At 39.0% G+C, this 53,109-nt stretch overlaps 2 protein-coding genes and 2 long non-coding RNA genes across 4 annotated transcripts; 2 read left to right on the forward strand and 2 right to left on the reverse strand.

Annotated features, from left to right (window-relative positions):
• The first annotated feature begins 11,525 nt into the window (after positions 1-11,525).
• LOC103436695 (cinnamoyl-CoA reductase 1-like) lies at positions 11,526-26,465 on the forward strand. Its single transcript, XM_029104334.2, has 6 exons — positions 11,526-11,762; positions 23,853-24,022; positions 24,224-24,409; positions 25,110-25,272; positions 25,673-25,862; positions 26,052-26,465. Exons 1-6 carry the CDS (start codon positions 11,645-11,647, stop codon positions 26,179-26,181), a joined length of 957 nt encoding a protein of 318 aa, XP_028960167.2. The 5' UTR covers positions 11,526-11,644; the 3' UTR covers positions 26,182-26,465.
• Positions 26,466-28,108: 1,643 nt separating this feature from the next.
• LOC139197153 (uncharacterized) lies at positions 28,109-47,889 on the reverse strand. Its single transcript, XR_011582295.1, has 2 exons — positions 47,252-47,889; positions 28,109-31,418 (listed from the first exon to the last, which is right to left on the reverse strand). It is a non-coding gene; the product is annotated as an uncharacterized lncRNA (long non-coding RNA).
• On the reverse strand, positions 33,921-34,775 carry LOC139196698 (uncharacterized). The gene is made up of 2 exons (XR_011581796.1): positions 34,713-34,775; positions 33,921-34,669 (listed from the first exon to the last, which is right to left on the reverse strand). It is a non-coding gene; the product is annotated as an uncharacterized lncRNA (long non-coding RNA).
• Positions 47,890-48,179: 290 nt separating the features above from the next.
• On the forward strand, positions 48,180-51,806 carry LOC103450783 (cinnamoyl-CoA reductase 1-like). Its single transcript, XM_008390167.4, has 5 exons — positions 48,180-48,444; positions 48,552-48,724; positions 50,527-50,872; positions 50,996-51,191; positions 51,335-51,806. The coding sequence occupies exons 1-5, from the start codon at positions 48,315-48,317 to the stop codon at positions 51,468-51,470; spliced, it is 981 nt and encodes a 326-aa protein (XP_008388389.3). The 5' UTR covers positions 48,180-48,314; the 3' UTR covers positions 51,471-51,806.
• Positions 51,807-53,109: the final 1,303 nt, after the last annotated feature.

The raw sequence follows: 53,109 nt of genomic DNA on the forward strand, positions 1-53,109 counted from the left end.
TTTTAATTAAATTGAAGCATTAATGGTTCCTCAACTAAAATTCTATTATCATTGGTCCCTCAACTCATCAAAATGTGTAGCTATGGTCATTTTCATCAATTTCGTCAGAATTTTGTCAAAATAAGTTATGTTGGAAGGACCATTGCTTCAATTGGGGTCCCTTAACGCATCAAAACGTGTAGCTATGGTCATTTTCGTCAACTTCGTTAGAATTTTGTCAAAATAAGCTATGTTGGAAGGACCATTGCTACAATTGGGTTAAAGTTTGAGGGACCATTGCTCCAATGGGTTAAAGTTGAGGAACTATTTCTCCAGTTGGATTAAAGTTGAGGGGATCAATGGTAATGAATTTTTAGTTGAAGAACCATAACCGCATGTTTTCATGAGTTGAGGGACCAATTGTATGAACTTTTAGTTGATGGATCATAGCTGCGCGTTTTGATGAGTTGAGGGACAAATGGTAATAGATTTTTAATTGAGGAACCATTGCTCCAATTGAGTTAAAGTTAAGGAACCATTTCTACAATTTACTTTAAGTTAAAAGTTGAACTCTCATGCATAAATATCAAATTTAATATATAATTATGTAAAGGTTTGCTCACTGTGTAGCTAGTCATTGTAACAAATATGGTCTTATCTTCTCTTGCAGTTGGAGAAAGAATTGTCGAGTACACTATCATATAGCGTCTCGTGCTAATAATCCAAATAGAAGTTAGTATTTATTTCACATATTCTCGAGTTATTAATACAAGACATTATTGTTGCCACGTACCAGGATCTTGAAGGTGTAACATTGAAAGTTTATAAGTTGTAACCCAAAACAAAGAGAAATTTTTCAATATGACTGGAATATAGGATAATACACCACATGTTATTATACAAATGATGGAATATGTGTGTTAATTACATAAAAACATTTGGTGTATCATCCGTATTCTTGCACAATAAAAAATTTCTTCTAAACAAAGGTCACGTGCGGTCAAAAGGTCAGCAGCAGGCCATGTGGAAGCTGTCGAGACATCGGAACTTGGTCAACCTTATCTGGATACACATGGATGAAGTGATCATGTTGAGGTTCAGCGGAGATGGCTCTAAATTCGGCTGCACTGCACTGCACTGGTAGTAACTTTGGCGGCAAGTTTCTTGTCTTGTCCCACCCAAGAGTGAGTTAGTCCCCAGCCATACATGCAGACACTAATTATTTACCAAACCACAACTTTCCAGGGCCCTCAACGTTGTCGTTTAGTCGATCAAATCCTCTGCATAAAAAAGAGAGAAAATCTTAGGTAACACCGTCTGGCTATGTGTCTCTCCGACCGCCGTCTGACTGCTAGCTCGACATATATGATCTGTTGTCCACGATACCATTGATAGTTCAATATTAGATCGTGTCAATAATTATATATATGTACTTGTGTCGGTGTTGTCACTCAAAATTCAAGTGAAAAACAATGGCATCATTTTATTTTCTTCTGAAATTAACTTAGCTTCTCAAAAGATGAGAAGAAGTTCATTTTTTAAAATACTCCATTATTAGTTTACGAAATTATACTATAATTGTAACTATTGATATTATAAATTACTCTATAAAATATCATTTTTGTAAAATAAAATAATATATAAAATTGTTTAATTATCAAACACTATAAAAATAGATGGACGAATTTGATAAAAAAAGAGAACAAATGAAAATTATACATAAAAATGAAAAATATAAGTATATACTAGCAATCTCACACATATTATCTATGTAAGAGAGAAATGTGGAAGAGAGAGGGAGCAGTGAGAAAAGAAGCGCATGCGTGAGAATTTTTTTGCCTATGGATATAAATTCAAATGACATGCTTGAGGTGAAGATATGAATCAACGGTGTGACTATCAAGTTACATATTTCTGATACATTGTTCATTTATTTTATATATTTTGATGACTGAACGATCTCGTATTCGAATAATTTCTTTGAAGAGATGATTTTCAAATGAAAATTAAGAAATTGAACGTTTTTTTATTATGGAGTTTGTACGTGAAGATACGTTATTTGCAAGAGGTGGGATGTGTGCATTTGAACGGTTTCTTAATGAATTTGTCTAATTAGATTGTTGTATGATTCATTTGTCACTCATGTGGTACATTAATACATATATATAATCTACATGAAAATATATGAAGAATAACTCAACTAATTATATACACTTTTTTTATCTATTGTGCACAATATGTATATTGGTCCTTGTATTCTCCTTTGTTTTATCAAACGATTAGAAATAAATAAGTGTATTTGGAGAAAAAAAAATGTGTAGAAATTAGTTTCATACTTCATAAACAAACTCTAGTACATATAATTCTGAAAAACTAAGGGTATTTTTTATAACGGCCCATTTCAGTTTTCGTTTTTTGTTTTCATTTTGTGGTGGAGAAAATTAGTTTTAGTATTATTGTTATTTTTATTGGTTTTCTTGTGGCAAAGGATAGGGATTGTTTTCTCGTTAGGTTTACGATTTCTTGCTTGTCAGGAATTAAGGTTGCTTTAATTTTGTCTATACATATGAGACGGATTTGTGACACATTTTCTAATACAATTTTTTACACATGTTTTTGTGATGGCTACTTCGTAATATATTTCAACGATCCAAACCCTCTATCTTTTAGGTCTTCCCTTAAATATCATATACCAAAAATCATTCAAATTTGAAATCATGTAACCACTGGATTAAGGGTATAGGGTTTCTTTGTAGAATCGTAATTATTTTTTTTATTCATTACAAATGAATGCCTTCATGGTTTTGGATTTATCTAAGTTTTTTGCAAGGATGATCTATAAATTATGTTCTAAAAGATGGACGTTTCAAATTGTTAAAATACTCGGTGTCAAATTTGTGTAAAAAAAGTGGTGTCACAAATCCGTCATTATATATATATATATATATATATTTACACATGTTTAAAGTGCAAATAATTTTTTTTAGGATAATGCTAAGGAGATCAAAATTTTAAATAAAATGTGCAAATAAATGATGTGGTTATTGATGATTGGATTATTATTTAAACGTTGATTAACGTGCTTATTTTTATTGCTAATACATCATTTGATTTGACATCCCTAACATTACTCTTTCTTTTAAGTGCTAATAACAACTTCTTCTAAGCCCAACAAATAGAGTAGCGGTCATCAGTTTTCCAATTGTCTGCCCCCCATCATCCAAATTCCAAAATCCCAAGTTGGTTTCTTAACTAGTTTAGTTGTATAATTGAATCAAAGGAAAAGGGCAAATGCATGCCACTACACTCGGGCAAAGACAGAAAACTAAACTAAGTTTCAGGGACGAAGCTAGAAAACTAAACCTACTCTAACCAATATAATACTTCATTTATAAATAAAAAAAATACGCCAAAACAAAACAAGTCAAAGCAGTAATATATACTAACAAATTTAATACGCGGCTAACACAAAAATAATACGCAAAACCACCAAGGAACTTTAACGTGGTTTAACGCTTTACTCCACCAAAATTATTATTTAGAGTTTAGGAAACAAGTTGATGGAACAGATGAAACCACCAAAAGCATTTGAACCGTTTGGCAGAGTGGATTTGATCATGGTTAAGGCAAATGCTAGAAAGATCACGATAATGACTTGTATAAAGCGAGTTTACTGTTACGTAACGTCTCTTGTCCAATAATGTATTGCCATATGAAATTTTTTTTTCTACATAGTAATGTATTATTGGATCGGAATGTCACGAAACGATTAATATGTTCAACGTAGTTTGCTCTTGGTGTCCTTCTATCATAATAATTAATAATTTATAAAATAAAGTATTGTTTAACGAGTATAAACCCACAAATCAAACTGCATCACAGCCATCTAGCAACATAAAAAATTATAAGGAAAGATGGTATTTTGTGAATTAGTATTGAAAATTTGGCACAAAGTGGTGGGCCTAGCCAACCGAGTAGGTAATAGAATAATTAAATACAGGAAGTAAAATAATTAATTAGGGCAGGCAGGGCAGCGGATTATTGCATTAAGGTTGATAAAGCACCCTGCAGAGGGACAACAACAAGCCGCGCTTCACATGGCTTAATTATCACTTGAAAAGCACAAGCAAGCAAAAGTTGCAGATGCCTTTGATTCAATTACATATTATATAATCAAGAGAATTGAAACAGTGAAAACTGTATCAGTCGTCATCATCATCTCAAATGATGAGATTAGATGGCAATGGCGCAGTCGATTGAGAATCAAATTAAAAATGTCAATTCAATTCAACAATAAAGTCTAAGTATAGTTAATTCACATTAGACTACGATGTATGAATTAGGCCCATGATGTTTTATGTTGAAAGAAATAACATGAGAAGATGCGTTGCCTTGATATATAGACATTTTTAGCCGAGTTCTAATGTTTACTTGCCAAATAATACTAGGGAGATTAAATTTGGAGACAAAGTTTTGAAAACTCAAAGACATGGAAGTTGATAATTAATTGATTACTTAAACGTTGATAAACGTACTTATTTCTATTGGTGACACATCATTTATTTTTCAAATTTAATCTTCAAATTTAATATTTCTAGCATTACTCTTACTTGCCCAAAACATGATTTTAAAATTTGAGGATGTATTTGTATTTTGGGTATTTTTTTTTTCCTGTTGGAATTCCTAGCAACTTAGTATATCTTGGTACACTTTCAGTAGAAAAGTTTGAAATTTTCTCATATTTTTTTAGCCGATTACAATTTTTTATGTTTAAAGTTATCGTTTAAGTTTCTTCTCTTTATCACGGTACGACGGCAAGTAAAAATTAGTGAAAATGGAAATGGAAATGATAGTCTGATACAGTGTTACCAGCTCCCACCATTTGTCGTGTCCTTTGGAATCATTTTCAATCTACAACTGACTCGACAACATCCTTCATTTTCGATGCCCTTTTATATTGGCTGTCCCTCCGCCACCACACTTGTTGAATTTCTAGAGAAATTTTTTCTTCTGACCGGAACACAGATTGTACATTAAGTAATTTTATATTAGTAGTGGAAAATTGTATTTTTAAAGTTATAAATTTTTTAACACGTATATCACACTATTTGTATAATAACACGTGATGTATCATCCTATGTTCCGGTCACATTGAAAAATCTCTTCAATTTCTGTTGCTCAAGACTCAAACTCAAACTCCCACTCCTAGATTATGTTATTATTTGCCTCGGCTGCATAGAGTCCTCATGCGGATCACATGACGGGGCTAATGAAGATGTTGCACAAAATGTCTCAAGTACTATGATCAGGGCTCCAAATGGCAATAAACTTGTTCCATAAGTCCCTTTCGTATAATAGAGTAGAATAACATTTGCTTTATTTAGTAGCTCAACCTAAAAGAGAGTGAGAGTGATAAGTTGTTAGATAGAAAGAGAAATTTCTAAATCTGCTATTGCCTGGTTTTTGCCGAATAAGAGCTACTTGTTAGCTTAAAAGAGTGGTTCATGAAAACAGTATCGGTGCATGCAACATGAGGGCAGACTGATGCAACCCAACAAGTAATGTCAAAGCTTGACCTAGCTAGCTAAGGGAGATGCTGTTAGACCATCTTCGATGGGCTCTTTAAATGAGCTTCTAAGTTTCTAACTAAATTTTAGAGAGGATTTCGAATAATTCATTTCTAATCGCACTCTTTGTCCACCTCCTAAGAAAGAGGTTCTCCTAGAAAATTTCGAATATAAGGAGTAAGAAAGGAGTTCTTAGCATTAATTATCAATATTTTCATAATATTTTAAGTAAAAACTCTATTTTTATTGATTCACAATCCTTATAACTCTCTAAACTAGATAGTATGAAGAAGAAAATTTTCAAGCTCTAATGTTATTTCTTTTCAATTGTAACTTATAAGTGAGATATCATAAGTTGGAGTAGCGTAAAATATGACGAATTAAATATAACAATGCAATGTGTGTATTGTATAAAACGAAACACCACGTGATGATAAAGTTTGTGTGTTATGAAAGTTGCTATCATGAAGAGCTTATTCCTTTCCCATCTTTCATGTTGGCGGGTCCCGCATGGGCGGTGATAAGGAGAGGTGACCAACAATTCAACAAACAACACGTGAAGAAAGGCTGACCCAACAATAAGCAACGTGGATAACTGAGTGGCTCGGACAGCCCAACCAATAATTTGGATCCAGGCCCACCATACACAGCTAGTCAACATTGTCCTCTCGCTACTTTGTGGATTTCTCTAGTCATGTCACTAGCGTAGGATGCCGACCGAAATCATCTCCTTGCTTGCAAATCAAAAAGGATTATTTACACTAACAGCTTGTCTTCAAAAATTAAAATGTCCCACTTCAAATTAACTTTGTCTCTCCCTTTATTTCGTTAACTCAATAAAAAATCATGATAAAATCGTCTTACATGGCAAGGTCAGGCCCAGTAATTTGCTAGTGTGTAACCATGTCATTGCCACATGTATAATGTTAAATATAAAATATTTAATATTTCAAAAATGTTAAACTTAAAGTCAAGTTTGAAAGAAAGGAAAGAGTGGATTGAAGTTGGATTGGTGTTAGCAGTCGCAGCATGGCTCACGCTGGAGCCACTTGACGTCGATGTAGGTGTCGAGCACCATGTAAAGAGCTTCGTCGGGGAGGGAGTTGCAGCCCTTGTGTTTGGGAGTTGCGGAAGATGGCTCGAGGTGTAGTTCGATGGAGAAGGTGATCGAATTGAACTTGTGCACATGATAAGGGCATGTTAAGACATCAGCCACTTAATGGCCACGTCAGAAGATTTGACGTAATTTTTTACTGAGTTAACCAAATGAAATAAAGAGAGGCACACAGTTGACATTCTGGAGATTAAGTGAGACATTTTGAGTTTCAGAAGGCAAAATGAGACTAAAATTAAGTTTCGAAAGGCGTCGGTGTAAATCACAAATGCATTCGGAAGAAAAACTGAAAAAAATAATACACAATACAAATCAAATTAATTGTGTAGGATCATAAAATTCTGAATCTTGGATGAATGATAAACTGCCATAATTATAAGGGTACTAAGTTAATGAGTCATACATGAAGCATTGGAAGAGAGTAATTGGCAAAGACTGAGCCAAGAGATATGGGTCGCAAATAATCAATTCGGGTTCATACTATAGGGATATGCAAGAGTATTTACACATGATCTTTATAGATTTGAAAAAAGTGTATGATAGGGTCTCAAGAGAAATTCTTTTGAGAATTCTAGAGGAGAAAGGAGTACGAGATGAATTTATCCAAGCAATAAAGGAGATATACGATGGAGCAACGACTGCAGTAAAAACTCATCTATTACTTTGTAGTGTAGTAGGGAGATACCCAAAGCAACCCTCAACCGCTGAGACGATAAAAAAGCAAAATAGAAAGGCCGTGCGTTTACCTCAGGAGAAAATTCTCCATCAAACTGGCCATATATGGCAGCATACTATACCGGCAGCCGAACAAATTTCTTTCTCCTACCTCAGAATCAAGATGAAATCTGCTATTCATATTCCAAAGAGCAAGCAAACTTAAAATAAGAAGACGACATCAAGTGTAGAGTTGGATATAACTGGCATCAGCCTTAAACTAGGTTAGCTGGTGTCTGACTGTCTTCATTGACTACAAAAATATTGATTTGGGACAAAGTGGCAAACAAAAATATTGATTTGAATGGAATCTTATGTGGGAGAGTGAATTTTTTCACCTTCACATTTTGTTCATAACAAGAAATAAGACCAGAAAAGGGCAGTTTGGGAAATGAATGCAAGAACTAGAGACGTTTGTTCTATGAGGTAAAAAAACATATTCAAGAACAGAAATGAACAACAAGGGCCTCACAAATAGCAAAGTCAAATAGATTTACGGACATGCATCACTCTGTACCACATACACGCAAATGTTAAGGGAAAATAACTTTAGTTATAATTCCATAGACTAGTTAGGATAAAAGGCAAGTAAGGAATGCTCTAAAGTTGAAAGTATCAACCAAGCAAGCTGTGATGTTCACTGATGAATACTGATATCCTGGGTTGTTTTTGGTGCACAAAATGCAGTTGAAATGAGACTCCAACATGAGAAATCAGACGAGTGCAATTTAAAATCAGAGGGAGAAAATTATTAAATAAAAAAGTGGGCAGATAGACGACGAATTTACTGGCCATGCATCAAGCGAACAAAATGTGCACCAAGTACAACAACAATCAAACCAATTCAAATCTTGTTCTTTATTCCTTATGAGAGCATCACATCTCCAGTAAATCGAGGTTTTACTAAATTTTCATATCCACACGCTGATGTCAAAATTGCGACGTATATTCATATTCAGGCACATGAAACGACCCTCAAGGTTGAACTTTTTTGGTCGGTTTAAATTTGTGTAACTGTAAACTAACAAGTATTCAAAATTGAACTTTATTGCAGCATATACAAAAGGTATTTCAGGGGTAACATTCCACAGCATTCCAACTGATAACACTTCGAACAACACTATTACAGTGTAACTCGGTAAACGATAACTTACAAACTACGCATCCGGTTTTCGAGCTTTATTCTTGTTGCCGTATATCAATCCAGTCTCCTGAGACGGAATTCAAGTTGTAATTTGAAGTATTTGGCAAGCAATTGAAAAACTCAATCATAATTTTTTTCACTTGAAACAGCAGAAACTCAGATATGAAACAGTACCTGAGGATCGGCGATCGGTTTCCGCTTCTCTACGTAGGCATGGGGATCCGCAGAGGCCAGAGCAGCCCTTTCCTGCTGTTCCCGCTTGAGGTCCTGTGAGGGCTTCACCCAGAGGAAGTAGGCTAGCGTACCAGCCACCACCCATGACGCCAGGTTGCTTCCTCCTCTCAGGCCTCCCGTCGAATTCGATACGAAGGACCTCACATTTCCCAATCTTCTCTTCCATGTGCTCGTCATTGATGTCAATTTCGTCGCCTCTCTCGCCGAAATGGGGATTCGGGATTTATAGGGTTTTTTATTTCTCTGATCCCCCTTTTGCATGATATATGCTATTTCCAAACTATAACACCGAAACGCTGGAGGCAGGAGGGCCTCCTCAAGTAAAGAAGAATTTTAGGCCTCTTGGGCCACTCTTTTAAGTTGGTTGGACTGGGGCCTCTTGGGCCACTCTTTTAAGTTACTTGGGGATTCCACGATCGTAAATAATTAAAGGATAATTACATGAGAAAAACGGTGACTATAATATTTCGATTTCTCCAAAACCTTTAGCATAATTCTTTTTATGTTAATATTTGTAAACCATGATCCATGGGTCCACTATTTAAGATTAATAGAATTATCTTTAAGTAGTGGCCTTGCCCAGGCTAATCTATTGTATCGTCTTAAACTTTTATTACCACAATAATTGATTTTAGGACATACATTCGAGTTCTAATAATCTCTCACCGGCACTAAAAATTAATCAGTGTCTCATTATACCAATGACAAATATACCAAAATTTTCATATTGCTAACATAAATGTATAAGGAGAAACCGTCAACGATGAATGTATATGTATATGGAGAAAACACATGTATGAAGGACAAAGAGAGAATATGTTAAAGAGAATATTGTCTTTATAATGTGTTACAGAACAAAAAAGTTATCTTCCATAAGGAATATTGTTATTCTTTTCAACTTTGATTGTAGTTGTAGTGGACAATAAGAATATTATTATATTGTGAAGTTATAAAGTACAGATCTATTTGGTAAGTACATCTTCAGCACTATTTTCGGAAGTCTATTAAATAGTATAGAGTATGGATCTCTATCTATATACTATATTTTTGTTTGTTTTTTTGTTTTTTTGTTTTTTGTAAAATGAAGACAACTGGTGGTAAGTCACGTTATCCACCTATTACGGGGGCTGGGAATACTCACATAGGCATTTCAGCCTTCCTCTGGCCACAAGTCTAACTTCCATACCAGTTTGAACTCGAGACCTCAAATTTTTAGTATTTAAAGATCAATGCATTACAGTTAAGGGAGTGGGTTGGATAGTCAACCTATCCTAACTCAACCTTTACAATTCGGATTTGGAGTGGGCCCAGTTCATGCGGTTTTAGTTGGGTTTTAATTAGATTCGGGTTTATTCGCGTTGGGTTCGTGTTCATCCAACTTTATCGAGTTCAATCATATAACACCAAATTTTGCATGATTTTTCAAATTTGAACCAAACAACGTCAATATTAGTTAAACTTTCATTTACACATCATCATCCACACAAAAGCTAAAACAAACAAGTTGGAGACTATTTCTAATGTTTCAACCATGCAAAGTTGAAAGTTAAATTATAAGACGTACCAAAACTTCAACCAAAAGAAATGTGACGTACCAAAACTTCAACCAGAAAAAATTTAAAAGTAAAACTTTCATTCATTATCATTATGAAAAACGACAATAAACCTTACATAACTTATATAATATGAAATGGGATGGGTAATATGTGCACGAGCGAATTCGGGCTCAAAATCAGGTTGAGTTTTGGTTGACATGGGCGGACAATACATCCACCCAACCCAACCCAATAAATGAAAGAGTTGAGGGCGGCTTGGATTTGGACGAGTGTTTCTTCATTCTAACTTGCTTGATCGGATTTAAAATCGAGTTGAGTATGTGCAGATTCGGGTTGACCAAACCCAAGTTGCACCCTAATTACAGTTATTTCAATTTGATTTTATATGCACACCATGTGTGGAAGTTGCTCGCATTTTATTATCTATCTATACTATTAGCTAATCCCTTTTAAGTTCGATTATCTCCAAAGATAAATTTGAACCACATTATTACTAACTCATTGTGAGGCTAAACCCACCCCTTAGTATAGATAATATTGTTCGTTAAAAAAAAAAACTAATAACAATTTAACTTTTAGGAATATTTATGTCAAATAATTAAATATGTTATAAATATGTAAAAGTTAGAGAGATAACCTTTACTAGTGACAGGAACGAAGCAGGTGTAAAATATCACACTGAAACTATAGCACAAGAGGATGACAAATAAAAGAGGGAGGAATAGATACTGAAGTTATTAATCTTTTCCTTCTTCTCAGTATATTCTCTATATCATTTAACTGCAGTCGGAGCGCTCTATTTATAGAGTGGCTCCATACAAACAGGTTCTTACAGTTTGAAATTTACATTGCATGTTTTGAAAACAATCCTTTTGTTTCCAAAGTCTATTTCAATTTGCAAGGGCATTGACAATGTGTGTGTGGGCATTCATAACAATGCCAATGTTTTCAACAAAATAAACTATTTAAACCCTATAGAATTGTTGTATTGTAGACAATTAGATGGATGATTTAGACGTGTTTATCTTTAGCAATTTTCTTCACAAAATGTAGTTTTCGTAGCATCATTAGTCATACAAATCTTTATTGTCCTGTAGAAAAAAGAGGAAAAAGAAAAAGGATGCGTGATGGTGCATCGCACATTCGCACTTCATACGTCCTGTCGGTTTGCACATGGGTGGGCTACCTATAATATAAGCCAAACCGAGCGAGGAAGCAAAAGGAGTGGGTGGGTGTTGACAGTTGAGAGAGAGAGAGAGAGAGAGAGAGAGAGAGAGAGAGAGAGAGAGAGAGAGAGAGAGAGAGAGAGAGAGGTCAGAGGTGTGTGTGATAAAAAATGGCGGTTGAGAAGGGAAGATACTGTGTAACAGGAGCTGGAGGGTTTCTTGCGTCGTGGGTTGTTAAGCTTCTTCTTTCCAAGGATTCTATTGTCCAAGGAACCCTCAGAGACCCCTGTATGTATCCTCTATCCAACCATTTTCCCTTCTTTCTTTCTACTGTTTGCACTTGCAGTGACTACTGTTCCATCGATCGTAGGACAAGATACATCTGTTTTCATTTTCATTATCTGCTACTTTGATACTCGTTTGATGCTTAATTATTTAGAGGCTGCTTGATTATAATTTCGTTTTTCAATTTTCCTTTTTTTAATTAAAAAAGGAAAGAAAAAAAAAAAAAAAAAACTGAAAACGCATTTGGTAACTATTTGAGTTTTTTTTTTAATTTGGCAAGCAGTTACCAAACATGTAAGAGCAAGTCCACCCCTAAGGACTTTGTGCCAGCACCCAGCGCATTTATCCACTCAATTAAACAGTAATAGACCCCAGTAAACAGTAATAGGCCAAAGCATCTCCACCCCTAAAAATACGCTGGCACCCAGTCTATCTAATATTATATTATTTTATTCATATCAATTAATATTTTATCATTTATTTTATTTTTTATTTTTTCTTCTTTCTTCCTTTCCCTCTCCGATCCTTTCTTTCTCTCTCCCTCTCTCTCTCCCTCCCTCTCTCTCTCTTTTCCAGCTCACTCCCGTGAGCTCACCTTCTCCTTCCTCTTCAAAACCTTCCATTTCTGCACGCCATCCACCCTTGCATCTCCGACGCCATCCCCCTGCATCTCCGACGCCGTCCACCCCTGCATCTCCGACGCCGTCCACCCCTGCATCTCCGACGCCGTCGACGCCGTCCTCCTGCATCTCCACACCTCCGACGCCGTCGCTTCGTCCTCCCGTCGTTCTCCCTCCGTGGTTCCTTCCCTCACGACATCCTCTCCCGCCTCGACCAGCTCCGCTCCTCAGCCTCCACAACAACTCCCTCTCTGACGTCATATGCCCTCCGACGTCACACTGACGTCAGATAGGCCGGTCCCAAGGTCTGTCGATTTTAGGCCGGCCTGTGGACTGGCTTGGGCTGGGTGCCAGTCGATTTCACATGCTGGAGTGAATTGACAGGGTGCCAGCTGAAGGAATTATTTTGTAAAACATGTTCATTTGAGCAACATCATATAGCATGCAATTAACAATTAAAGGCGGAATCATGCTTACATGCACTCAAAAACAAAACATTTACCCATGAAATTCAAAGCCTAGTAGATTGGTGAACCAATAATCAACTCAAAAATAAGTGAGTTGAAATTAATACCTTTGTAGATTCCTCTTTGCATAAGCAAAGGCTAATCACCCAAAGAGATAGGGCCTTCATTCCTTGCTTCTTAGATCCATGGATTTGAATGGAAGAATAGGTTCTCCAAGTTCCCAAAATTGAGAACCTCTAAGTCTCTACACCAAGGAGAGATTGGATGATGAATGAGTGACCTTGGAGGATTAGATGACTAGCTAATCACCTCCAAGGTGTTGGCCTCTTTAGAGAGAAAATGGAGAGACAATTCTCACCCATTTTCCCCAAAAATAAACCCTTATTTCACTTAATGAATATTTGGCTATAAAATCATTTATATAGTCACTTCTTTAAGTGACCTAAACAACCAAAACCCTAATTCATTTCATCATGGCTGGCCATTTAGGGATTTTTGGGCTTTTGGGCTTTAATGAATCTTTATTCATTAAATTGTCATACAACTTAAGTTAATGGGCTTGACGTTCGAAGCCCATTGGGCCTTAAGGTCCAAAACTATCCCGTAGTCTTTAACGAACTTATTCGTTTGATTAATTAACATATTAATTAATCCTTGCCATAAATAATTAAACCATTCAATTAATCTTACTCATTTCATTTATTTCGTCCATCTCTACCTTACACGGTGTACGATCCATTAGGCTCCTTTTAGCGAGGTAGTGGGCGATTAAAACCATTTTACATCGATTGTGAATTGAAACTATTTTCAATTCTCCCTTTAGTGATTACACACGTTTAGGGCTTCCACAAACCATGAGTGACACCTAGCCGTATGTCATGGTTACCCAAGCTAATCAGAAGAGGTGGAGAACCTATTCAGTCTGGGATTACAAATGCAATACGGTCCTTCTCTAATCTAATACTCTTGACCACATTGTTTGGTTTGATAGTTTATTTTCTCATGTCTACTATCCAATGTGTGTCTTGTGCTTATATGATTACCTTGAATGTGATTAGGAACGCATTCCCAAATCTCATTCATACTCTGGCCAGAGATTCAAATCATATCAGAGAGTATTCTCCTTCAAACGGTTTGAAGGTTAGAGATCCCTTGTTGCGCATTCACTTGTCTCCATAGCTAAGCGACTTGACCCCAACGATGCCGTGGACACCCTCCTGGTGGGATGACTTTGACATAATCAAAGATCAAGGTCTTAACCACAAGACAACTATGATGCCTCAGGTCAAAGGACTACTTTGCATTATCCCAACCATGAGTTCTCATGTGACATGGAATATGAGAACTCTTCGTTGATCGCGTTCAGTGAACTCATTCTCTATTGAGCACCTACCGTACTTGTCTTGATGTCACACACACCAATGACTAGAGACTAATCACTCTCCCTGAGAGAAGACATAGTACGTACCGATCTTGACGGACTGTCAATGCCCAATTGGCAATCCTATGATCAGGAACGTTTAGGATGTGTCTACGAAAGAATGGTCTCAAGAATCTAACTTCATTATATTACATTCTCCCAATCACAAATTCCTTGGACTTTATTGTTTAAGCATATAACATTTATATGAGACGGCTCAAACAATAATGTATGCCCTTTATATGTTAAACTGGATTAGTTTAACATGTGAAATGTCCGTAAAGTATCATCACATGATTGGCTTTAGGGCACATTTCCAACAATCTCCCACTTGCACTAGAGCCAATCAGCTTGATCATCAATGATGATATCTCTTCTGTAGTCATTTCATAAATGGCTGAATAGTAGGCCTAGACAGTGGATATCTATATGTGTTATCCACAGAAGCAACCTTGAGAATAACGACGTCACCATTATACATGATTCTCAATCATGTGGTTCAGTCTCTCATTTGTGTTCGGATCTTGATGAGACCTTGATTCCCAGGCTTGAGCTATCGCCCCATTAGTGTCATACACTTTCTGGTTGGAACCGAATAGAGAGTTCATAAATGAACTTTCCCATCCAAACAACATTGTTGTAAACTTCTATATGGCAAGATATCTTGCATTCATAATGGAACACACTAAAGTCATTACTTTAATGTTTCCATCCAAATATCTTTTTAGTCATAATAAAGAGATATTCGTTTATCTCTTCATTCATAATGAAGAAACATCCAATGATGGATTAGATTCATAATCTAATACATTTACGCTTCCATTACGTTACTTTGATTCTTCCTCATTCTTTGAGGAATTTATCCTTTAGTATTTCTCAAATACTTAAGGACTCACTTGACAGTTGCCATGGTTCTGATCCTGGGCTTGCACTGATATCGTCTTGTACCGTTCTAGGTACAACTCATATCAATGTTTTTCATACAATATGAAATACATAAATCACCTTTCTGCTTATGCATAAAGGATTCAATTTACGCATTATTTCTTTGGGAGTCAAAGGGGCACGTTCCCTTTGAGAAGGGCAACTTACTAGTCTCACTAGAATCGTCCTTCTAATTGAAGTTTATCATCATATGAGAAACTTCCTAGCATCCATTGTCTATTATTAGGGATTGATATAATCCAATTATATCATGAAATATATCATTATAGATTTCCATCCCATGTATATAGACTATATCTCCCATATACATTCTATCTTCATATAATGTATTAAAGTCATAACTTTAACGAAGAAGTATTCTTTTCATTTCCAAAATTAATATATCATATATATTTAAATTTTTAGGAACATGATTAACTCCCACTAATCTTTTGTAAAACTAGTAAACAAAAGATTCATTTACATCTTTATGAGAAATCAAACGATTTGATCATTTTCTCATAAAATGCAAATAGCTCCCACTAACTTGCTAAGATCCATGATGGATGGATCTCTACAACTTTCATGTTTTGTGATTCATAGTTTTAGACATATATTATCAAGACTATCTTAATAATGGTTTCGGAAACCCATATTATGTCAAAACATTGAATCACCATTTAGTTGTAGCTAACAATCTTCAAATTAATTGAAACTAAGACTACGTCAAAAATGGTTCCTTTAAAGTCAACCATTCTATTTGATTGTAGTCACCTTAAGCTACCAATTAGCTTTCAAGGTTTCATTATTTCGAGTCAAATGGTACTTTACCATTTCCTTGAGTATATATCGTATATGCACTCAATGTAGTCATAAGGATTTTTCATTCTTATTTCTTTCGAAGTAAGAGGTGCAACTCTATGACATAGTCATAAAGTTCAAAACCATTCAACTGAGACGGTTTATAAATCCTTATCGACTACCTTGGAGCTTGTGGTATAGGAACTAGGTTGTTATATTTGTTGATTACTTTCTTGTCTCTCAAAGAACCCATTCTTTGAGTTCTATCTCTCGTTCATTTGCTTTTAGGCAAATCACATTGTAGAATTACAATGAACTACCCAACATAACAACATTTGTTAGTTGGTTTATAGAAGCGATATCCAAAAGTTATTTTAAGGATATCCTACAAGATTGTTATCAAACAAATATTGCTTGTTAGCACACAACCCCAAATCTTTAACATGCTTAAGATTTGTCTTTCTTTCCAACTACATCTTATGGAGTCATGAAAATATTGGAAGATCTTCTCATTGACAATCAAATTGTTTTTAGAAGTATATATCCTATATATAGGTAATAGATAACATCTAACGAACTAAATCTTATTCGAGTTCGTTCTTCTCCTAATGGAGAAATACATTATCTTATGATGCTTATTTCCTTGATATCTTTCAAGGAAACTTATCTAAAGTGTTACCTTTCCTTGGATCAAACCTAAGGAGGTAAATACTTTAGATGTCTTACTCATCAACTTACATTACTTGAATTTCTTTGAAACATTTTGCAAAGTATTCGGACTTGTGTTTATTCAAAATAAACTATAGTCCAACCGAGAGTGATCTTCGGTGAATGTTATTCAACATGAGTAATATTATGTTTGTGGACAAGTGCCACTAACATTTAAGTGAATTAACCTCAACAACTTTGTGATTCTTTCTTCTTTCCAAAAGAATAAAGATTCGAACATTTCGCCTCCATACAATTTTAACAAGAAGGTATTGGATCCGGATCTAACGATCCAAAGCATCCATCTTTCACCAACTCGTAATTTATGTTTTAGAGGTATCACAACTTTAGTTGGGATTAGTCACTACCTTGCAACCTTTTGGGTTTTAAGCATCATTATTTTCTAAACAGTTAACACTACCATATTATCTCTACTATAGAGATAATTAATTAGATTACCATAATCCAATCATTGATTAATAAAGAACATTGTTTTGTCAAACAAAACATTTATCCATTTCACATAGTGACGGAATTTAGTTCCTTAAAATTGGAATATAAAGACAATCTATGTTTTTCCAATTTCTTTGGTAGTTCATATGAGGAAGTAAGTACCATCTGCTTTCGCAGAGATCTACATTTGATTCACGCTTCGAATGTGAAGTACTTTCTCTTCTCTCATTAATCTTCTACTTCTTATTAGCCACACTTTTACAACGATTGTAAAACATAGTCACTAATACGGAATCATGCATTCAAGTAGAAGAACCAACTGTTTTGAACTATTCAAGAACAATTTACAACACCTTCGAAAGGTGTGTCCTTGACACTTGCAAGACATTTCTTGCAAATACCCCTTCCAATATCCATCCTTTCATAAAGAAAGTTTGTTCCCTTTGAGTTATTTATCTTCTTTATTTGACTTTCACCTTTGACTACATTAGTCATGGTCCCTAAACTCCCACTATCTCTCTTGAAACCTTTTTCAATTGTGTTATACACATCAAACATTTTGGAGAGCATGTGGTTATTTTTCACTACATAGTTTATAATAAACTTAGTGAACGATTAGGATAGGGAAACAAAGGTGAAGTCCTTGCCTAGTTTCCGTCTCGTTAAGTGGTTTATCACTTCAACATTCAATGATTCAAAATCATCATAAGTCCATGTTAATGGACTATTTTTGTCAACCAACCATTATGTTCTAAACATAATTACAAACCTTCAAGAGTTGTACAAGGCAACTCTCATTTCTTCATACAACAATTTGTAAGTGAAGAAACATGGCACATAAAGTTTTCATGCCTTTGTGCTTTCTTCTCAAGTTCTTTGTTCATTTAACAAAGAAATAAGCACTAGTGTTTGCATTGACTAAGAGTTGTTCAAAGCAACTCCTATTTCTTCATACAACAAATTGTAATTGAAGAATTATGACATTAAAAGTGTTGTCCTCTTTATGATAGACCTTTTCTAACATATTCTTCTAATGATACATTATCAATAGTAAGATTGTGAGGATGAGACTACTTTGGTACTTTTACAAGCCATTAAAGACAATCTATGGTTTTGTAGTACCAAGTCCGTAAACTAAACGTTCGGTTTTGTCAAGTGTTGGATAGCGTTTGCAAATATATTGGTAATCAAATACTTAACGAATATAGATTGATTGATTTTAAGCCATTTGATTTGGGTCTTTAAATCAAATAGCACCACCCACTATTTTTGGCAAATTCCATATCCCTCATAGGAATTCGAGAGTTTTGGATGAAACTCCTAGTAGGTTATGGGAGGCTCACTATTACCAAGCCCACCTCACGATGATACGATATATGGCTAGCAACAATAATAATGAGAGAGTACGCTTACTCATTTGCAACTCATGCAAGTACCCATCTTATTTGGCCTCTAGAGAATGTAACCTCACAATGATATGATATTGGTTCCATTGCACTTAGTTAAGTTCTTCCCACCATGCTTAGTGTGTGAAGGGGTTCAAGAATAGCCTCACGATGATACGATATATAGCTATCCTCGTTGCCTACACTCACCTCATCATATGTATATGGATTCCTCCTGAGTATAAGCATGCACTGTGTACTTCCCCATGATAGGGTGAAGCCGGTGTACAAGTCATAAACGATTGGATCCCACCACGGTGGAAGGCCACGAAGAGATATTCTAAACATCTCTCGCTTATCAACTTAATATTGGTTTGGTTGAGGGTTTTAGGTCTCATCACATATAAACATACATTTTAATCTCTATTAAAACTATTTTAGTCCTATTACAGCTATTGGTCCATCCCTTTGTTTTAGTTGTACATAATACTCCCACTATGCTTTTAAAACGATTTTTAAAGCAAGAGTATATGATACTACTAACATAAACTTTGCATTCATTTGATGGACTACATAGTTGCCTTAGGGCCTAAGGATGATTATGAACCTTTGTTTAGATTCAACACGAGCCTTGTGTTGAATCTCGGTCTAGGAATGGTGATTGATTTTAGTTACGCGTTTAATCACATTAAGGCGTGTTGTCTTATGGGCGTTGGACCCAACTACTTCATTTTCATGCATATCGTATAAAGCAAGAAAGAAGTACTTCAAAGTAAAGGTGAGCTTATGCTCATTACAACATTTGCATATAACAAATTACTTTAAAGTAAAGAAGAGCTTAAGCCCTTTTACAACATTTGATCAAATCAAATTACAACCAAAATTTAATCTACACATTCCCATGGTTCAAACAAATTTGAAACGCCTTTCACATAGCTCAATTATATTAGGCTTAGGTTCATAATCACCCTTTAATTAATTAACACTTTAACTAATTAATTGAATGCAACATTTTCATTTGGTTTTTGTATCCATAAAATTGATTTAAATGGAGCTAAACAAAATGAAAATCCAATTCTCATTTAAAGAGACAAAACAATTTTGTTCTCATCCTATTTGGGCCATCTTGCAATTAACCTCAACTTTTGGGCCATATTGCAAATACAAAAACTTTTGGGGTCACTTTGTATAATACACAAAAGTCACAACTTCATGTAAATACAACTAGAACCCAAACTTTTAATAATGCAAAAACATCATTAAAGGAACAAAACAATTTGTCCTTTAGCGTTTTTGGACCTAAACGTAAAAACGTAAACTTTTGGGCCAAAGTGCAAATACACAAAAGTATCAAAACTTTATGTAATTGCATAAAAGCCCCAAAAGTACTCCCTTTGAGGGAGTGGCTGGTTTTAGGGAGGGATAAGGTTGGTGTGTGTGTTGATTTGTGAGTTTTGTCAAAAACATGCAAGTGTATGTAAGATAAGATATGTTTTTGAAATAATTCAAACACAATTATTTCAATCATCATTTATACAAATATTTAACACTTTAAATACATAATAAATCATTTAAAAACATATCACATAAACTTTATGAAATAATTCAAAACTTTGAATCAAAACACCAAACCTTTTTGTTCTTGGCAAGAACAACAAGAACAATGAAGAACATCCATGAAAAACCCAAATTTTTCCATGAACCTTTTTCACCCAAAAACATTCCAAAACCATTCTTACTTAAGGGAAATAACATCTAACCAAACTAGGGTACTTAGGGGTTCCAAAGAACACATTAAAACACTTTTAACAAGTCAAACAAGAACCCAAAAATCCACCCTTTGGATTTGGCCGAATTTTCCCAAAAGCATGGCACCAAATTTTAGCTCCAATATTCATGCTCATATGAACAACATCTACAACATTTGAGATAGCAAATTTTCCAACAAAATTTACTTTCAAAGAAGCAAGAATAAAGCTTGTAACAATTACAACTTTTAGATCACAAACTTATGAACTACAAAACACAAAAGGATTCACCAACTACTAGACCTAGGCTCTGATACCACTTGAAGGAATTATTTTGTAAAACATGTTCATTTGAGCAACATCATATAGCATGCAATTAACAATTAAAGGCGGAATCATGCTTACATGCACTCAAAAACAAAACATTTACCCATGAAATTCAAAGCCTAGTAGATTGGTGAACCAATAATCAACTCAAAAATAAGTGAGTTGAAATTAATACCTTTGTAGATTCCTCTTTGCATAAGCAAAGGCTAATCACCCAAAGAGATAGGGCCTTCATTCCTTGCTTCTTAGATCCATGGATTTGGATGGAAGAATAGGTTCTCCAAGTTCCCAAAATTGAGAACCTCTAAGTCTCTACACCAAGGAGAGATTGGATGATGAATGAGTGACCTTGGAGGATTAGATGACTAGCTAATCACCTCCAAGGTGTTGGCCTCTTTAGAGAGAAAATGGAGAGACAATTCTCACCCATTTTCCCCAAAAATAAACCCTTATTTCACTTAATGAATATTTGGCTATAAAATCATTTATATAGTCACTTCTTTAAGTGACCTAAACAACCAAAACCCTAATTCATTTCATCATGGCTGGCCATTTAGGGATTTTTGGGCTTTTGGGCTTTAATGAATCTTTATTCATTAAATTGTCATACAACTTAAGTTAATGGGCTTGACGTTCGAAGCCCATTGGGCCTTAAGGTCCAAAACTATCCCGTAGTCTTTAACGAACTTATTCGTTTGATTAATTAACATATTAATTAATCCTTGCCATAAATAATTAAACCATTCAATTAATCTTACTCATTTCATTTATTTCGTCCATCTCTACCTTACACGGTGTACGATCCATTAGGCTCCTTTTAGCGAGGTAGTGGGCGATTAAAACCATTTTACATCGATTGTGAATTGAAACTATTTTCAATTCTCCCTTTAGTGATTACACACGTTTAGGGCTTCCACAAACCATGAGTGACACCTAGCCGTATGTCATGGTTACCCAAGCTAATCAGAAGAGGTGGAGAACCTATTCAGTCTGGGATTACAAATGCAATACGGTCCTTCTCTAATCTAATACTCTTGACCACATTGTTTGGTTTGATAGTTTATTTTCTCATGTCTACTATCCAATGTGTGTCTTGTGCTTATATGATTACCTTGAATGTGATTAGGAACGCATTCCCAAATCTCATTCATACTCTGGCCAGAGATTCAAATCATATCAGAGAGTATTCTCCTTCAAACGGTTTGAAGGTTAGAGATCCCTTGTTGCGCATTCACTTGTCTCCATAGCTAAGCGACTTGACCCCAACGATGCCGTGGACACCCTCCTGGTGGGATGACTTTGACATAATCAAAGATCAAGGTCTTAACCACAAGACAACTATGATGCCTCAGGTCAAAGGACTACTTTGCATTATCCCAACCATGAGTTCTCATGTGACATGGAATATGAGAACTCTTCGTTGATCGCGTTCAGTGAACTCATTCTCTATTGAGCACCTACCGTACTTGTCTTGATGTCACACACACCAATGACTAGAGACTAATCACTCTCCCTGAGAGAAGACATAGTACGTACCGATCTTGACGGACTGTCAATGCCCAATTGGCAATCCTATGATCAGGAACGTTTAGGATGTGTCTACGAAAGAATGGTCTCAAGAATCTAACTTCATTATATTACATTCTCCCAATCACAAATTCCTTGGACTTTATTGTTTAAGCATATAACATTTATATGAGACGGCTCAAACAATAATGTATGCCCTTTATATGTTAAACTGGATTAGTTTAACATGTGAAATGTCCGTAAAGTATCATCACATGATTGGCTTTAGGGCACATTTCCAACACCAGCCTGGTTTTTTGACTGGGTGCTGGGCTCTCTTCTTCCCGGTGGAATTGCTCTAATGAAAACTAGGGGTGGGAAATTTTTTCATAAACTGATTTACCAACTGAACCATACATGTTGGTTCATAATGGTATGGTATAATTTTGGCATTTTTTCATAATCGGTTGGCATTATACCGAACCAACAATTAATGGTATGATTTTGGTATTGGATTTTGTATACCGACAGTATGCCATGCCTACCAATATATATATATTAGATATTTTTTACATGCTTGACATGTGAAGAACTGAAAAAATGTAAGTATTGCTATTTTTTTTCTAATTCTAATTATAGTACTTCAATCCAATATTTATTGATATTTTTAATTTATTATTCAATATTACTTCTTATTCTAATCATACATTTTTTTTATGTAACATTTGAATTGAAATAGTTGATGGTTCTACATCTCAAGCAGGAACATCAATTCCAAATGCTTTGAAGAATTGATTCATGAAACATTTCACATGCATTGGTTGATGCTACTTCAGTTATGTTGCATTATCAAAACAAGAAGTTATTTGTTTTGGGATTATAAGAAGGGGATTTTATAATCAGAATCATACTTTTGAGTTTTGAATTTTTTTCACATGCATTGGTTGATGCTACTTCAGTTATGTTGCATTATCAAAACAACAAGTTATTTGTTTTGGGATTATAAGAAGGGGATCTTATAACCAGAACCGTACTTTTGAGTTTTGAATTTTTTGTTTATGCATTAGTTGCTACAATTGAACTTAGACAATTATATTAGTTAGACTTTTGAGTTTGTGAACTTATAACTATTTGGATTATGTTTGTTGACATTGTTGTTGGCTTATTAAGTTTTGATTTGATTTTCATTTTAATTTGTTAAGTCATGATTATGTTGGCTTATCATCAATTGAAAAATTGCAGCAGCAACTTCTTTTTCTCTTTTCTGGTTTGTTGTTTACAGGTTGGTGCATGGTCTTGAGTTGTTTTTGTAGCTTATTTGCAAACCATTGGTTGTGCCATTTACCAACCAAACCAGCCAATAATTTTGGCTGAACCAATTTTTGGCAACCATAAGAAGACGATTGGCTAGCGGTAACTGATTTTCGGTAATTATGTATATGTAGTTGGTATGTGGCATAAGGAATTTGGCACGATTTACCAACCGAACCCAGCCCTAATGAAAACTAAAAACTGGCATAGTTATCGAACGGACCTTTAACAAGATAAAATGCTCAGTTCTTAAATTCTAATGATTTTGGCTATAATTTTGTTGGTGTGATATGCTTGATTACAAGCAATGCAAACACAAAATGAACAAATTTCTTGATTGAGTGGAAACTGGCTCAAAGAGTGTCAGGAAGCGGAAATCGTTGATGATTAATAGTACTGTATTTGTGTTGTGCACAAACGCAGCTAATGACAAGCACGCCCACTTGAAAAAACTTGACAAGGCATCTGAGAACCTTAAACTATTCAAAGCCGACTTGTTGGACTATGAATCCCTTCGCACAGCGATTCAAGGATGTGATGGAGTGTTTCATGTTGCCAGTCCAGTTCCCTACGACCCTGTGCCAAATCCTGAGGCAAGAATTTCTCTCATTCATTGATCACTGAGATACTCGATCTCAATTGCAATATATTAGTTAGTAGTTAGTACACTCACTTCTCTTCGGTAGTTGCTAATTAGTATAGTACTCTATTTGTGGTTGGTACTATGTATAGTTTTATTATGCCAATATATGCTAACCAAATAAATCCTACATTTTGATTTATCGTTTGTCCAGGTAGAATTGATTGAACCTGCCGTGAAGGGAACACTTAATGTACTTAAAGCATGCCTTGAAGCAAAAGTCAAGCGAGTTGTTTTCGTGTCAGCTGCAGCTTCTCTTGTCATGAATCCTAAGTGGTCTCAAGGCCAAGTGTTGGATGAAACTTGTTGGTCAGACAAGGAATACTGCAGAAGTACTAAGGTATTCCAGGAACATATATATGTGATTGTAGTTCTAGAATGAACTCATAATTTTGGTGATCAGTGCAACGCGTAGTAGAACTAAGAAATAGGAACACGCATACACAACTTTCCTTTTAGGATCCAGTTAGGAGTGTTGATTCTTCACCGAGGGTACCATGAGAAAAGGACTTCCAGGGATTATGTTTTAATTCCCCAAGAAATATCGAACAATTAGAAATAAAAGGAAAGTGTATTATTTATTCTATAATGACGAAAAACCATAGAGTTAGAAATGATTAAAACACTATCAATAATCTTCACTAAAACAGGAAAAGGGAAAGAATGGAATTTGCCAATGACGGTAAGTTTTGAGATTGACTTTCAAAATCATAAACTGCACGCATTTCAGTATCATAACAAACTATTTTCGAAACTGAAATTGAAATTCAATCTATAATGGTCAAATCGTGTTTTTCACTAGTCCTATGCAATGAAAAAAAAAATATTGAATATCATCTCGTGCGGTTCCTGAACTTTCACTCATAGTTTTATCTAACATTTTCACTTTTGGTAGAGAATTGAAATAGGGCAAATCCATTTAGTGTGATGATATCATCTAGCTATTTATTCTGCAACATTGCACTCGTAAAGTTATTTTAGTGTGATTGTATATTTCATATGTGTGTTTCGACTATCTAATTATTTCTTTAATCTTTCAGAATTGGTATTTTCTTTCAAAAACTGAAGCAGAATATGAAGCCCTGGAGTATGCAAGAATAAATGGGCTCGACTTGGTAACCGTTTGTCCTACACTTATTATGGGGCCAATTCTGCAGTCCACTGTAAATGCAAGTACCTTGGTCGTCATCAAGCTTCTGAAGGGTACTTACTTTTGACATAACCACTTGATGCTTAATTAAATCCCTTGCTTTGTTAAAAAAAATTAAATCCATTTCTTTAAAATCAAGGGTTTTCACAAATAAACCGATATAGAACTCCATTTCACAGTTAAAACTTGATAGGTCAGGGATTTGTTTTCTATAGTTTGATTCTTGAAATTTTTCTTACTACCATTAACAGTTACACGCTTTACATAATTATGTATAAAATCTACATATATTTAGATAGAGAGGTAGGTGGGGTTGTAAACTCATCCTTTGGTAATTGTCTATTGTGGGTGTTTATGCATTTGGCTCCATTTTGATCTCTATGACCCAGGATCCAGGTTTATCCCCCAGTCATGAATATTCATATTAACTGATTTAATATTGTCTCCTCGCAGAAGGGTATGAGTCACTGGAAAACAAGCCGCGGATGATAGTTGATGTGCGGGATGTAGCTGAAGCAGTCGTTATGGTGAATGAGAAGCCTGAGGCTGAAGGAAGATACATATGCACCGCTCACAATATCAAGACGAGAGATCTGGTTGAAGAGCTGAAGAGCATTTATCCTAATTACAGTTATCCTAAGAAGTAAGGTTTCTCTTCAATCTATACTTGGTAACTAGAATGGAGAGATTTTCAAATGAGTTATGTATATAGCGTTATTGATCATCGATGTCATCCAATGCAAAATTAAGCAGAATGGACAGGGATTCTTGTTGTAATGGTTTTCCGTTTCAACTAATTTTATGAATTTGGATTATACATGTATATTGGCAGCTTTGTTGAAGTAGAAGAACAACCAAGGTTGAGCTCGGAGAAACTTCAGAGGCTGGGTTTGAGTTTCCGACCATTGAAAGAGACGCTTACTGGCTCAGTTGAAAGCTACAAAGAGGCTGGACTGCTCTGATACTGAAAACATCTTAGAGCGTGCTCTACGAATCTAACTACATTGTTTGAAGTTACACATCCCACGATGGAAGAGGAAAATTTGGCTTAATTTGTTGCAGTGCCGTTTAGGTTGGTGGAGTCCAAACATATATGTCAGTTTTCTGTCTTATAGCTACCGCCCAGTGATAGTTGCCAAATAATATTTCATCTTTTTGTGTTTGTTGAGAAAACAATGTTTTGGTTTTGGCCTTTATGATCTTACTCATTCGACTTGTTCAAATGGAAATAAGCTATTGACGGATATTTCTCAGGTTCTAGAATATGAGTCCCTTGGGGTCCCAGATTAGGTGTTTATTGTTTGGAGTTGCTTGAAGGTGTGGAATAATAGTCACTCGCATTGGGCATCTTATAAAACAAACTAAAATTTACATGAAATGGTTTCATTTTTAATTGCGTTAGTGACAACCCCCTCACTTATTGGATTGGACAAATGAATAAGTTTGAGATAGTATTAGTGTTTATTGAATTGCACAAGTGATTAAGTTTGAGACAATATTAGCGTGATTAATAGTGGACTGGTTGCTCCACTCTCAAAAATCTTAACATAAGGGTCATTGTCTAGCACTTACTAGTCTTAGCTCATCACGTCGCATGTACACCTCGATCATGTCTAATTAATTAGATGAAAATACACCAATGAATAAGAGTCCCTTATTTAGTGAAATTATTTTTCTAATTATGTTTTAATAGTGATGGTGATCCGGCAAAATGCTTTGGATATTATTTCAATCAGAATCTTCCGTTGATGTTAATGTTAAACAGTAATACGTAAATGATGACAAAAGACATACCAACTAGCCATAACCGGAGACATGAGCTCGTTACCTATCATTTTTTAACACCCTCATAGACCTATCATTAGTTTTGCAGTTATTTGTGTTTTTTAGTTGGGGTTTATTGAAAAATTGCTTGATTGATTGGGGGTTTAACAAGTCAAATTTGGAGATTGGTAGGGTAACGCTTTCTTGTGAGATTGTGTCGCAACAGTAGTCTGGAAATGATTTCAACATTTATTTTTTCTTGTTGGATTCTTCTATTTATTTGTGTTTTTTAATTCTCATTTAATTAATTAGTCATAGATAACGATGAGTTTATGTGGACGTGAAAGTTTGAATGGGACCATGAAGTATCTATATGGTGCAGTATATATCTTGACATATCAATGCTTTAGGTGGTAGGCTTTATAAAATGTATTCAGAGTCATGCAAGTGACAAACATTGACTTTGTGTTTGCCGAAAAAGTGATGTACGTAGTAAATGGATACAACAAGCAAGTGAAAGGCAATCTTGACTCGTTTTGTGGACGGTGGAAATCTTAGCTTGCAAACCGAGTGTCAACACAATATGGCCAAAGTTTTAAGTGAAATCGGGTATATATTTTCTGTTTTATTCTAACTAGGTTATGTGCATGTGTACATGTGTAATTGATTGAACGTTTATCTACCAAAAAAATTTAGTCACTAGAGAGAAAAACAAAGAAAAAAAACTCATCGCCTTGTATCCTAAAGCCAAAGGCAAGGATCGTCGGTAATCCCTCTTGGTCCCTTCCATTTATTTCCCATGTTTCTTCTATCTTCTAATCATCTTTGTCTCTTATTTTATGTAGTGTACGGGAATAAATGGCTGGTTGGGTCTTCTCATTTATCAATGCCATTGTTTTTCTTCTCTTTTTTATTGAGTTGCCTAGTAACTGTTCTAATATTAACTATTTATCCAACTAATGCTTTATAATCTTCCTATTTAAGGGGTTCCATATGTATCTTTAAAGAAGTCATTTAGTGAATTTTAAAAATTATATCTAAGAAGCGAGTCATTTTCTCCTTTGAAAAGCGTTTGACTTGGTCTTACGAGGGGTATTTTATTGATAATGAAAAAAGAAGTTACACTTAGCCAGGAGGAAATAAACCTAACCCCTCATAATACAAGAAAAAAAAAAGATTAAAAAAATACATGAAAATGAAGGGGGACATAAATGTTGCCCTGGTAGAAATGAAAACAATAGAGATACAAGGAAAATAGGGGGGGGGGGGATGAAACCTAACCCTTATAAAGTCAAACCTAAAGGTCTAAACCTGCAAAATAGATCAAGCAACATCACAGGGTTAAGAAAAGAGAACAGTGAGATAAACATATATACTGAGATGCACATTAATTTGAGAAGCAAAAGCTAGGAAAGCCAGCATAGTCTGAAAGCAAAGCAACATGAGCCGCCACCGGATGGAATCATGCCATACCAAAGTTGGAGAAAACAAAGCAACACGAGTTCCGTTTTCTTTTTCTTTGGTTGAGTGATTCTCAGGTTATCTACACTCGTCTCTTTGAGAACCTTGGCTCGTCCTACGTCACTGTTATGGTTACTCTTTCACTTCATTATAGAGACTTAATAGCTGTGCCCAGTCTCTTGCTCTGTTGAGAAGAATCTTTTATAGAGATGAAGATTTACTACTCAATCACATATTTTACATCAACCGATGTTAGTCAACTTTGAGGTGAAGGTTTTTCGGGTTCTCTTGGTTTGTGGACTTGGCAATGACTATGAAGAAGCTTGATTTTGTTGGAAGTGACTTATAACAATGCTTCTTTGCAAACGATTGCAAGGTTATAATAAGTTGGTGTACTTTACTCATGGCAACCATTATAGTAGTTATTCAGCTTGCAAGGTTTAGTTCTAGTGAGAATTATCTTTCTTGTTTGTTGATTGTGGGTCTTTTTTGAATGCATAATTGTATTATACTCATGAGTCATGATAAATTTGTAACTATAGATTCGTGATATTTCTTTTGGTATATGCATACTGTTCTAGGGATTTTCCATGTGTTTTTCTTAACTAAAGTTTGTTCTAAGTACCATGTTGGTGTGCACGTCATATGTAAATTCTTGATAGTTCTTACTTGTATAATGATTTGGCCCCCGCATATGAAATCCTAGTTCTGCCCCTAGTTTCACTTTCAAGGATCTAAAATAATTACGTTCTATATTTTTTTTTAATCTGGAAACTCTCACTTTGGTGTATATACTACTTAGTGTAAAGCTCACTCATGTGAGGATTGGGATAAAACATTTACCCTCTATGTTATAGACTTGCATCTTTTATATATGGAGATATTACAAACCCATACTCGTACATAAGTTGTAGCATTTGTCACGCATCGATCCCAATACATTAGGATCAATACGTGATGTCACCATGTGCCTATTCATCTATCATACCTCGCCTCCGAGACACGACCAAAACAAACCAATAGTTCAATAGCATAGTAACTTTTTTTTCTTTTATTTCATGGCTACATCGAATCTCTATATTAGATTGCCTACATACCCTAAAACGGGATTAAGCCATTCGTAGTTTACCCTTTGTCAAGCTCTGACATTTCTCTTGATACTTCCTAACAAAAAAACATAAAGTTCTAAAATCACTCAATGGAACTCGAAAAGCATAAATCAATACATTTCATATTCAATAACGAAACCATATGACAACCAAGATTGTCATTTCGTCATCCGCATACATAACAATGTTTTACAACACAGTTCCACAATCACAACAAATAATAGATTCCATGACTCAAGGATACTCAATATTAACATTTAACTACTTAATCAACCAACAAGATCAAAGTATCCTTTCACGAAATTTGATAATAATCTTTGTATTTCCCTACCTGGATTTCAAGCAATATTGTAACCCTAATTTACAAACATAAATGTCTACTATCAGTAATTTCTATTCACAATAATCTAGGGTTTAGGACTAACTCCACGGAACCGACCAAGAGCTGGGATCCCAGACCACTTAACGGAATCCCACTAGGAAGTGGTCGCCCATCACGGGTTTACCAAGCACAACTTCTCCTTACAACCTTATGGAGGAAGTGGTCAGCCATCGCAGATATACCAAACACCATCGCCCCTAGAATACGTATGGTCACCCATCGGGGATATACTAAGCAGTACTATAGGCATAAACTAATTGTGTAGGTAGTGATCACCCTTGAAATACATATTGTCCCCATCGGATATACCAAGTAGAACCATAAGCGTGCATTAAATGGTGTAGTCCCTTAATGCGAATTAACAAAGCAAGACCACCCATGAGCACCAAGTAACAAGGTAGGCAATGACCCCTAATGCATATTAACCAACCAGAGTCACCCCTAGAATGTGTATGGTCTCCTAATTCAGAATTAACCAAGCTTATGACACCAATAGCATGGTCTCTTAATGTGGATTAACCAAGTAAGACCACCTATGGAAACAAGGTAACCAAATAAGTAGTGATCCCACAATGCAGTTTAACCAAGCAAAGTCATGCTTATAATGCATATGGTTCCCCAATGCGGATTAACCAAGCAGGTCCATAGACATGCATCAAATGATGTGGTTCCCCAATGCAGATTAACCAAGCACGACCACCTATGTACCACACTGCTACATGGTTTAGTTGTATCATCACACATTATACATCTTACATCATGAATCGTACATCATACATCAATTCAGCATGAATCACAATTGTAAGCGCGTACACACACACTCGATTCCACATGACTAACCAAAAGACTTGTCATACAACATATAAGTTCTACAAAAAACTTCTACTATGGTTCCATGCTCATTTTTTCATACTAGCAATGACATATCAATTATATCATCTAGAAGTTCAATAATCAAGTAAATTTTAGTAAGTTGCCACTCGCATGCAAAACAAAGCACATATCGCTCAATATGGCTCGCTTACCAAGATAGACCCATTAGACTTTATCGGACATCTAGTAATGTTAATTTCAGTACTTAAGAACGATTCGGAACATTTTGACCAAATGTCAACCCTTGGTTAATGTGGTCAACGATACGGTTAACAACCCTAATAATTTAATCTGGATGACCTGTACGTCGAACTTCCAACCTGTAAATTCCTAAGATCCTAAAGTATTACATATAACCACATACTATAATTTCATAAGGATCCAACAGTCAGATCTTTATCTACTAGAAAGGCCGTGTGGCGGACCTTTACGAAACTAGGATCAAACAGTCAAATCTTGTCAAAGGGGTGTCAAAAACCAAATTCAGGGCATATGAATTGGCCTAAGTAGACAAAGTGGGCATCGAGCCTACACACCACTGCCACCCGCCATCGCACACGATAATTAGTGGCTATGACTCGTCGGATTCTGGCCATAACAAAAAATGACCCTGTTTGGGCCCAAAATAATAGTTTGGGCCGAGTATAGAATCATTCTCGGCCCGGAAGGCCTTGCGACAAGAATGCCATGGATCGTTCAGTACGTGGGCCTCCAAACCTAGGTCGGCTAGGTCATAACGCAAGAAGTCGAGTCCTAGTGCAATGAGGAGTCTCGGCAGGATTAATAACCCGAAAGCGAATCCGGCTCGGTTAAGGACTAGGTTCACAATCCTAGTGAAAATAGGACTGGTCGAGTTGGTGTTGATCAGGAGGAGAAGACCTAGTCCGAGTAGGGTTTTAACTCGGATTCAAAGAGATCCAGTGCTATAAATAGGGGAGGCTGTGCATCATTCAGGCCCCTACAATTTAACACAAAACTGCCCTGCGCAAGCTTTCTCAACAACTTTGAGATTTTTTCTTTTCTTTTCTCGCTGACACATCTTCCGTTGGCATCAACAGCACTATGGAAGCAACCGGTGATATCTTAAGTCGGCATAGATAGCTCTGTCATCGTAGAATCAGTCGGTCTCGCAGTATCTTCCGTTGGCATTAACAGCACTGCGGCGAGGACGGTTGGTTACCTATCCAAGTCTCGGTCGAGAAGGATTTCCGGATCCTTATTGATTGAGGTCATCTCATTAGCCTCCTCGACGAAGTGAGGTGTTACAGTATATCGAGCTCGGCGCATTGCACGCCGAGTTATTTTATGATTGGATATTCCCAAGTGGGATTTAGAGTTCGGCATTCGGCTGGCCGAACCACGTTCACCATTAAAACTTATATTTGCTTTGAGTATTTGTGCCCTTACACTTTGGTGTCGATTCGACGTGAGTTTACTCTGACGAATAACATCACTGTGACTGAATCCGACGACGACGACTCGTGAACTTCGTAAGAATAGTAACCTTGTCTTCAGGTTCGAGAACCCAAGAGGCCGAGACGCGTTCCTTCCTCGGTCGCAATCCCAAGACGCATGAGTCAGCCGCGCACCCAACATCAACAAATTTACTCATCGTCCGAGCTCAGCCGACGAGTTGGCACGCCCCGCATTCACCAAAGGACGTAGTTAGCTTATAGATTACTCGGCATGCGCGCCACGTAGGCTTGGTAGTTTTTAGGGTCAACATTTTGGCACGCCTGGTGGGACCTAGGGCTAAACTACGAAGTTCATGCCAATTGAAACGCGATCGGTAAAAAAGAAAACAGCTATGGGAAAATCAACAGCCGATTTGCCGATTCAGAACGTAGGACACAGTGTGCCAGAGGCGCAGAATCCCGTCAGCGCCGTGACACCTGAGTCCACAAGCGCAACCCGCCGAGAAAGGGAAGTTAATCTCGGCGGTCAGGTTCGCAGTCTTGAAATTCCCGACATGAACACTTGCGAAGGAGTAATGGAAGATTGTGATGAAGATGGTGGCGAAGGATCCGATCCACCCACAAGGTCGTTTATTCGAAAATGGCTTGACGAGCAATCTTGGACGGTTGAACAGACATTGAGTCGAGGAATCGATAAAATTCATGACGTGATACGCAATTCCAGTGAAGCACAAACCAGATTACTCGAAATACTGGTTAGCAAGGTCAGCGATGGTAGAACTTTCGATCTTGCCCAGCATTTACCGCCGAGGAATAATCTATTATCAAGTGCACCGGCCGAGCTAATTCCTGCTCGGCTCAGGCCAATCAACTTGGAAAGAGGAGGAGGGTCGAATAGTAGGTCAGATGGATTCGACTAGAGAGTGGAAGTAACACCCGTCGATATGACCGAGGTCCAACAGATGATCGATTCGGCCATGAAGAAAGGGTCGAAGTTTCCTATGTTTATACACCCATATCCAGCTTATGTGGAACAGTTCGAATACCCTAGAGGTTTTAAAATCCTGGATTTTAGCCTTTTTGCCGGAGAATCATCCTTATCATCGTTAGAACATGTAGCTCGTTTCACCGCGCAATGCGAGAACGTCAATAGTGACTTTCACAAGCTGCGACTTTTCAATTTTTCGTTGACCGGTGATGTGAGAATTACTTGACACACAAATTAAACCCTCTTTTTGTCAATTGTAGTATAAGTATAAGTAGGGTATCGTTCTAGGCCGGGGATTAGGAGGGATTGCTAATCTATTCTAAATTAATTTAAAAATATTAAACAAGACTCAAGGACACAAAACTAGGCTAAAAACTCTAATAACTCGAAACACACTTAAAATGACTCAAAATAATGAAAACAATTAAATTAAACACTAGGAACTGAAATGGACGGAAATTAAATTAAAAGACTAACAATAAAGAAAACTAAATAAATAATATAATTTAATAATGGAAGGGTGTTTGGTTTTGACTAGAAGTAAATTAAACTTAAATAAATTACAGAATTGACAAAAACATGAAATTAAGGTGAAATGATAAATGACGGACTAGCTAGAGGGTTCTTCTCCACACATGACACATAAGCAACCCAAATTGATTTTCAGTTGTTCTTTCAATAAGTTGTGAATTTCAACACTTCAGATTAATCGTGAATAGCACTTTTTTAATCTTCAAGTTTTCCTTAAGTTATTGAATTGGACGGGAAAACGCATACAACAATTCAAAACATTCTTCAAAAGTCCCCTACGTGAAAAGCACAATAGAGATACAATCAAAGATCATTAAACTTTGTGAAAACTATAAGCATTGACGAGGCATTCGTAACTATGAAAAGCATGATACTCTTGCCAAGAATTTACTTAACGTGATTGTGACTAGCAACCTTTACTACTTGTGAAAATAAGTTAATAACGATTAGGTGAAATTCACTTATATTCTAGCATCAAATTCATGCATGTAAATTAAGCGTGCACTCTCAACCAACATACACAAATCAGTTTTTATACGAACGGATAAGTAAATTGAAATCACAACTTATGAAATCACAACCGAAGGTAATCAATTCATATTACAAATATATTCATGGCTTTGAATTAACCTCTAGCCAAAATAAATTTAATTACACATTATTCTAAAATTAAACCAAAAATTAATCATAAGTTGGAAAGATTTAACCGAGAGAATAAGATCTGCTGCGTTTCTGTGCTTCTGCCCTCACTCCCTGCGTCACTTCTCTCCTGCCATGCCGCACTGTCCTGCCAGTCAAACTGCCAAAGGCAGCTTGTGACCCCCCTGCGACTCTTTCCAATCCCCCCTGCTCAAGCTGCCAAATGGCAGCTTTCCTCTTGCCTTCTTCTCCTGCCCCGCGTCACCTCCTTCGTTTCTTTTCCTCTGTCTGTCTCTCAAGCTGCCAAAGGCAGCTTCTATCCTCCCTCCACCTGTCTCTCAAGCTGCCAAAGGCAGCTTGGCTGCTTCTTTCCGTCCCTCTCTCCCCCCCACTTATTTTTCTGTTCTGCGCCTAACCTTCTCACGCTGCCCAAAGGCAGCTTCTTTCCAGCTCCCCCAGACCGCTCACTTCTCTTGCGTCTTATTATCCTTTCTCACCGAGGCCCCCCTTCTTCTGCGAGCTGTCAGTCTTTTTCCCCTTCTTTGGATTCTTTTTCCGTCCCCCGTGTGGACTCCTCCATTTCCTCTGCTTTGCCAGTTGCTGTCCCCTAATTCTTCTGACTTCCTTGGATCCCTTTGTCGCTGACCTGCTTTCCTCCAGCTGCAAAGGCAGCTTGCTTTCCTCTATATTCTCCTCCCGATGCTCTCCTTTTATTTTCATTTAGTTTCTAGCAGCCCCACATAGCAGAAAAATAAGTTCTTTGGATCATGTTACTCCTACAAACACAATATATCAAGAGTATCATAAATACTTAAAGCTTCCAAATAATTAGACAAGAAAAGAAATATAAAATGATGAAATATATAGTTTAAATATTGGTTTATCATTTAGCGTCACAATGGGTTAGCAATATTGTAATTTAAATTTGCTTTTCACGAATAAAATTTCACTTGTTCTATTTTTATTTTCTTTGCATAACAAATCCTATAAACACAAAAATAACGTAAATAGCTCAAAAATATAAGGAACTAACCAAGAAAAGACGAGTGAATTTAAAGTAAAAATATATATAAATATGATCCGATCAACCGGTTCAGCGTTCGCTTGGTATATTAACCTCCCACCGAACTCCGTCCAGAGTTGGGAAGAGTTGGTCGAGAAATTTCATGAGCAGTTTTATCGGCCGGGAATGGAAATGTCAGTATCCTCACTAGCAAGGATGGCTCAGGCGTCCGACGAGTTACCAATGGATTATCTTACTAGATTCAAATCAGCCAGGAACTGGTGCTGAGTGCCTCTCCCCGAAGTTGAATTCGTCAGACTTGCTCTGAACGGTCTTGACGTCGAATACAAAAAGAAATTCTTGGGGGCAAACTTTTGGGATATGTACGAATTAGCCCAACATGTCGAGCAGTATGATTATTTGCTCCGCGAGGAAAAGATTTCGAAAGCTCCAGCTCGGGGGACGATTTACAAGAATCCTACTGTCAATTATACATCAACCGAGGATGAATGCGTTAGTGTGGATGCAGCTGAGATACAGATAGATAAGCCATACGTTTGCAAGGCGCTGACTCAAGTTGACTCTAAGGAAGTAAAAATCCGCTCGGCTACTGAAGGAACACTGAAACCGTCAAAAGTTTATACTTTTGATATTACAAAGGCCGATGCAATTTTTGATCAACTGTTATCAGCGAGGATCATCAAACTTCGGCCTGGGCACAACATTCCCAAGGCCGAAGAGCTTAAAGGAAAGGTATATTGCAAATACCACAATTCAAGCAAACACACGATAAACAATTGCGTCGTGTTTCGAGACAACGTCCAAAGCTGGATTGATAATGGCAAACTGAAATTTCCAGAGAAGAAGATGAGTGTTGATACTGACCCGTTCCCCACGGCAACAGTAAATATGGTCGATGCATGCCTACCTAAAGACAAAGGGAAAGGGAAGGCCGAAGTTGTTGCGACGCAACTCTTTCGGAATCAGAATTCTCGGCCACGTTTCATGGTCGATTTTCATTCAAACGAACCACCTACAGCTTTAACGGGACCCGCTATTGTCAAACCTATGATGGATTATAGCACCGATGAAGACAGTGGGACGGCGGTTTTGTGCAGTAAATGTAGAGCAAAGGTCGGCAGTGAGCCAGAGGAGAATCCCTCTTCACTTATAACGGAACGACCTACGGCCGCAACCCAGCAAAAGGTTGCCAACGTAGGCCAACATCAATGGGTTTTTGATAGGCTCGGTCATAAAGTGAGGATGGAAGAGACACCCTCAGTCAGGCGGCACCTTGATTTTGATGCTTCATTTTATGACGAGGACTACTATAAACGTAATTCTAGCAGTCCGGAATCATCACGGAGCCAAAAAACGGAATCATCGCGGAGCCAAAAAACTTTCAAACCTCCCGAACCTAGAGATCAACGTTGGTATACATATCATTCTTCGAAAGGCGTCTACACCGCATTATCCAAATCCCAGAAACGCCGGCACCAAAGGATAGATTGCATGGCCCGCCGACGGGTAGCCCAAGAAACTTCGGTCCCTAAATGGCGGCCGAAGGACACAATTGCTACTAATGATGAACGACCACCTCTAGCTATTATGACAGAGTTCGTTCAAGGGAAACAGATGGTCAACCGAGATGTCGAAACCACGTTCGAAGAGGCTGATAAATGGATCAAACTTCTTCTTCGGCCGGGGGAGATGAAGGCACGCCTCGAGCATTTCAGGCAAGAGGCCGAAAGCAAATTAGCCCCGCCGGCCATACAAGAACCTTTGATCAAAATTCGACAGAATTTGCATCCGCCGTTCCTCGGGGAGGCCTTGGAATATATGCGAGAATTTCATAAGAAACATTCGGCCAACGATCTGTATGGTTTGCCGAAAGCATGTCAAGACACAATTGATCTGATCCAAACTTGCCCTGATACCGAGCAAATCATTCAGAAGACCTTAGACCCAGGATTGAAAGTAAGGTTCCAGCACATACGAGAAGCTCGTGTTCTTGGATTTGAAGTCGACCTATATACTGATATCGATGCCGCTGACCTTCCTTTCTCAATAGAGGACCTTCAGTATTTACGATATCACTTTGAAGTATTTTCGGCTGTGTCTCTCTTCGGCCTTACGGCCGATGAAATAGCCCGTGTTGCACGATTGGATGCCTATCTCGACACCAGAGACGCCCGGATGCATTACCAGGAGCAAGTTCGGGTCTTGGCCCGAAGCACACTTTCAATCTCAACCTCACCTGAGGCAATTACGCAGAACCAACAGGCTGCCAAAGAGACGCTGCAGGATCAAACCATTGAAGAAGGAACAGAAGAGTCTTTTTGTCCAACTCTAACGGCAGCGGAGGCCGCAGTCGCCGACCAGACAAGAGACGCAGCGAGCGAAGAGGATCCTAACCTGGTGGGCCCGTCAGTTCTGGACAACATGGAAATCAGTATGGTCCATGTGTTGCCCGCCGATTTTCAATCAAGCACAGCTCAACCGAGTTTCCTTGATGGTGACGTAATTGCCGAGGAAGCCGGTCACATTGACTTTGTAACTATTGCCGATGACGACTCTGCAACAAAAGATGACAATATCAAAGCAGCTTTGGCCGAATTGTTTTCTCGCTCATCATCGGCCAACCTCCATCATTTGAAGCCGTTGTATGTCATGGCCCATATCGAAGGGTATCCAGTCTCCAAAGTTTTTGTCAACTGCGGAGCGACGGTCAATATCATGCCTGTAAACATCATGAAGGCGTTGCATCGCTCCAATGAAGAACTCATTCCTTTCGGGATCACAATAAGCAGTTTCGTCGGAGACAAATCACAAACCAAATGGGTGCTTCCTTTAGCGGTAAATATTGCCGGCCGAAATCATATAACCGCCTTTTTTATCGTTGACTCCAAGATCGAGTATAACGCTCTGCTCGGTCAAGACTGGATTCATTAAACCAGCTGTATTCCTTCATCCTTATATCAAGTGCTAGTTTTCTGGGACGGTAAATCGGTCATCGTTCACCCGGCCGATAGTCAGCCCTTCGAAACTAACATGATCCAAGCACGGTATTATGATGACCACATCGGCTATATCACCCTACAGGGTTTCAATGACGAAGGACATCCGACTCGGATTTCTGTTCAAAAAGCTATCGAGGTTGGCGCCGAAACTGTCCATCAGGATTCGGCGAGACTCGGTTTAGCTAATTTCATCCCCGAAGCCGATGTTTGACACCGATCGGGAAAAACGTAGGGCCGCGGTTTCATCTACTATGGAACGACTGCTGGCCCATTGGTATACTATATCGAAACAACCAAATTCGGGCGTTAACCTTGTCGAGTTCCTTGCCGAAGGAGATAATGGTCATGTCTTATCTCGTGACAATTCAAGCCGCCCCGGCCGAGCTCGAAGATAATCGGCCCCAAGTCAAAGATCCCTTGGAAGAAGTTAATGTTGGGACGGCCGATGACCCACGACCTTTATTTATTAGTGCTCTACTTCCCCAACCTCTGAAGAATGAACTTCGTGCCCTGCTGGAGGAGTTTAAAGATTGTTTTGCTTGGAGCTATCATGAAATGCCTGGTTTGGATTGTACTCTCGTCGAGCATGAGTTACGTATTAAACCTGGATGTAAACCTTTCCGTCAACCACCTCGACGCTTCTCGACCGAAGTTCAACTCGGTATCAAGGACAAACTAGTTCGGCTTTTGAAAGCCGGGTTCATTCGGACAGCTCGATATGTGGAATGGTTGGCCAATATCGTTCCTGTTTTAAAGAAAAATGGTGCATTGTGCATTTGCATCGATTTTAGAAATCTGAATCTGGCAACTCCTAAAGAAGAGTATACAATGCCGATTTCGGATTTGTTAATCGATGCCGTGGCAAATCATGCAATCTTGTCCTTTATGGATGGACACGCCGGGTACAACCAAATTTTCATTGCCGAGGCTGATGTGCAAAAGACTGCTTTTCGCTGCTCGGGGGCACTCGGCACTTACGAATGGGTTGTCATGCCGTTCGGCCTCAAAAACGCCGGCGCCACATACCAACGGGCAATGAACACTATATTTCATGATTTAATTGGAACCATCATCGAAGTCTATATTGACAATGTTGTAATTAAGTCCAAACAACAGTGGACTCATTTGGATGACCTCCGACAGGCTTTCCTTCGTATGCGTCAACACAATCTCAAGATGAACCCTGCCAAATGTGCATTCGGTGTGTCGGTCGGTAATTTTCTCGGTTTCCTCGTGCATCACCGTGGAATTGAAGTGGACGAGAATAAAGCACGTGCAATCATCAATGCTCCACCCTCGACGACGAAGAAACAACTGCAGTCCTTACTCGGCAAGATAAATTTTCTCCACTGATTTATAGCTAACTCGGCAGGAAGAATGAAAGCGTTCTCGACGCTTTTGAAACTTAAGGACTCAGATACATTTGCGTGGACAGACGAGCATCAGGCAACGTTTACACAAATCAAAGTCTCCCTCACGACACCACCTGTCCTTGTTCCACCACGGCGCGGTAAACCTCTCAAACTATATATCTCGACGGCTGAAGGGTCCATCGGCTGCCTCCTCGCCCAAGATAACGATGTCGGGCGAGAGCATGCTATTTTTTACCTCAGTCGAAATCTTAATCAACCGGAAACCAATTATTCTGCCGTTGAGAAGCTCTGTCTTGCCGTGTTCTTCGCCGCCTCCAAGCTCCGGCATTACATGCTTTCGTCGGTCACACAAGTTATTGCTCAGACCGACGTTATCTGGTACATGCTTACCCGGCCAATTGTAAAAGGGAGAATTGGGAAGTGGACGATGGCGTTGTCCGAGTTTAGCTTGCAGTACGTGCCCCAGAAAGCTGTCAAAGGCCAAGCATTGGCCGACTTCCTTGCTCAACATCCTTCCCCCTACGGTTTTGGGGACACCGATGTCGAAATCGGCATGGTTGAGACACGCGACAACTATTGGATGATGTATTTTGACGGTTCCAGTACTTCATCCTCGGCCGGTGTTGGGGTTGTCATTCAATCTCCTAATCACGATCGTTGGTATTTTTCGCTTAAGTTGGATTTTGACTGCACCAATAATCAGGCCGAATATGAAGCCCTTATCATCGGCCTTGGCCTCCTTCATGACTTGCGGGCCACCCGTGCCCTCGTCCTCGGTGACTCTGAGCTTGTGATTAACCAACTTAATGGATCTTTCCGCTGCATAAGTTGTACCCTGGTACCCTACCACTTGGTTGCCAGCTATTTGGCCGAGTCCTTCGACGGTATTACTTTCGAGCATATTTCCTGAATCTATAATACCGACGCGGACGAATTAGCTCAAATCGCCTCCGGTGCACAACTCCTAGGGGGCAAGCTAGGCCGAGAAATACCGGTGTTACGACAGCTGTACCCGGCCTTGGTTAACCAGCAAATCCTCCGACGCGACGACGTGATACGCACCAGAGTCATGTCTTTACCTTCGTTGCTAGACCGACAAGGCACTATAGAGGTTTATACCGTCAAGGCAACACCAGATGATTGGAGAAAACCCATTATGCAGTACCTTGACAATCCCAATGGAAAACATAGTCGCAAGACACGAGTTCACGCCATGAACTATGTCACGTACCAAAACGAGTTATACAGAAAAGGCGAAGATGGTTTGTTACTGCTATGCCTCGGCCTCCAAGAGGGTGCTCAGGCAATCACAGAGGTCCATGAAGGGGTTTGCGGAGCTCATCAATCCGGACGAAAAATGCGATGGCTACTTCAACGACACGGCTATTTTTGGCCAAGGATATTAAAGGATTGTATCGAGTTTGCACGAGAGTGCATACAGTGCCATATTCATGGGCCTATACAAAGGGCCCCGGCCGAATCATTACATTCGGTCATTAAACCATGGCCGTTTAGAGGATGGGTCATGGACGTAATCAGCAAAATCGAGCCATCTTCTGGAGCTGCCAAGCACGCATGGATAATAGTCGCAACCGATTACTTTACTAAGTGGGTCGAAGCGAAATCATATGCCGAGCTAACGTCTAAAGAAGTTTGCGACTTCGTGAAGGAACACATTGTGACCAGATTTGGCGTACCAGAAACGATCATAACTGACAATGGAATAATCTTCACAGCCGAAAGGTTTAAAGAGTATAAAGCAAATTTAAAAATTCAGCTCGAACAGTCTACACCGTATTATCCACAAGCGAATGGGCAGGTCGAGGAAAGTAATAAAGTCTTGATCGGCATCCTCGAAAAAATAATAAAAGAAAGGCCCGGCATGTGGCATTTGAAGTTGAACGAGGCATTATGGGCATATCGAACATCGTCCCGATCGGCGACTGCGACAACCCTGTACGCATTAACCTACGGACACGATGCAATGTTACCAGTCGAGTTAAGCATAAATTCGTTGCGATTAATTGAACAAAGTAGTTTGTTTAGCGCCGAAAATAATCAGTCCATGAGGCAGGAATTAGAAGATTTGGAAGAAGCGCGACTTGACGCTTATAACTTATTGGTGGCACAAAAACGGATTGCCGAGCGAGCCTATAATCAAAAGGTGCGACAGAAAACATTCGGCGATGGTGAATTGGTTTGGCAAACGGTGTTACCCGTAGGACTAAAAGACCCTAGGTTCGGCAAGTGGTCGCCAAATTGGGAAGGGCAGTTCGTTGTACATAAAGTATACGGAAAAAGGGCGTATCATCTTAAAGATCGGACCGGTTTAGTTCACAGATTACCAATCAATGGGAAGTTTTTGAAGAAATACTATCCGGTCACATGGGAAATGCGGGAATAGAAAACCAATTCATTAAGATCGATAAGCATGTACAAAATGAGTAAGTCGATCGGTTTACATTCAAATACATTCAAGGTGAAGAAGGTAGAAGAGTGCCGAGCAGGGCATTCAGCTCCAACCACCGCACATCGCCCATGATGACCTCGGCCTGCCGATTCTTCTTGTCCAACTTCAACTGCTCGACCCGTTTTGTGTTCGCCGCATACTCGGTCAAACAAGCTTTGCCGCCCGACTCGAAGTCCTTGGCAAGCTCGGAGGCAATGGCCGATCGGTGTTTCTCCAATTCGGCCATTTGACGGTCGAGGTCGGCCAAGACCTCTCATTTGGCCTTTAGGGCGTCAATCTTTGGACAAAGAGTAGCTTGAACGGCCATGGCAGCCTGCAGGTTTTGTTCGGCCCTTAGAGCGCTCTCGAAAATATTGAAAGTTTCTCGAACCCGCTCCAAGGCGGTTGACGCCTGAACGACAGCCTCGCCGCTCAGCTGACCGTCGGCTCCAAGGTCGTTTAGACACGCACCCAGCAAGTCAAGACCTTTACGCTCAAGGACTTACGACGCCGAAAGTGACAAGACCTCTTGCAGCCGAGTCAGAGCAGTTGAATCAGCAGTGTCAGTTGTGGCGGCCGAAGGACCAGCCCCTCCAGTGGTGCTGGACAAAAGAGCTTTGAATTCGACCTTTCACGAAGCCTGCACACACAAATCAGGTTAAGCTCAAAAGAGGTCATGAAAAAGATAGCAAGAAGGTTTCGTTTCTTTTAACCTGCCGAGAGGAGACCTCGGTCATGTCTTCAGGATCGTTGCTCGAACCTAAAGAACTCAATGGCCGAGCCCAGTGTCTTAGATTGCTTCTCAGTTCACGCGGCCGATGGAGGTTATCTACGTTCGATGGCCACTGAGGCGGCCATGAAATATAGATAACACCCTTCGGCACATAGAAGTTTCGATGAAAAGAGTACGCAGGCACCTGACAGTATTTTTCTGGTTTAGAGTTTTATGGCAGGAAAATAATCAAGGAAAGGCGATAGAAGGCACTTACGAATGCCGAAGTAGCTTCCTGCGGAGGAATGTTGAGGTCTTGGTCTTGAGGATGAATGGGCGTTTCGGTCGCCGCTACTGGTTCGTCGGCCGGTCGTTTGCCATGGTCGGCCGTGGAAGGGCCGACTGAAACAGCCATCTCAGACCCAGGAAAAGTTTGACGACAAGGATAAGGGAGACTCGCCAATGGAACTTCGTCGCTCCCCTCGCTCTCTTCCAGAACGAAGATCGAAGGTTTTGGATGTGCGGGAGAAGTCCTCTCGGTCGCATGGACTGCCTTTTCTAGGACAGGCGTAGCCTCGACCGATGGAGCTACGACTGGTGCATCGACCTTAGAAACAGGCCGTGATTGGACTGTTTTTATGGTCGGAGTTGGCTGTTTCTCGACCAAGGCTTGGCCGACGGTTAGAGAAGGGGAAACACTGGGAGTCGTCGCCCCCGTAGTTTGACTGGAGATGACGTGGATCTCTCGTGCTCCTTTCTTTGCCAGCTTTTTGACCAGCTTGGTAGGCCGAGGGGGTTCGATAGTCGGCTCAGCCTCTTGACGAGGCCATTTGCTCGGCAAGACAGGCACAGCGGTTTTAGCCCTCTTCGAGGTGACCGATTTTTTCTCAGCCGCAGCTGCAGCGACCACTTCCACATTTTTCAAGGACCGGCTACCTGGGGAAGCAAAAGCAAGTCAGCAAAGCAGATCAGTAGTTCAAAATTGAAAGAAAAAGGTAGAAATAAACCATTACCTTGGGTTTGGGGGGCATAAGCCTTCTTAGGTCGACCACCGAAGAGTTTGACGAGAACGGTTTCGACCGGAACCAAAGAACTGTTGGGTATATTCTTCCCACCAAGCACCGAAGGTATCGGTGCAAAGAGTTTCTAGAGTGGCTGGTCGAAGGCTGAATTTCTGGCATCGCTCTTGGAACTCCCTTTTTGCGTCACTGCATTCCTTCTTGGAAGAACCAGTTTCACGTCAGCGGCTTAGGACGGACCGAGATGAGAGATGGGGGACCGGGCAACCTTGGAGGTAGCCAAGCTGCCGAGCGAGGAAGTTTGGATGATACACTTCCCAACTCGCTTGGCGGCCCTCACAGCCGAGAGGAAGATCGCGGGCAAGCACGAAGAACCCCCAGGATTGACGAAGGTCGGCCTCTTCGTCCGCGCCCCATGCTGATGTAAGAAGTCTGATCGACGAAGGGTATTCTCGACGACGACAGATCAAGAATTCATCATTAGAAAGGTCATCGAGAGCGAAAAAGTATCTGAACACTTCTTCAGCTTGGTGGGGGGTGATTGGCCGAAGAGCCAGTTGGGGGCCAATCGCTTCCTTGGGCGAGAAATCGGCCATCGTTGGTCGAAAAGGGGCAAAATAGACCTGCAGCCAGAGTTGGAAGACCCAGAGGGCCCCATTCTGCTACGGATCGACCTTGTCTAGAGTGACTTCGGCCAAGCAGCGTAGGAGATGTGCGAGAATGGCCGGGCTGAGTGCCAAAGTGTGACCGCTAGCTAAAGCTTCGGCCACTGGCATATTCTCGACCAGACACTTATTAGATTTGGTACAACAAATAAATTTGTTGTACCAATAGAAGAGGAAAGCCTCGTGCTCCCCTTCTCGCAGAGCCTCCTCTCATCGGCCGACAAAATTGAGATAGAGGGTGTTGTAGTTGAAGAAGTTCTTGTGAAGCTTGTGGACCTCTTCCTTCGAGGGTGTTTGGCCATCACCGCTCAGCATCTCAAGGGCTCGCTTGTCGAAGAGCACCTTCAAATTGAGGTTCGACGGGTACCCAAGGAGGGTAGCGTCGACTGGGATTCCAGTTGGGGAAGTCCTCAAGATGGCAGTGAGGTCGATGATGGTGGGGCCAATGGGGTCGAGAGGGAGAACCATGGTGTTAGTAGCCGAACACCAGAAACATGAGGCCGCTAGGAGGAGCTCATTGTCCAGGATGATATCTATGAACGAGAGGCGAATGACATCATAAATGCCTAGGGCTTTCCATTGCTCGCCGAAAAGCCTTTCCATTCGTACAACCCAGGCTGCCCAGGCTGTAGTGGTCGAGGGCCAGGAGCCCTGAGGCCTCGCCACCTCCCACTTCGACCATTCAAATCCTTGCAGCAAAGATGACAGGCAGTGCTTCTGGAGGAGCTCGGTGATGGTTGGTGGCACCGCCGCCTTAAAGAGAGGACCTAAGATTTGGTGAGGGGTACTCATGTCACTCTCAAATCGGATGGTCTTGATTGAACTCCGATCGATGATTTTCTGGCATTGGTCACACTCCTTAGAAAGCTTAGAGATAAAGGAGGCCATGGTGAATGGTTTGAAGGGATGACAAGAAAAGAATTTTCTGGGTTTAAAGATTAAGGAATGAAGACTTGGAAGGAAGAGACACATTGAAGGACAATGGTAAGAAATTTCAGAAATTTTGAAAGCGTAAAGTACAAATGAGGGAATTTCAATATTTATAGAGTTGTGGAAGGAAGGGCAATCGTTCGAAATTCAAAATAAGGGGTAAAATCGACCGGAAAACCACTAATCATTATGAACATTTAGGAAATGCAGTTGAGAAGACCGGGGGTATCAGATTTTGGGGGCGCACGATTGCGTGTGACGGCGAGATTAATAGCGGAAGACGTTTCGACGTCTGCACGATGACAGGTGGCTCGCGGATTGAGGTAGAGTGGCTGTGTTCAGCCATAAGGTCATGATGGCATAACGGTTCAGGTAGCCGCACGTCTTAGATGTCATTATTAGGATTGGCCGTGTTAGAAGATGCCACGTGGCGAGTTGGTTAGCAGGATCAAGATCGTGCAATCGTGCTCAATAAATGCGCCTTAGAAAGAGAGTACTGGGGTTCTGAGTATTAGATTCGCTTCTTCAAGATCGAAACTCGGCCAAAGAATTCAGGCCGAAGACCTCAGAAGCGAGGGGGCAATGTTTGGGCCCAAAATAATAGTTTGGGCCGAGTATAGAATCATTCTCGACCCGGAAGGCCTTGCGACAAGAATGCCATGGATCGTTCAGTACGTGGGCCTCCAAACCTAGGTCGGCTAGGTCATAACGCAAGAAGTCGAGTCCTAGTGCAATGAGGAGTCTCAGCAGGATTAATAACCCGGAAGCGAATCCGGCTCGGTTAAGGACTAGGTTCACAATCCTAGTGAAAATAGGACTGGTCGAGTTGGTGTTGATCAGGAGGAGAAGACCTAGTCCGAGTAGGGTTTTAACTCGGATTCAAAGAGATCCAGTGCTATAAATAGGGGAGGCTGTGCATCATTCAGGCCCCTACAATTCAACACAAAACTGCCCTGCGCAAGCTTTCTCAACAACTTTGAGATTTTTTTCTTTCTTTTCTCGCTGACACATCTTCTGTTGGCATCAACAACACTATGGAAGCAACCGGTGATATCTTAAGTCGGCATAGATAACTCTGTCATCGTAGAATCAGTCGGTCTCGCAGTATCTTCCGTTGGCATCAACAGCACTGCGGCGAGGACGGTTGGTTACCTATCCAAGTCTCGGTCGAGAAGGATTTCTGGATCCTTATTGATTGAGGTCATCTCATTAGCCTCCTCGGCGAAGTGAGGTGTTACAGTATATCGAGCTCGGCGCATTGCACGCCGAGTTATTTTATGATTGGATATTCCCAAGTGGGATTTAGAGTTCGGCATTCGGACGGCCGAACACGTTCACCATTAAAACTTATATTTTCTTTGAGTATTTGTGCCCTTACACTTTGGTGTCGATTCGGCGTGAGTTTACTCTGACGAATAACATCACTGTGACTGAATCCGACGACGACGACTCGTGAACTTCGTAAGAATAGTAACCTTGTCTTCAGGTTCGAGAACCCAAGAGGCCGAGATGCGTTCCTTCCTCGGTCGCAATTGCAAGACGCAGGAGTCAGCCGCGCACCCAACATCAACAAATTTACTCCTCGGCCGAGCTCGGCCGACGAGTTGGCACGCCCTGCATTCATCGAAGGACGTAGTTAGCTTATAGATTACTCAGCCTGCGCGCCACGTAGGCTTGGTAGTTTTTAGGGTCAACAGACCCATATTATGTCAAATTAAAGCTTGTGGAGAATGGAGCAATATTCATACATTCGTCGGAGTCTAGATATGACTACAAAACCTTGAATTCCTCAGTAAAGTTGTGGATCGACGAAAAGGGTGTACCTTGTCAAGTCTTTAATAGAGCTCGAACGTCAAATTTAAAGCTCGGAGTTTGCAGCCCAAATTGAGGTTAATGCAGTGGAGGCAGTCATCGACGTTGAGGTGAACGGAGAAGGCAGATCGTCGGCATCAAAGTCCCGGAATTCTCAAGACTGAATCCGCCACGAATGAGATCTAAAGTAGGTTGATCTTGGGTGGGAAATGACCATGGGGACAAGAGGAGTCTATCCCATATGGTGGCCAAGATCGTCGTCGACAAAATCATTGGAATCGGCGTATGAAAGTTTGTCCAAAAACAATCAAAATTGCAGAGAGATTCCGAGGCAACCAAGTCGACTTGCATAGCTTTTTTCTAAAACGAGAAGAGCTCCCTTCCTAAATCTGGGACCTTCCATACATAGGGGTCCAAAAGACAAAATTACCCCTTCCCTTGTTTCCTTATTTCTCCTTCATTAACATTCCAATTCGCGATCGTTTTTTATCCACGCATTTGTGAGATTGAGTTCTATTCGAAAACACTAAAAGTGACTAAAAGGGCCTTACAGATTTTTAATTACTAATTACGAAAATAAAGTGAATTTGTGTAAATACGTAAAATTAGATAGTGACATATTTCACACCTTCATTATTACCATGGAAAATTCAACAAGTTGTACTGTTGTAGCATTCAATATTGCTAAGGAAAATTCAGCAAGTTGTTATAAGAAATGACTTCGTGGGCATCACCCACATCACTATTTCGCCAATAAACATTCACCACGTGGGCATTCATCTTTTGTCAAACCATATGATAAGACTCCCTCCACCGCATATATAAACAGACAAGTAGAATGACGAAGAAGATATAGATAGAGAGATCAATCATAAGAGAGGTGGGACTGAGAGGAGCAAGGAAATTAGTTAGGTTGAATATATAACTTGGTAAGAAGATATAGCAAGGAGATGGCGGGTGAGGCGGCTGATCAGAAAGAAAAAGTATGCGTGACTGGAGCTGGAGGATTTACTGCCTCTTGGGTCGTCAACCTCCTTCTCTCCAGGGACTATGTTGTTCATGGAACTGTCAGGCAACCAGGTCAGTCAATCCCAACACTCATCGTATATATAGTATAATATTAATTGTATATTTTCAGTGAGAAGATTGGACTGAATTGAGAAAAATATATTCGTGCGCGCATGCAGGAGATAGCAAGTATGCTCACTTGAACAAGCTTGAGAAAGCATCAGTGAACCTCAAACTGTTCAAGGCAGATTTGTTGGACTACGACTCTCTTCGTTTGGCCATTGAAGGTTGCAGCGGAGTCTTCCATGTTGCCAGCCCTGTACCCAATTCTCTTAATGATTCAGACCCTGAGGCAAGAATCTTCCAGACTATGTTATCTTAATTAATTGAGTTATGCTGGGTAAATTTAATCTACACATTTAGTCTCTCTAATATTTACTCTAATTAATTAATATGTGCCTCGCTCAACGTAATTTATTTAACTATAATTGTTAGATTCGACCGGCTGCATTGATTGATTATTGAATCCCATATTTGAAAACTTATTTTGAAAAAAAAAAAATTTGAAATTTGAAAGTCCAAAAAAAAAAAAAAAAAAAGGCTTCCAGTGAATAATGCTTGTGCTCCCCTTATGAAGGAACATAATTATCTCTACATTTATAATTAGCATATTTTACTATACAAAAATCATAATTGGCATCGTTTATTCACTTTCATATATAATCTAAATATCATATCCATAAAAAATCATGGCTTTTTATCCAAAATAATCCTTGAGATTTGCATAACACATAATTTTGGCACCTAAGATTGAAAATCAATAAAAATGGTTCCTGAGATTTTCTACCATCCATGATTTTAGTCATTCCGTTAAAAACTCTGTTAGGTGGTTCCAGAGCTCTTGGCCAGAAGTTTCGGTAATTTTCAAAGCTTCGTAACTTAATCGTTTCTTAACCAAATTCGACCCATAATATATCAAAATGAAGATAGGAAAGTGTAGAATAAGATTATACCTATTTGGAAGCCCAATTGTTTCCAGATATAGCAGGAAAATAGCCTGAAAAGTGACTGGTCCGCAGGAAAACTGGAAAACTAGCAAGAAACTGGGTAAACTTTAAACGTTCATAACTTCTTCAATACTCAACCAAATCGAGTGATTCAAAATCTAAACTCACACTTCTCAATGAGATAAAGAGAATGGTACCTTTATAGATGGCTAACTCTCCGTGGTTTGACCGGAAAATGGCTCGAAAGTGGCTAACTCGATGAGACCAAGACAGCCAATTTCGAGCCATTTTACGGCCAAACGACGGCAAGTTATCCATCAAGAAAGGTACCATTCTCTTCCTCTCATTCGGGAGTATGATTTTTGTTTTTGAATCACTTGATTTCGTTGAGTATTGAGGAAGTTATGAATGTTTAACATTTACCTAGTTTCCGGTGAGTTTTTCAGTTTTCCTACAGACCAGTCACTTTTCAGGCTATTTTTAGGTCAAAACATGGCGCATTAGCCATCAAGAAAGATACCATTCTCTTCGTCTCATCTAGAAGTATGATTTTCATTTTTGAATCACTCAATTTCGTTGAGTATTGAAGAAGTTATGAACGTTTAAAGTTTACCCAGTTTATGGTGAATTTTCCAGTTTTTCTGCGAACCAATCACCTTTCAAGCTATCGGCCAAGAGCTCCGGAACCACTTAACGGAGTTTTTAACAAAAGGACCAAAATCATGGATGGTGGAAAATCAGGGACCATTTTTATTGATTTTCAATCTGAGGGACCAAAATTATGTATTATGCAAATTTCATGGACCATTTTGGATAAAAAGCCAAAAATCATTAAATGTGAAGGTCTTTTAGTCAATGCTATGCATCAATCAAAGGAACCGTTTATCATGACGATGCTACTTGTTACCAAAACCATCGATTGGTTTAACATGCATGGATGACTAAAAGACATTCAAATTGAATGATTTTTAGATGATGATAAATAAAATGAACGGTTCCAATTTTGATGTTCATACGATAAAACTATGTTAATTGTAATTTGGGGGGGGGGGGGGGAAACAAGTTCTCTTACGAGAGGAACACAAGCATGATCCTTTCAGTTTTGAGTAAAAGAACTGAAATTGTAGAATAAATGAATGTGTTGCAGGAGTTTCTTGAACCAGCAATAAAGGGAACGCTGAATGTACTCAAGGCTTGCAAAGAGGCCAAAGTGAAGAGAGTTGTAGTTGTGTCGTCTATAGCCGCCGTCGTTATGAACCCGGAGTGGCCTAAGGATCAAGTCAAGGACGAGACTTGTTGGTCCGTTCCCGAATATATAAAAACAACAAAGAAATGGTACTATCTTTCGAAAACAGAAGCAGAACGCGAGGCTCTGGAGTTTGGAAAAAGAAATGGACTTGAGGTTGTGACTGTTTGTCCTTCTATCATTTTGGGGCCAATCTTGCAATCCACTCTCAATTCCAGTAGCTCTCTCATTGTTAAAACTATAATAGGTATCTCTGTGCATATTCATATATTAAGATTACAAGGTACAAGACATGTTTCTTGTTTGTGCAATATTAATGTACTAGTGTGTGTGTGTGCACGCACGCGCGCAACTCTGTACGAATGTGTAGGTGGTCTTGAGTCCTTGGGATGCAATTACTGGACGTTCGTGGATGTTCGTGATTTAGCTGATGCGCTGCTTCTTGCATACAACAAGCCTGAGGCTGCAGGAGAAAGATACTTATGCAATTCACACTCAATTGGCATACGAGATGTGGTGGAGAAATACTTAAGGCCTACATATCCCGATTACAAGTACCCCAAGAAGTAAGTTAATCCATTAGACCAGTCCTTCAATAATTAATTATGGTCTGTTTTTTTTTTTCAATTCATCCTTCTGTTTGGTTGTGTACCTTTAACGACTGATCCATGTTCATGTTATTAAGATATGTTACCGGTTGTATTGGCAGCCTTACCTATGCAGAGGAAGAAGTTCAACACTTTAGTTCCGAAAAATTGCAGAAGTTGGGTTGGACTTTCCGGCCAGTTGAGGAAACGCTTAATGATTCTATTGAAAGCTACCGGAAGGCTGGAATCGTGGGTTAGGAAAAGTTGACAGACTATTGTATGTGTACTGCATTTTCCCTAGCTAGCTGACTAGCTACTCTTAGTATGCAGACTGCTGTGCACAATCACAAACAAAATAATAGTTCTGCTTGGTAAGTATGATAAGCAGCAGTGTTTGCTACTGCCTGCTTATGCTTCATATAGGTAGAAAGTTAAGTTATGCTCTCGTCTTGATTCCTACCCTATATGTTTGGGCCGCTTTAAATTCCGTCCGGATCTCACACCTCCGAGCCTTACACGGTGGGGGGTTTTAGGCTCATGTGTGAATTAGGCTTATTTCTAGCTAAATCTCTATATAATTTAATTTTAATCTCACTTTGCCTCTTGTGAGAATGTGAAGGTAAAAGAGTTTCATATTGGTGAAAGGAGAAACCTTGCAAAGGTTTATAAGAGGTTGGACTACTCTTCATATTGCTAATTGGTTTTATGGTGGAACTTTAACTTTTTTCATGGTATCAAAGCAGGTTGACCCACATGTAAAGCCCAACGGCTACATGTGCTCCACCTCACCCAATTCGTGTTGTCCACGTATTTAGCTTGAAAGTTTGTCACACGTGAGGGGGCGTGTAAGAATGTGAAGGTAAAAGAGTTCCACATTGGTGAAAGGAGAAACCTTGCAAGAGCTTATAAGAGATTAGGCTACTCACCATATTGCTGATTGATTTTATGGTGGAACCTCAATTTTTTTCACCTCCTATAACTCAAAGTCTTTATTTTACTCCCTAAAACTCAAAATTTGTTCCACTTTGCCCTTGAAACTCGATATTGATCTCATTTTGCCCTCATAAACTTAGAAGTCGTCATTTTACTCACTTGTTCCACATTCCCTTGATTATGTTAATTCATTATGTGGGTTTGATTTGTATCCACCAAACTAATCATTTTTTTCCATCTTTGCATCTCAAGCACAGAAACCTAAAAAATTCTAATTCTTAATTTCTTCTTTTAAACTTTATATTTTCTGATTGTTGAATGTTAACGCATGATGAATATTTATAATCAAATTCAGTGGTACTTGTGAAAAAGTCATATTGGGAGGTGGGTCCCCACATATGTACCAAAGGGCGACTTTTGGGTTTTCGGGAGAAAAGATAGTTCACAAATCAAAATGAAATGATTTTGAGTTTCAAGAAGTAAAATAATAACTTTTGAGTTATTAGGGCAAAGTAAAATTAAAGTCAAGTTTCAAAGAGCACAACTAAAAATAAGTATGCAAATTACTTCATTAGGCATAGACCATGTTTTCGTGGTCTAAGTGTGTCTATTCAACTCCTTTTGAGATTGACCTTCAAAATCATATCCTGCAGATATTTCAGAATATTTTCGAAACTGAAATTGAAATTCACTTTGTAATGGTCAAATCATGTTTTTCAATAGTCCTATGCAATGATAAAAAAATATATATATATATGTTATAAAAATGTAAAAGTTATAGAAAGATAACCTTTATTCGGGATAGGAACGAAGCAGTTGCAGAGTATTATACCAATACAAGCTGTTGCAGAGGAAGTAATGTATATTATTACTATTAGATATTTTTCTCTTCCTTTTCTCTCTACTCAGTTGAACGTTCGTAAAGCTCTATTTATAGAGCATCACCATGGAAACAAACAAAAAC

This window comes from Malus domestica, chromosome 06, assembly GCF_042453785.1.
Source record: "Malus domestica chromosome 06, GDT2T_hap1".
In the NCBI taxonomy this organism is placed as follows: Eukaryota; Viridiplantae; Streptophyta; class Magnoliopsida; order Rosales; family Rosaceae; genus Malus; species Malus domestica.

Coding starts and splice junctions, on each gene's coding strand:
- LOC103436695 (XM_029104334.2), top strand. CDS start 11,645: ATGGCGGTTGAGAAGGGAAGATACTGTGTAACAGGAGCTGGAGGGTTT. Junction 11,763..23,852: donor AGGAACCCTCAGAGACCCCT/GTATGTATCCTC, acceptor GCACAAACGCAG/CTAATGACAAGCACGCCCAC. Junction 24,023..24,223: donor ACCCTGTGCCAAATCCTGAG/GCAAGAATTTCT, acceptor TCGTTTGTCCAG/GTAGAATTGATTGAACCTGC.
- LOC103450783 (XM_008390167.4), top strand. CDS start 48,315: ATGGCGGGTGAGGCGGCTGATCAGAAAGAAAAAGTATGCGTGACTGGA. Junction 50,873..50,995: donor CATTGTTAAAACTATAATAG/GTATCTCTGTGC, acceptor ACGAATGTGTAG/GTGGTCTTGAGTCCTTGGGA. Junction 51,192..51,334: donor GATTACAAGTACCCCAAGAA/GTAAGTTAATCC, acceptor TTGTATTGGCAG/CCTTACCTATGCAGAGGAAG.